Genomic DNA, 72089 nt, shown 5'->3' with positions numbered 1-72089 from the left:
ACATAAAAGAAGTTGCCTTTGAACAGAAACACACGTGGAATGTATCCAGCAATTGGCAAGAATGTTTGACCAGATGCTCAGAGGAACTTAATCTCCTTAGGAGCAATGGTTCAGTATTCACTGTACTGGTATTCTCAGCAACTTCATAGCACATAACTGCCTCAAATAATGAGAATCAACTGCACATGCTAACTGAACAAATGAATGCAATAGATATGGCAGTACTTGTTCATAATTTGAGGGCTGTAGGCTTGAACAATTACACTGATGGTGGCATCATTTATGGGGAGAGGATATTCTGAAAAGGGAACAGGTGTGCAAGGAAAAGGCAAAATTCCATTCTCACATCTTTCTTTTAAGATGTCTATGAGACATGGGGAAACAGTGAAAATAGTGCCAGACGTTATTTTGGGGGGCTCCAAAATCACTGCATATGGAGACTGCAGCCATGAAATTAAAAGACTCTTGCTACTTGGAAGAAAAGCTATGACCAACCCTAGACAGCATATTAAAAAGCAGAGACATTACTTTGCAAACAAAGGTTTGTCTAGTCTAAGCTATGGTTTTTCCAGTGGTCATGTATGGATGTGAGAGTTGGACTATAAAGAAAGATGAGTGCTGAAGAATTGATGCTTTTGAACCGTGGTGCTGGAGGAGACTCTTGAGAGTCCCTTGGACTGCAAGGAGATCCAACCAGTCCATCCTAAAGGAAATCAGTCCTGAATATTCATTGGAAGGTCTGATGTTGAAGCTGAAACTCCAATACTTTGGCAACCTGATGCGAAGAGCTGACTCATTTGAAAAGACCCTGATGCTGGGAAAGATTGAGGGTAGGAAGAGAAGGGGCCAACAGAGGATGAGATGGTTGGATGGCATCACCGACTCAATGGACATGGGGTTGGGTGGACTCCGGGAGCTGGTGATGGACAGGGAGGACTGGTGTGCTGCAATCCATGGGGTTGCAAAGGGTCAGACATGACTGAGGGACTGAACTGAACTGAGATATCCAGGTAGAGATGTCAGGTAGCCAGGTAGATAAATGAGTCTGAGTCTCAGAAGAGATTTTTGGACTGGAGACATAAATATATATATCATTAGCATATAGAGGGAATTTAGGGCTATAAGGATAGAAGAGATCACACAGGAAATAAGTACATGGATAGAAGAGGAAAAAACAAGCCGTAGAGCATAGCCACACTCAGAGAGCCTATACTGAAGGGAGGAACTAGAGGGGGAAAGGACAACAAGGAAACGTGATGTCATGGAAGGAAAGAGAGAACTGTGCCAAGAAGAGTGTGACAAGCCCTGGAGAAGGTGGCTAGGAGACTGATGAAGATGAAGACTGAAAAGCTGACCCTTGGATGGCACAATGAATAAGTTGGCAGTGACCTCGAGCCACCTTCAGGATAGAGGAAGGAACTGAAGAATGAATGGACACAATTAAAACACAATTTAACAACTTTTAAAAGAAAGTTGATCTTAAAGGATAGCAGAGAATTGAGGCTTTGATTAGAGAAAATAAGCAATCAAAAGAGGACTTCATTTTGATTTAACTTGGAAAATACGTACAATGCAGTAAGAAAAGGAAAAACGGATGATGCTGGAGAAAGGAAAGAACAAAAAAACCTGAAGATGGAAGCAAGACAAAAATGGGACCCAGGGCACACTTGGAGGAACCAGTGTTTGTTACGAAGAAGATTATCATCCTTTGCATGTGTATGCACATGCATATAAACACACACACACAACACTATACCTCTGTAACTGGCACCAGAAGTTCAAGACTCTTCCTGTATCCATATTATCTTATTGATTTAGACCAAAATTCAAACAGAATTCTAACAAGTACAGGTATTTTCAATCTTTCTTCTAGTATCTCAAAGTTTGCATCCTTTGCCCCCCATGTTTCAACCTTCAGACCTTGGGATCTGATTTTCTCTTAAGTTACCCTGCTGGGGCTCTCCTAAGTCTCTTTCTGACTCTTAGTCCTTTGTAGAGACTTCTCTCCTGTTCCTTTTCTCAATTTCTAAAGATATGATTTGTGTCTTTTTACAGCCCAAGGCACTGCTTGAAGGCTGAGAATTGAGCTGGGACAGCTCATCGTCTTCTGCCTCCCTGCCACCAAAGGGGCAACGTAGCCCAAGCATCTCAGGAAGTGCAGGGCTCAGCTTGCAGTGAAGGCTATGCTTTCCTTAGGAACTTCATTTCTGGCAGTTCTGTGCTCATTTATTTTCAGTGTTCAGAATTCATTTGAGTAATGGCTGTGTTAATAATTTAAATTTTACATTGCCCCAAGGAGCTTCCCTGGTGGTTCAGACAGTAAAGAATCTGCCTGCAATGTGGGAGACCCAGGTTTGATCCCTGGGTTGGGAAGATCCCCTGGAGAAAGGAATGGCTACCCACTCCAGTATTCTTGCCTGGAGAATTCCATGGACAGAGGAAATTGGTAGTCTACAGTCCATGGGGTCAAAAAGAGTTGGACATGGCTGAGAGTGAAAGTAACACTTTCACTTCAAGGATATCCACCTCTCTGATAATCTACTTTAGCCCATGACATCTGTGGACCTACAGTGTGTTCTGTGATCTGCTTTAAATATATAATCTCATTTTTTTCCTAACAACCACCTGTGAGGTAGGTCTCATCATTCCTAGTTTATGGGTTAGGAAACTGAGACTTAGAGGCCACATAGGTAAAATAACAGGAGTCAGGATTTGTATACATGTCACACTCAAAAGCCTAAAACCTTCCCACTTTTGCCATGCTGTGAAGTGGATAGCAGTGATCAGTTGGAATGTCTTTTCAGCCACCACTTTATTCCATGTTCCAGCTCCCTAAAGCTGCCGAGATTGCTGTGAAGAAAAATACTGATTCAAATCAACTCATATCCCCTATTAACTTAATGCCTAACCCAGTGAACCTGTAGCCCCTGGAGGCCATCGTAGTGCTTCCTCTTCGTGAGAAACCACTACGCACTGTCTTTGACCACCCTAGTCAATCTAAATAACAGAAATAATAAGATGGGGGGTGGAATTATTTTAAGACCCTGGCAAAATCTTTGATACACTGTGAAAAATGATGTTGAAGAGGCCTAGTCTACGTAAAGGTGAGTAATAAATAATGAACTTCAGAACAAAAAAGAAACAACAGTGATTGGTAAGCGGGCCTTCACAGGTTAGAACACACCTGCTCGTGTGTGCATGTAGGTGATGGGGAGGGATGACCTATGGCTTTAGATACTGGAAAGAGACCAGTAGTACCCACGCCAGATCAAGAGTAGACAGCTAACTTCATGCAAAGGAGATAAGTAAGGAGTTCCCTGGTGGTCCAGTAGTTAAGATTTCCTTCTTCCAATGCAGGCCTGATCCCTGGTCTGGGAACGAAGGTCCCATATAGCGTGGCCAAGAATTAACAGTTAAATTTAAAAGGAGAGAGGCAGAGGAGAGATCTAGAGTAAGAGGTGGACATGCAGAGTAAACGGGGGTGTTCAGGAGGCCTCTTTGCCTGCTGATGGTACATATGAGCCTGAACTGGAGCCGGGGTGAGGCAGCAGTAGAAGGAATTCATGAGGCAGGCAGAGAAGGTGTGGACAGACTAAACCTCAGAGAGTCACGTGAGGACTACCAAGGCTCTCTCTGAAATAAGATGAAAGAAGCACAGAGACAGACCAGCAAGAGACTGATAACAGAGATTAGAGTAGGTGCCGACCTCACTCCACTCAATATCCTTTCCTTAACCAGGAGTGCAGAGTCGAATTGCTGTAGATCAATTTACACTTTATGCTGTTTTAATAAAGAGGCTTCTGACTAGTTTTTTAGGCAGATGTGATTTGATTATGTGCTAATCTCTGCCCAATTAATAGTGTGAGTCAGACTGTCTCCACAGTGCCTCAGAACAACTAGTTAAAAAGGAAGCACCAAGTCAAGTCCATAGTGGTGTGTGTTGGAGGCGTTCCTGAGACACCGATTTCACAGCCTCATTGTGACATTCAAACCACCTTGCGTTCAGAGGCACAGGCCCAAGATAAAGACGGCCAGATTCTCAGGTCTAGCTTCTCCCAGACCCTTCAGCCTCCTTAGGAGGATTTGGTGGGGAGGTTTGTCTAATTAATGGCAAGAATTGGGGAGTGAAAACCCCCAGCACAACCCAAAGGCTTCATCACCCTTTCAAATAAGTTTTCTGAGCAGAGAATTTTGTAATGTGCAGCTGCACAACAAGACACAGGGGGTGGGGCTACAGTATTTTCACAAAACCATGGCATGTGTGTGTGCACACTCCACACGCACATAGAGTGACACATGCGAGCACACAGCACACACCATACAGGGCACACCTACACCAACACAAGACTGGGTGTAGAAGAGAACAAATCTACTCAGGAGAAGTTTCAAGATTGAGGTTCTTGATGCAATTTCACCTGCTCCACAGCAAGATCATTATCATGACTATTACTGTTAATACTAATAACAAAAAAAGGCTAGTATTTGCATAACACTTTACATAAATTATCTCCCTGGGCTTTGAAAGCTATTTTGCTAACATTTCCAACAAATAGTCGAGCCACAAAGAACAAAAAGAAAAAATAACCTTCGTATCAGGGGCTTCTAGGCTTTCTGTCACCAAAGACCTTTTATTCTTTTCCTTATGAGGTTTCTTATTTTTTAATATATTTTTGTCTAATTGACGACCTTTATTAAAGAATATTCCCCTATCTTTATTCATCAAAGAACAATCAGTATGCAATAATCAGCATTACCTCACTGAGCAAATATAACTCCATGAACGTGCTGTTTGACTTACACTAAGATGCCTTATTATCTGTAAATCAATTTTAATTTCACTTTTTGATATACTTTAAGATAACTTTAAGATATCTTTAAGGTCTCTATACCCCCTTCTAGGACATCTAGGGAGGGGTCGTAGGGACCTAAGAAGAGAAGCAGTGATTGAAATATCAGATAAGAGATTCTTCAGTTCAGTTCAGTCACTCCCAACTCTTTGCGACCACATGGACTGCAGCATGCCAGGTCTCCCTGTCCATTACCAACTCCCAGAGCTTCCTCAAACTCATGTCCGTTGAGTCGGTGATGCCATCCAACCATCTAATCCTCTGTCATCTCCTTCTCCTTCCGCATTCAATCTTTCCCAGCATCCAGGTCTTTTCAAATGAGTCAGCTCTTCAAATCAGGTGGCCAAAGTACTGGAGTTTCAGCTTCAGTATCAGTCCTTCCAATGAATATTCAGGACTGATTTCCTTTAGGATGGACAAGTATTTTCTTCTTTGTCTTTTTTTTTTTTTTTTTGCAACTTTTTTTCTTATTTTTCTTCCAGTTTTATTGACCCTTTCTTTTTAAACTAAATATGTGCTAATAGATGAAGAGTTTTAATTGTTTGCAAGAAAACTCAGACTACGAGAGCGGGTAGCCATTCCCTTCTCCAGATGATCTTCCTGACCCGAGGATCAAACCCTGGTCTCCCACATTGCAGGCAGATTCTTTACCATCTGAGCCACAAGAGAAGTCCCAAGAGTATTAATTGTAAGAAAACTTAGAAGTCTCTTAAATCAGACACCACAAAGTAATCATTTGAGGACACACATACACAAGAAGGAAGGTAATGAACAAACTATTGCAATACTCTTGTCTCACCCAAACATGTCCTGGCCTGGCCAAGCCATTACTAGCACGAACTAGCAGTACTGGGCTCTGACACCATCTCGTTTTTTTTTTTACTTCCTATCCTGGCTTCTTAGTTAAAAGCATGGAAATTTTCTGAACTTCTTGGGCCCTCCATTTCTTCATCTGAAGCTTGGGTTCATAACTGGCTCACTTTTTAGGACTACGGATACTGTGAGTAAGTAAGTATAAGGAGCTTAACATGGTGTCTGGCATATGACAAGTAACCAATTTGTTGTTGTTCAGTTGCTAAGTCATGTTTGATTCTTTGCAACCCTATGGACTGTAGCCCACCAGGCCCCTCTGTCCATAAGGATTTCCAGGCAAGAATACTGGAATGGGTTGCCATTTCCTTCTCCAGGAAATTTTCCCAACCTAAGGATTGAACCCACATCCCCTGCACTGGCAGGCAGATTCTTTACCACTAATCTACCAGGGAAGCCAAGGTAAGTAACACATTTTAGCTATTACCATCATCATCTTACACTTTCAGGACATGTGGCTGGTTCCCAAGTTTTTTCAGGGCCATGAAAAGGAAAATCTAGTTATTAATGAAGTGTGTTTTCATAAAAGCTCTTCATCCCAACGTTGTTAGTATAACTGTGCTTCTCTGCTGAGAACAACTCTGATGCAGCACAAATAGAAGTTAGGGATGAGGGTTGTGGAGGCAGAACTGCCTCCATTCAAAGAATTTTTAGCTATTACCAGCAAGGAAGAGCCAGATACAACCTCAAATATAGGAGTCAACCTCTCTAAACTTCAGTTTCCCCTTCTGTAAAACAGAGATTGTAACCTTCTCCTGAGGCATTGGAGATTTAATAAGAAATCCCCTCCCTCTCAAGAAAAGTTAGCTATCGTGATTACTCTCCACTAATATATGAAAGTATATTTGCTGAATCTAGTCCCTGGTGCAAAATAGAAGACTTTTGAAATCCAAATACATTCTCATTTATGAAGGCAAAGCACTTAGAAAAGCCAATAATTAGCCTTGAAAACGGAAAGCTAAAAAGAAATATGACTAGTGAATTTGTTCGTTTTTCTTTTCTCCTTGCACACATTAACTGTGGCTTGATTTTGAACTATGTCAATATACATCAACTTCTTCAACAGCTCCATCTCATCTCCTTAGTTATTTCACTGGTTGCTTCAGTTCAAGGACTAACAAATGGTCAATTAGCAGCTGGCTAATTTAGTTAAAAACATCAAGCTAGTTGTTTTCTAATAGTTCTAGTATATCCTAGGTCCTGTTGGAGACTCAGTGAGAGAAAAACTCTTTGCAAAGATGACTCTTCACTTCTTTGTTCGTGAGATTGTTCAGAAATCCCCCATGTCCAGCTCCTCCCCAAATCCCCTTCCTCAGCTGTTGATACATCTTGCCAACTTCTCTCTCCAAATCAAATGTGACAGGGAGGGCCTTTTCCTTTCTTCCTGACTCTAAACTGAGGCCTTTATAGATTTGCTCCGTGTTTCTATGGGGCGAACCAAACCTTACCTAAATAATAAAAAGTGGAAAAGTTTCCCCAGGCAGACTGTCTCTTCCGCACCTTGATTAGCCGAGCAAAATGTAGACATAAAATGCAATTGCTTTTTTTTCCCAGATGCTAAAAATGTCAGCCTTGATTTACCCCGACACTCTGACTGACTCGCGGCAGACATAAATCCTTCACACCCAACGCAATCATTTTTTGACCTGCTCAGCGGTGGAGGGAGGGAGGGCTTTGCGTTTATCTTCCTGGTTGCCAGCACCTCGATCCCCATAACTCTTCCTTCCTCTACCCCTGAGAAGCAAGGGCTCCAAGTAAAGGCAGAAAGGCACATGTCTATTGCATTATTTCTGAAATATCATGCAACAAGGGGTTTTTCCTTAATTTATTAAGAAGGGAAGAGAAGACGAAAATAATTTTAGAGATTGATTTACCCTCATCTAACCCCCAACCTGCCAACCAAGGTCCGCCTAGTCAAGGCTATGGTTTTTCCCGTGGTCATGTATGGATGTGAGAGTTGGACTGTGAAGAAAGCTGATCGCCGAAGAACTGATGTTTTTGAACTGTGGTGCTGGAGACTTTTGAGAGTCCCTTGGACTGCAAGGAGATCCAACCAGTCCATTCTAGAGGAGATCAATCCTGGGTGTTCATTGGAAGGACTGATGCTAAAGCTGAAACTCCAATACTTTGGCCACCTCATGCGACGAGTTGACTCACTGGAAAAGAGTCTGATGCTAGGAGGGATTGGGGGTGAGAGGAGATGGGGACGACAGAGAATGAGATGGCTGGATGGCATCACCGACTCGATGGACATGAGTTTGAGTGAACTCTGGGAGTTAGTGATGGACAGGGAGGCCTGGCGTGCTGTGATTCATGGGGTCGCAAAGAGTCAGACACAACTGAGTGAACTGAACCGAATTGAACCCCCAACCTCATCGCAGCTTCATCCTTGATTAGGAAAATACCTTGCACTTTGGAAGCAGCTGTCGTTTTTAGTGCAGGAAAAAAAAAAAAAAACTGATGCCTTTCTGTCAGATTCTTTCCCAGGCAGCCCACGTGATATTATTCCAGGGACCCACAACAGAGCTGTGAAAATTGCCATTGTTTGTAGTTTGCTCAAACCCAGTTGGGTGGCCTGTCAGCATGGCCTCCAGAAACCTGGCATCTGAAGTCTAATCCATTAAGCAAATGGGCATGACTGGTAATGGGGAAGACATGGGGTCTGACCTCACACCAGCCCCTTACTAAAAGCAGCTTAGAACAAATCATTTCCTTCTTCAGAATTAGGGCCCCAAATCATTAAGAAGCCTCCACATACATCTGGCCCTTACTTCTCCCTCAACAAGGATCTTGTACTTTGAAGTGCTTTGAGCTCTCCTAAACCAAGAAGCCAAGTGTCCGACTTAGCTGTGTCCGACTCTTTGTGGCCCCATGGACTGTAGCCTGCCAGGCTCTTCTGTCCATGGGATTTCACAGGCAAGAATACTGGAGTGGGCTGCCGTTTCTTTCTCCAGGGGATCTTTCTGACCCAGGGATGTAAACCAGGTCTCCTGCTTTGCAGGCAGATTCTTTACCATCTGAGCCACCAAGGAAGTTCCCTAAATCAAGGAGAGGTGTAAACTGGTAGCACTATTCTCCATGCTCTCTGTGGCTACGGGTCAGAAAAATGATGTCCACTGCTCCCACAAGAGATGGTCTCTTCCCTTCCAAATTCACAAAGTGGACCGCCTGTGCCATCCACCTCTGTCTCCCATGTAGCAGTGTGGCTTTCTCCCTCTAGCCCCTCAGACACACAAGGCAATGATGACCAAGAGTCCCAAGGTCCCCAATTCTTCTTTTACTCATGCTTTTGCCCATGAGTTTTTCTTTATCATCTTCTCTCTTCGTTGAGTTTTTAACCTGGGAGTTTCTTAATGACAGAGACTATAGTCCCATGCCTGGGACTATAATAGGCATCCAGGGACTTCCCAGGTAGTAAAGAATCCACCTGCCAATGGAGGAGACACAAGAGACACGGGTTCAATCCCTGGGTTGGGAAGATCACCTGGAGAAGGGCATGGCAACCCACTCCAGGATTCTTGCCTGGAGAATCCCCAGTGGACAGAGGAGTCTGGCGGGCTACAGTCCATAGGGGAGGCTAAGAGTTGAACACGACTGAAGAGACTTAGCACGCACACACAATGAGTTAAAGAAATGGGCTCTTGTCTCCCCACAGACTGTCTTTCAACACTTGGCCAAGCAATTCTCTCATAAGAAAGATGCTCCTAAATTTTTCCTGAGTCAAATACTTGAGAGTCCTCCTTCTGCACATGTATTACTATATTTCTCTGTCTCTCTCTCCCCCAGCCCACAGAGGTAGGTATGAAATTAATTTCAGAGCAACTGGAGGAAGGCAAAGGCATACCTCTCCCCTTTCTCCAAGACCTCCCTTAGCAGGCCATCTCCTCCAGCTCACTCTCAGCCCCTGGTCAACCTCTACCTGCCCACAGCTACTTCAGGAGAGCTGTGTCTTGTTGACAGTCCCTCAATTTTCCTCAGAGTTGAGAGATATAGATGCCTTGGAGTTCCACACACAGAACTGCCTCCAACCCCACAGTCAAGAGGACCTCCATCTCGATCTTCAGGAAAAGTGAGGCTTCAAGAAAGTTATACCTCTTTATAGCACCAGGAATAAGGACAATGAAGTGTTCAGTCACCGAGGAGGCATATGTGTTTCTCCACAGAACAGTCCAACACTAGAGGTTTTTTCTAACATTATGAAAGTTAAAGTTGAAGGTCATCAGCTTCAGTTGTAGCTCTCTGGTTGGGGATCACCCTAGTAATCCTTTCCCTAAACTCCCACAGAGCTTTGTCCAGGCTCCAGCTAATCAAGGAGAGAAGCAAAGTCACCAAAGCTCCTTTTGCTCTTGTCCCAAATGGACCATGAAGACCCATGCCCCATGCAGAAATGAAGGGGACCTGTCACTGATATCTAGGCTATAGTCCTAAGTACATTGCCATCTAATCTCCATTCTGCACATCAAAGAGGAAAGGGGAAAAAATTAACACCAGCACTTAAGATGTTATGGAAAGTGTGCAACATGCTCTGTTAGCCAGCCCCTAGCCTTGGAAGCCATACATTATTTAATGGAAGCAAGACTTACCCTAAATGAGCCAGAACAATTGCTTAAGGGAGGGGGAGAGGGTGGAAGAGGAAGGATCGTGTGTATACATTTTTTTTTTTAATTTCTCCGACCGTGCCCGTTAGTTTTGTTTCTTATTTAGGATACAGTATTAATCATGCTAATATTTTACAGCGGGGCTTTACTCTTTAGTCATTACTTTAATCAAACCCATCAGCGAACGAAGGAACACGTTACCAGGTGGGAATAACTGCTACTGCTCGCTGTTAATTACTTTGCATTTTACAGCAATCAGCAGCAGGAGCTGAGATCATAATAAATTCATGACTTATGGGCCCATAAAATCATTACCGTAGGAAAATATGTTTTATCGGGGATTCGATGGGCTGCTGCTCAGAGAGAGATTTCTTGAAGGAAATGACACCCATGAAATTAAACTGATCTTAGCAGTCAGCAGAAATGCAAATGCACAAAGAGAGCAAAAAATTTTACTGTGGGAGAAAGAGACTGGCAGATGAAGGACTGGGTGCAGATTATGGGGAGAGGGGTGTGGCCACGAGAGGGGCGGGGCCCCAGGTGCTGCGTGTAAGGAGGGTGCTCAACAAAAGGGCTCCGGGCAGAGAGCAAGGGAGGGATGAGACTTAGTGACCCTGGGCTGATACGGAAGTCTGGGAGAGTAGTCCATTTACTACATCCTAGGCTTTAACCCTCTCCCATCCTTCTTTATTTCAGCCACCGTGTTCTCAGAGGCCTCGAAGACAGTGAGGTTAAAGACAAAAGGACAGGTCAATAAATCATTCCCGAGACAGTCAGGAAAAGGGAAGGACCAGCACTCCTGTGCCTTCTCTCCGGTCCTAAGGCAACTCAAGTAAGCTGTTCATGGACAGCATCACTCCTTAACTGAAACAACCCTGCCCCACCTTCTAACCCCCATAGCCACCCACACACTGCCAGCCTAGCTGGGTGGGACTTTGTGTTCCTAAAGGCCATCTCTGGTCTGTGGAAATGCTCTCCATGGAGGATAATTAAAGCCCGGGTGTTTGTTTCATTGGGGGGTTTCTCTATCTTCCAATTTCTCCCAAGAAGCAGTAACTGTTTCCCCTTTGTTTGGAAGTAACTGTTTCCCCTTTCCTTTGCTTCTTCCAATTATGCTAGACAAATACAGGCCCTTATTTTGTGTTATTATAAGCATGAAATTATAACAGATCCTTTTAAATGCTAAAGCACTAAAAATAAGTCCTTTTATCAAGGCACACCAGGTCCAGATCTAGCGGCTCATTAATTTCTGTAACTCAGACAAGAGGAAATTCAAACAAATTCCAAGAGCTTTCAATGGAAGGTTTATTCATTCTTGCTGGGATGATCACCATCCTTGTTCATCATTATCATTATTGTTCACATTTCTAAAGGGCTAGGGAGGGGCTGTCCTCTCAATGGGGTGAACAACACAGCTGAGAGAGATCCATGTCACCAGAAAGAAGACAAGGAGCCAAAGATGAGTTTGAATCCCACTCTTACCACTTACTCTTCCTGAGGAGTCTTAGGGAACTCACTTAACTTCCTAGACCTCAGTTCTTGTAAAATAGGGAAAATTATGTCTACCTTTCAGTAAAGAGTTATCGTGGAAATAAAGTGAGTTTACTCTGTATGTGTAGCACAAAATAAAACACTAGCAGAGTCTCTGACACAGCTGATCCACTTCTCGGAAACTGTTCACAACCCCTCCCCAAGGTCGGCCAAGGTAAAACTGTCAGCTCCCTGAAGAAGGTGGGGATACTAAGGAACTGGCTGGGAGAGTTGGCCCACAGGAACTGTGCACAGCAGCAGCCCATTACATGAAATGATAAATGGATGGTGTGGGGCATTTGGCTACATTCCCACCTGTCACTGTGACTTTCAGGAATATGTACTGCACTCCTTGGTTCTTGGGAGATTTGGAGCCTCTTAAGAGAGAGATTGGCTTCCGGAGCAAGAGTCAGTGACAGCAGGCACCAGCCTCCCTGGGACAGATGGAGACGCCCTGGGAAGTTGAGCCTGGGCTCCGGGCTGTGCTATCTCCTTTTCACCATTCCAGTCTCCATCTCTTGCCTTTACCTTTTTGAAATGATTCATAATAAACAGAAACAGGGAGGCCTCTTCTCATCATTTGCCCCAGCATTGTCTCCTTGCCCATCAAGGCTGTCCAAACCCAGGCCTCCCCGCATCCCACCCACCACCTCCTAAGAGGCAGTGCTGGCAACAAACTTTAGCAAGGAAGCCTGCTTCCCTTAAGCTCTTCACGGTCTTCACAGCCAATAAAACTAAAGTCAGACCTGCCTCCCCTGCCTATCTCCTACCCCCAGCCCCGTCCTCTACCTCAGCACTAGGGAAAGAAAAGCAAATAAGGAACTATAGGTCAAATTATTGCAATCAAGAAACCAAGAAATGCCATAACCCTCCAGAATTACCTCTTTCAGGAGATCAGCGTTTCAATAGGGTTTCAGATCACAAGTGAAATGATTTTGATGGGTGCTGACCTTTTTAGCCATGTTTGTGTGTGCTTGGTAAGGTGTGTAAGCGAGCCCCTTACAATAAGTTGAAATAAAAGAAAGAGATTCAGAGGTGTGTATGGAGTTTTCCAGTTTTCAAAGTCATATTGGAGCAGCTGCAGTACAGTGGAAGGAAGAAAAGCACCAGAGTCAGCACAATCAAGTTCAAACTCCAGCTCTGTCCTGTGCTGGTTACCTGACTTTGGTGAGTTATTGAAGATCCTCAGTTTCCCCAAGTGAATTATTGGGATTATGCATCGACCTTTCCAGTTGTAAAGGATTAAATGGTTAATGCTTATAAAATATCTATAGCAGGATATTCAGAAATGCTCACGGCTATTACTAAATTAGCACCTTGTTACTAACAAAACTCCAGGGAGCTACTCCAATGAGTATGAGTGAGAGTTCCAACCTGTGTTAGAAATCCCAGAACAGTCTGAGCTATAAAACCCAATATGTGGTGTAGAATCCCTGTATCTATCAGGATCCTGAGGCTACAAGAATAAACTTATCTTAGACATCTTTCACAGAAAATGTATTTATTAAAATAGATAGCAGTCACTTGATCTTAAATCTCAACCATAATTAGATGCCATGATGAGGGATTTTAAAGATTTCTATCTGACCATTGTTGAGTAAGCAAAGGAAGACCCTATGGACAAGAGAAAGAGGAATTAAAGTTGAGTCTGTGTCTTCTGTATCTTCATACCCATGCTTTACATATGTCAAGTCATCTGCATGCTAAGTCATTTAGTTGTGTCCGACTCTTTGAGACCCTATGGACCGTAGCCCACCAGTTTCCTCTGTCCATGGGATTTCCCAGGCAAGAATACTGGAGTGTGTTGCCATGCCCTCCTCCAGGGGATCTTCCCAACCCAGGGATCAAACCTGTGTCTCTTACCTCTCATGCCTTGGCAGGTGGGTTCTTTAACCACTGTTACCACCTGGGAAGCACCAAGCCAAGTCATATAGACTGCCACAAACTTCTTTATCTGTCACAGTTAAATAACAGCATAGAGGTACTGTTCTTCAGATGTACATGTGTCATTTTCTTTTTTATGTACTATAACACCTTATAGGAGTTCAGTAAATGAATCAATTGATACTGATTATTTTAGCAGAAAAACTTTCCGTTAATGACATTAGTTTGGGGATGACAGTAGACAAACTTTTTCTTTTAAAGGAAACAATCTTCCTTTAAAGGAGAAAAAGGAACAAGTCATCAGATGCTTATTTTGTGTCCTGAATTGTGATGGATATTTACACATCACAGAAACCTGTTGTCGATCCTAATTAACAGCCAAGAAGGTAGGAAGACAAAGATAAGAACATAAGAGCATGCTGATGTATTGTGTGTTATTAGAGGGAAGAGTCAGGGACAGAAAAATTCTTGCCTGGGATATCCCATGCACAGAGAAGCCTGGAGGGCTACAGCCTCTCGGATCGCAAAGAGTCGGACACAGCTTAGCAACTGAGCACACACACACTAAGTATATACAGAATACATATGGGAACAACAAATAAAGAATATAGCTTTTATCACACCCTAGTTACAAAAATAGGCCACATATCGGATCATTAAAGTAATCTCAATATATTACTGAAGAACAATATCAGACTTCAACAACAATGAAACAGAAATTATCTGCAAAAGGATAACTTACATTTTTATATAAAAGAAATCACATTTTATCAAATAATTCTTGGGTTAAACAGGAAGTGGTAAAGGAAATTTAGAAATATTCAGGACTGAATGATAATTAAAATACCACTTGTTAAATTCTGCAGGACACTAGTAAAGTCATGCTTAGAGAAAAATTTATAGGTTTAAATAAATGATCAGGAAATAAGAAAAGTTAGAAGTAAATTAGTAAGCATGTAACTAAATAAGTTGGGGAAAGAGCCTTAGAGCAAACCCAAGGAAATGAAAACTAAGGAAATAATAATAGGGCAAAAATCAATGAAATAGAGAACACACACAATGAAAGATTAACAAATTCAAAAGACAAGTTGCTTGTCTCATAATGAAAATAAAACATAAATCTCTCGCAATACTGATCAAGGGTAAAAAAAGAGGAAAGTTGCATGCCCTCCTCATGAAATTAGGATGGATGGATGGGAGTAAGGAAGGAAGACATTAAGAAATAGCTGTTGGAGAGTATATTTGAAAACAATGATGAAAAGAATAGAAGACTAAAAATTTGTAACTGTCAAAATTATAGGAACAAGATTTGGGGAGCTTAAAGAAACCAGTTAAGAGCTATAAAAGAAATTCAATGACTTTCCTATCCCAAAATTAGTATGATAGTTTATGGGAGAGTTCTATAAAATTCTCAAGGGATGATGAATTCCAGTTTTAAGCATTGCTTCTAAAAAATATCAAAAGAGGGAAACTTCACCTACCTCATCTTATGAGAAAATGTAATTTTGATTCTGAAACTAGATAAACATAAGAAAAGACAATTCTAGAATCATTTCACTAATAAATTTCAATACAAAATAAAATAGAAGCTAGCAGAATCAACAATGATATGTGTGTATCAAGCTCAAGTGAAATTAACCAGGGATGCATCAAAAATCTAACAACATAATTTATCATGATCAGAATGAAGAAAAATACAGAGCAACAATAAGGAGGTTCCTTTAAAAACCAAATATAGAGTTACCATATGATCTTGCAATCTCGCTCCAGGACATATATCTGGAAATACCAAAGCTGTAATTCAAAAAGATACATGCACCCCAATGTTCATAGCAGCACTATTTACAATAGCCAAGACACGGAAGATGTGTTTGTATATATCTATTGTGTATTATATATACACACACATAATAGAATACTACTCAGCCATAAAAAAGAATGAAATAACGACAGATACAGCAACATGGATGCACCCAGAGATTATCATACTAAGCAAAGTAAGCCAGGCTGAGAAACACAATTATCACATGGTGTTACTTATTTGTGGAATCTTTAAAAATTATGCAAATGAACTTATTTATAAAATAGACTCACAGACATAGAAAACTTACAGTTATCAAAGGGGGAAGCAGGAAACAAATTAGGAGTTTGGATTAACAGATACGCACTACTATATCAAAACTAGATAAATAACAAGAACACACTGATTAGCACCGGGAACTACATTCAACATCCTATAATGACTTATAATAACTGATAATGAAAGGAATCTGAAAATACATAGATATGTATAACTGAATCACTCTGCCATATACCTGAAACTAACGTTGTAAATCCACTATATTGTAATTAAATATATATAACTATATACAAATTATAAAATATCAATAATAATTGTATAATAATATCCGTTGATTCAGAAAAAGCAGTTGATAAGGTGTTACTCCTATGGTGATGTATTCTATCATCTCTACTAATTTAACTTAGTATAAGAGGTCAACATTACAAAGAAAGTGAAAGAAAATAAGAGGTGTAAGGATTGGAAGATGATGAATTGTCCTCTATGTAAATGTGATAATCTACCTAGAAAAATCAGCATAATCAACAGCTGCCAGATACTAGATCAACCTACAAAAGTCAAAGAAATGTCCCTGGACTAGTAAAACCCAACTGAAAATGTCATTTTAAAGAGTGAAAAATACCAATTGCAACATCAACAGCTACAAAGTAACTAAAAGTCAACATCACTGAAAGTATACAAGACCTCTATAAAAAAAACATAAAACACAAATAAAGGACAGAGGAGGATAATGTGCATGTAATAAATAAATGAAGAGATCCCATGCTCTTGGATAGGATGATTTAATAGTCTAAAATGTGGATTACTTCCAAATTAATATTTAAATTAAAGCAATCAAAATAAAACCTTAAGTCAAACTTCCATGAAACATAATAAACATACCCTAATTCCTAAGAAGGGCAGTACTAAAAAATGTTCAAACCACCAAATAACTGCACTAATCTCCCATGTCAGTAAGGTTATGCTCAAAATTGTCCAAGCTAGGCTTCAGCATTACATGAACTGAGAACTCAGATGTTCAAGCTAGTTTAGAAAAAGCAGAGGAACCAAAGACAACTGCCAAAATTCACCGGATCATAAAGAAAGCAAGGGAATGCCAGAAAAACATCCACCTCTGTTTCATTGACTACACTAAAGCCTTTGACTGTGCGATGCAGATTCGAACTGTGGTGCTGGAGAAGACAGTTGAGAGTCCCTTGGAAATGAAGGAGCTCAAACCAGGCAATCTTAAAGGAAATCAAGCCTGAATACTCTTTGGAAGGACTGATGCTGAAGTTCCAATACTTTGGCCACCTGATGTGAACAGCTGAATCACTGGAAAAGACCCTGATATTGGGAAACGTTGAAGGTAGAAGAAGAATAGGGAGACAGAGGATGAGGTGTTGGATGGCATCACCGATTCAATGGACATGAACTTGGGCAAACTCCTGGAGATCGTGAGAGACAGGGAAGCCTGGAATGCTGCAGTCCGTGGGGTCACGAAGAGTCAGACACAATTTGGCAACTGAACAACAACATATTAATGTACAAATCATTGTTAAGAGAGAAGACTAAATAAAGGACTTGTCCTGCAAAATATCATTATAAGATGACAGTTTTTTAATAACTCTGGCATTAAAATAAAAACAGGTAAATAGGCCAAGGAACTAAAGAGAAAACTCAGAGATCTGTGACATTATAGGACTATGCTTTGTTGTTTAGTCGCTAAGTTGTATCCAACTCTTTCGTGACCCCATGGACTGTAGCCCACCAGGCTTCTCTGTGCACGGGATTTCCCAGGCAAGAATACTGAAGTGGGTTGCCATCTCCTTCTCCAAGGGATCTCCCTGACCCAGGAATCAAACCCATGTGTCCTACATGCAGGCAGATTCTTTACCGCTGAGCCACCAGGGAAGCCCTTATAGGAGTATCAGTTCAGTTCAGTTCATTTCAGTTCAGTCGCTCAGTTGTGTCCGACTCTTTGCGACCCCATGAATCACACCATGCCAGGCCTAATACACACTAAAGTAGTTCTATAAATCAGTGAAGAAAGAATTATTTAGTCATTTGGCTGAAACTGATTCGCTAGAGAGAAATAAAATGGAATCCCTAATTAATATCACATAGAAGAAATACAGAATATTTTAATGATGTAAGAGTATAGAACTTTCCAAATAAATTTTCCAAGTTTGAATCCTAAAACAATAACTCAATGAATTATATGGCAACAAAATTATTTCTTTTTTAAATGTATTTATTTTTAATTGGAGGGTAATTGGAGGTATTTTAATTGGAGGGTAATTTTAATTGGAGGATATTTTTAATTGGAGGGTAATTGTGTTTGTTTCTGCAGGATATCAACACATGCATTGAATGACATCAGGAACTAAGCTAGAAGACAGACATCCTCAACACTTAAAACTGCAAGGAATTAATATCTAGAAAGTAGAACTGCAAAGTAAATTCAAGAAGAGAGCATCTCCATTAGAAAAACGGGCAACTAATATAAATAGACAACTTGTAAAAGAGGAAATCGAAAACCTGAGAAGCATATCAAGAGATACTCAAACTCATCAGTAGTCAGAAGCATGCAAATTAAAACAACACTGAGATTTCACTCTATACCAATTAGACTGGCAAACATTAGAAAACTGGATGATGCCAAGTATTGGGGCAGAGAATACATGTATATTGGAATTCCTTTATATTGCTGGGGGGAATAGAGACCAGTGGTATTTTCAGGGGAAACAGTCTTGCATTATTTACAAAACTAAATGCACATACCTTATGACCTGGCAAATCTGTTCCTAGATTATACAGCTAAAAGGAATTTTCACACAGGTCCAAAGGCTGTGTTCAAGATGTTCACTGTAAATTATTTGCAGGGTATGTCAGTGGCAGCTTGTGGAGTTGTACAGGTGACAACCTGGTAGGTTGTACACAGTGGCCTGAACTCGGACATCCATCACTGGGTCAGGGAGTAAGTAAAATGTGGAGGATACTCACTGTTTGATGGAGGCAACAGAAACATATACACGCACCAACAAGAAGAGATCTTACAGCATAGTGGAAAAAGTCATAAATATAATGAGAGTACAAAATATATAAGCTTTTCAAAAACCAAAAGTACAGGCACACAAAACAAAAACAAACAGTTTCTAAGAACATGCTTAAACAAAATGATACACACTTTAAAAGGAGAAAATTGCCTCTGGGAAAAAAGGGAATGGAGGTTGGAGATGGGGATAAAATAAAACCTGAAAAGAGTCTGATGCTGGGAGGGATTGGGGGTGGGAGGAGACGGGGACAACAGAGAATGAGATGGCTGGATGGCATCACCGACTCTGTGGACATGAGTTTGAGTGAACTCCGGGAGTTGGTGATGGACAGGGAGGCCTGGCGTGCTGTGATTTATGGGGTCGCAAAGAGTCGGACACGACTGAGCGACTGAACTGAATTGAACTGAAGTGGGCCCTTCTCAGACTCATATAATAATGCTCACGAAGTCAGGGGAATAATTAATTCAGCAGTCTCCTCCTGAAGATTCTGAGCCAAAACATTTTCTGTTGCAACTATCCAACTCTGCCATTATAGCAAGAAGGCAACTGAAGGCAGCATGCAAATAACAAGTAGAGCCCTACTTAGCCTGTTCCTGGTTTATTCACCAAAAGTCGGTGGGCTGATGTAGTCCACAGTCGATAGTCTGCTGACTGCTGATTTCGACTCCTGAGGTTATAACAGCTACACTAAAGGACTCCTTGTTATGAAGACTGCACTTATAGATCCAAAAGTCTGGTTATGGGACTTGCCTGGTGGTCCAGTGCTTAAGACTCTTGCACTTGCCATGCAGGGGCCACTGCTTCAATCCCTGGTCAGGGAACTAAGATTCCACATGCCACATGACACAGCCAAAAATATTTTTTAAACAACAATAAGAATAATAAAGTATTTTTTTTAATCTGGCTATATAGCCTGAAATTTTCTGAATGTAGCCTGAAAAAAGCCAATGTATTTTTGTGAGCAATAGAATGGAATAAAAATCCCAAACTGTCTCAAACAACCCTTGGGTTTAGTGTCTCAGACTCCAGGCAAAAAGAGACAGAGTTGAAAAGATCTCTAGGTAGAGTTATTCTTATTGAAACTCTATTCATCTTTTAAATTGCTATTTCCATGGGAGCTACCAAATCCATAAGAGAGGCAGAAGCTGGGCAGGGTTCTGAGCCTTATTATTAGAATTTTTATATAAGCAGAAAATGACAGATACCAGGACTCCACATTCCTACAATCCTATAAATATCCTTTTCTTCTGGGAAATGTGTCTGACCAAAACATATGAAGCAATGTGACAGACTAGTAAGAGAATAGAGGTTTAAATGTCAGCCTGAAACAATGTTCATTTCCTTTAAAGAAAAAAGAATCATTTGCACAGCTCTTTGAGCCACAAAAGTGAACCTCTTTCAGTTTGAAGTTCATCCAGAAAATCCTTTGGCAAAATATTTGCTGAAACACTGTAATGTAGGAATTGGAAGGGATTAAGGTTTGTTCGGTTTCTCCTCCCTGCACCTATCTTTCCTGAGCTGACTTGTGCAGCCCAGAAGCTGAAATCCGTGTGTCTAAGACCCAGATTCCAAAGTCAACATATCATTCTCCCTCTGCCTCCAAAAATGAAAATGTTACTGAAATGTCTCATTTATAGTAAAAATATGCCTAAGAGAGCAGAACAATGGTCCTTCACACAATCCTGTTAACTCCCAAATACCTCTAATAGAGCCTCTTTTGTCCTTCACTTGTTCTAACATCAGTAAGGTCCTTACAAGGTAGGGTTTCAACCACAGTGTGGCCCCTGCTCTCAAACTACCACGAAGTTCAGCCACTGGGGCTCAGAGAAGGAACAGCTGTGTGGCAGTTACTCTGATGGCAGCGGTTCAAACAGGGGAGAAATGACTGGGCTCCACTGGTTTGGGGAGATTCAAGAAATGGGCCCATTTTTTACATAGAAAACATCCTGGAACAAAGATATCAAAAAATAAGGAGATCCATGGCAGGGAGAAATGACAAAATGGCTCTATGTTAACAACAACAAATTAAAAGCTGCAAAAGCACGATGTTTAGGTGCTAAAAATTTGAAAGGCTTAAGGATTTTTCAGTAGCTGCTTGCTAACTTTTGCTCTTACCCACTTTTCTCAATAGAAATCCCTGTCACAAGTCTAGACACTGCAATCATATTATTTACCAGTCAGGTATTTGTAAAGTATAAAGAATCTCAGCTTTATGAAACTACCATTTCACCAAGTTTTATAGTTCCAGCATAGCCCTTGGATTCACAGTGACTCTTAGCTTATATGGAACATTTTGTTGTTATTTAGTCATGTCTGACTAAATAAAATGTCACTAAATCATGTGCCAGGAAATTAAAAGACCCTTACTCCTTGGAAGGAAAATTATGACCAACCTAGATAGCATATTAAAAAGCAGAGACATTACTTTGCCAACCAAGGTCCGTCTAGTCAAGGCTATGGTTTTTCCCATGGTCATGTATGGATGTGAGAGTTGGATTGTGAAGAAAGCTGATCGCCAAAGAATTGATGCTTTTGAACTGTGGTGCTGGAGAAGACTCTTGAGAGTCCCTTGGACTGCAAGGAGATCCAACCAGTCCATTCTGAAGGAGATAAGTCCTGGGTGTTCATTGGAAGGACTGATGCTAAAGCTGAAACTCCAATACTTTAGCCATCTCATGCGACAAGTTGACTCACTGGAAAAGACTCTGATGCTGGGAGGGATTGGGGGCGGGAGGAGACGGGGACGACAGAGAATGAGATGGCTGGATGGCATCACCGACTCGATGGACATGAGTTTGAGTAAACTCCGGGAGTTGGTGATGGACAGGGAGGCCTGGAGTGATGTGATTCATGGGGTCACAGAGTCGGACACGACTGAGCGACTGAACTGAACTGAACTGAAATCATGTCTCTTTGTGACCCCATGGACTGAAATCGCCGGGTTCTTTTGCCCATGGGAATTCCCAGGCAAGAACACTGAAGTGGGTCGCCGTTTCCTTCTCCAGAGGATCTTCCTGACCCAGGGATTGAACCCGTGTCTCCGGCATTGGCAAGTGGATTCTTTAACACTGAGCCACCAGGGAAGCATATGGAACATACTTGGGTCTTAACATGTATAAACCAGACCTTGTCTACATTGAAGCTCATCCATTTAGTCTCTGCCACATTGTTTTTCATACAGTTCAGTTCAGTTCACTTCAGTTCAGTCACTCAGTCGTGTCCATCTCTTTGCGACCTCATGAATCACAGCACGCCAGGCCTCCCTGTCCATCACCAACTCCCGGAGTTCACACAAACTTATGTCCATCGAGTCGGTGATGCCATCCAGCCATCTCATCCTCTGTCGTCCCTTTCTCCTCCTGCCCCCAACCCCTCCCAGCATCAGAGTCTTTTCCAGTGAGTCAACTTGTAGCATGAGGTGGCCAAAGTACTGCAGTTTCAGCTTCAGCATCAGTACTTCCAATGAACACCCAGGACTTATCTCCTTCAGAATGGACTGGTTGGATCCCCTTGCAGTCCAAGGGACTCTCAAGAGTCTTCTCCAGCACCACAGTTCAAAAGCATCAATTCTTTGGCACTCAGCTTTCTTCACAGTCCAACTCTCACATCCATACATGACCACTGGAAAAACCATAGCCTTGACTAGACGGACCTTGGTTGGCAAAGTAATGTCTCTGCTTTTTAATATGCTATCTAGGTTGGTCATAATTTTCCTTCCAAGGAGCAAGTGTCTTTTAATTTCATGGCTGCAATCAGCATCCACAGTGATTTTGGAGCCCAAAAAGTAAAGTCTGACACTGTTTCCACTGTTTCCCCATCTATTTCCCGTGAAGTGATGGGACCAGATGCCATGATCTTTGTTTTCTGAATGTTGAGCTTCAAGCCAACCTTTTCACTCTCCTCTTTCACTTTCATCATGAGGCTTCTTAGTTCCTCTTCACTTTCTGCCATAAGGGTGGTGTCATCTGCATATCTGAGGTTATTGATATTTCTCCCAGCAATCTTGATTCCAGCTTGTGCTTCTTCCAGCCCAGCGTTCCTCATGATGTACTCTGCATATAAGTTAAATAAGCAGGGTGACAATATACAGCCTTGACGTACTCCTTTTCCTATTGGAACCAGTCTGTTGTTCCATGTCCAGTTAGAACTGTTGCTTCCTGACCTGCATACAGGTTTCTCAAGAGGCAGGTCAGGTGGTCTGGGATTCCCATCTCTTTCAGAATGTTTCACAGTTTATTGTGATCAACACAGTCAAAGGCTTTGGCATAGTCAATGAAGCAGAAATAGATGTTTTTCTGGAACCCTCTTGCTTTTTCAATGATCCAGCAGATGTTGGCAATTTGATCTCTGGTTCTTCTGCCTCTTCTAAAAGCAGCTTGAACATCTGGACGTTCACAGTTCATGTATTGTTGAAGCCTGGCTTGGAGAATTTTGAGCATGACTTTACTAGCGTGTGAGATGAGTGCAATTGTGCGGTAGTTTGAGCGTTCTTTGCCATTGCCTTTCTTTGGGATTGGAATGAAGACTGACCTTTTCCAGTCCTGTGGCCACTGCTGAGTTTTCCACATTTGCTGGCATATTGAGTGCAACACTTTCACAGCATCATCTTTCAGGATTTGAAATAGCTCAACTGGAATTCCATCACCTTCACTAGCTTTGTTCGTAGTGATGCTTTCTAAGGCCCACTTGACTTCACATACCAGGATGTCTGGCTCTAGATCAGTGAGCACACCATCATGATTATCTGGGTCGTGAAGATTTTTTTTTACAGTTCTTCTGTGTATTCTTGCCACCTCTTATTAATATCTTCTTCTTCTGTTAGGTCCATACCATTTCTGTCCTTTATCAAGCCCATCTTTGCATGAAATGTGTCCTTGGTATCTCTAATTTTCTTGAAGAGATCTCTTGTCTTTCCTATTCTGTTGTTTTCCTCTATTTCTTTGCATTGATCACTGAGGAAGGCTTTCTTATTTCTCCTTGCTATTCTTTGAACTCTGCATTCAGATGCTTATATCTTTCCTTTTCTCCTTTGCTTTTCACTTCTCTTCTTTTCACAGCTATTTGTAAGGCCTCCTCAGACAGCCATTTTGCTTTTTTGCATTTCTTTTCCATGGGGATGGTCTTGGTCCCTGTCTCCTGTACAATGTCACGAACCTCCGTCCAGAGTTCATCAGGCACTCTGTCTATCAGATCTAGTCCCTTAAATCTATTTCTCACTTCCACTGTATAACCATAAGGGATTTGATTTAGGTCATATCCATATGGTCTAGTGGTTTCTCCTACTTTCTTCAATTTCAGTCTGAATTTGGCAATAAGGAGTTCATGATCTGAACCACAGTCAGCTCCTGGTCTTGTTTTTGCTAACTGTATACAGCTTCTCCATCTTTGGCTGCAAAGAATAGAATCAATCTGATTTAGGTGTTGACCACCTGATGATGTCCATGTATAGAGTCTTCTCTTGTGTTTTTGGAAGAGGGTGTTCTCTTGGCAAAACTCTATTAGCCTTTGCCCTGCTTCATACAATGTTCTTCAAATAACTATAATGCATAATGGAGGCTGTATTCAAATAGCCCTGTGTTGAGGTGAATCTACAAACCCAAGATTTTCTATCCCTACATGTAGTCTTGAACTTTACTTGCTATAGCAGGTGTCATTCATATGCCTATAAATGTGTATATGACAATAGGCAGAATAAGAATATGTCTGCCTTAACCATAGCCTCAGCCACCTATGTTCCACCCCTACCCGCCAACTGTATGAGAGCAGGAGACTGGGGATATGTGAGTGGAGAGAGATAACCAGGCAACATTCCATGGATACCAACATAGTGGTGACTAGTGCTATCAGTGGAATTTTCTGGTTCTTTTCCCTTTGGGGCACACAGTAGAGCTGCACATCCTGACCCTTTTGTTAAGATAGGACCATGTGACGAGTTATAGACCACAAGTCATTCTCAGCCAGAATAGCAAATGTCATTGTGAGACCTTCCAGAGCTCTTCTCTCTCCCTGACACAGTGGCTGGCACCATTCAAATGGTAGCTTCTATGTTGGCAGTGATGATCAGAGCCTCCCTACCAACTAGGATGGACTAGTAACTTAAGAGATTTTTCTTGGTTGTGTTTCGCTCCTAAGACTTTGGGGAGTTTGTTACTATGACAGAACTTAGCCCATACAGATTGTTACATTAAAGGAGAGAGTACATGGTGTTCCCCTTCCCTTATCATCTTCCATGACAAATATAGGGACTTGAAGGGAAGTATTTTTAGAGACTGAGGATACCAGCAAAAAAGGGAAAGTAGGGACTTCCCTGCTAGTCCCATGGTTGAGAATCTCCCTGCCAATGCAGGGGACATGGGTTCAATCCCTGGTCAGGGAAGATCACACATACCTGGGAGCAACTAATCCCAAGTGCTGCAATACTGAGCCCTCACCCTAGAGCCTGTGCTCTGCAAAGAGAAGCCCACACACTGCAACAAAGGTAGCCCCTGCTCTCTGTAACTAGAAAATGCCTTCACATAGCAATAAAGAAACTGTGCAGCCAAAAATTAAATAATTTTTAAAAAAAACTATTCAGTAAAAAAAGGGGGGAAAGTGCCCTTTCTTCCCCTGTTGAATATCTGCTTCAGTTCAATTCAGTCACTCAGTCATGTCCGACTCTTTGCGACCCCATGAATCACAGCATGCCAGGCCTCCCTGTCCATCACCAACTCCTGGAGTTCACTCAAACTCATGTCCATCGAGTCGGTGATGCCATCCAGCCATCTCATTCTCTGTCGTCCCCTTCTCCTCCTGCCCCCAATCCCTCCCAGCATCAGAGTCTTTTCCAGTGAGTCAACTTGTCGCATGAAGTGGCTAAAGTATTGGAGTTTCAGCTTCAGCATCAGTCCTTCCAATGAACACCCGGGACTGATTTCCTTTAGAATGGACTGATTGGATCTCCTTGCAGTCCAAGGGACTCTCAAGAGTCTTCTCCAACACCACAGTTCAAAAGCATCAATTCTTCAGCAATCAGCTTTCTTCACAGTCCAACTCTCACATCCATACATGACCACTGGAAAAACCATAGCCTTGACTAGATGGACCTTTGTTGGCAAAGTAACGTCTCTGCTTTTTAATATGCTATCTAGGTTGGTCATAACTTCCTTTCCAAGGAGTAAGCGTCTTTTAATTTCATGGCTACAATCAGCATCTGCAGTGATTTTGGAGCCCAAAAAAATAAAGTCTGACACTGTTTCCACTTTTTCCCCATCTATTTCCCATGAAGTGATGGGACCAGATGCCATGATCTTAGTTTTCTGAATGTTGAGCTTTAAGCCAACTTTTTCACTCTTCTCTTTCACTTTCATCAAGAGGTTTTTTAGTTTCTCTTCACTTTCTGCCATAAGGGTGGTGTCTGATGACTATTTTGAGCAAGAAAAGATGAGTGAAAGGGAGACAGCAAGGCACAGAAACAAATACAAGTTCAGCTGACTAAACATCCACTGTCATATTTAAGAATATGAGAGATCCCTGTAGGTCAAAAGGAAAAACCTTGCAGGTCACCTTGGTTAATTCTACCCGCATGCAGATCATCAACACCACTGGAGAAGCAGATGTTCACCTGGGAAGCATGACGCCAAGCTTCCCTGGAGGCAGGCTATTCCAGTTTCTCTACAGGATTCTTTGGTTTCCCCCCGCTTCATTGTCACCACCCACACACACCTCACTTGACTGAGCAGGATGATAAGCAATAGTTGAATATGTGCTATGTGTCTGTTTGTCCATCTCAGTCCCTCTTTCCAACACGCTTGAGGATAAAAAGACTACAAAGGAGGGTCTTGGTCTCATCCTCACAGTAGATCCCTCCACCATGGTCAGTCTAGGAAATGGGACAGGAACTTAAATAAGTCTGTTGTTGTTTAGTTGCTCAGTTGTGTCTGACCCCTTGCAACCCCTGAACTGTGTAGCCCACCAGGCTCCTCTGTCCATGGGACAGAATAGAATACTAGAAAAGAATACTAGAGTGGGTTGCCATTTCCTTCTCCAGGGGACCTTCCCAACACAGAGATCGAATCAGTATCTCTTGCATTGGCAGGTGGATTCTTTGTACTGGACTTTTAATAATTGAAAATGATCACAAAGCTCTGGGAAAACATCTACGATACCATTCTAAGGAAATAAAGTTGGACAAAATTCGGTGGAAAGCAATAATCAGAGAGAGGAAAATTGTTTCATGCTTGTACTGCATTCAGTTTGGAATGTTCACTAAAATAATTACATGTTTAGCAAAAAATAATGATTAATGTTTTTCTAAAGCACTCAGGGACCTCACACATCCAAATAAGTACTGTCATTCAAAGCAATCTCCAAGGCTACAACTCTTCAACCAATAATGCTGCCAATGCTCAAAATATTTTTTGGAATTGCCTTGAGTCAGTTTGTGAGCCACAGAATGAAATGTCTCTTACAGTCACAGCTCAGTTTTCCTTGGGCTACTTCTTTATCTGACCTTGTGTCCTCTCTTCTGACTTTATTCAGCCTAACTCCACATTCCTCCCTTCCATTCTATCAAATAAAGCAAGTGAATATCAGGCTTGCCCTGGGAAAGACCTGAGTTGAGGCATATAAAGGGTTAGGAGGATGAAGAGAGGAAGTAAGGGAGTTTTATCAGGAGAGGGCCGCTTGGATGTCGCTGCTGAAAAGCGGTAAATTGCTAACCAGGGCATTGCTGGCTGACCATCATAAATGTGATTCCCAAAAGTTTGATACCTCTGATTTTAAAAAATCATTCTGGGCTATAAAATACATCTCAATAAATTTTAAAGGATTCAAATTATACAAAATATGTCTGTGGCCACAATGGAATAACAAATCAATAATAGAAAGTTATATGGAAAATATCCCCCAAATATTTCTACACTATATAACACAGTTCTAAAAATTAAAAAAAAAAAAAAATGTGTCAAATAAGAAGTCAAAAGGAAAATTAGAAAGAAGTTTGAACTGAATGAAATTGAAAACACAGCAAACCAGAATCATGGGATACTGCTAACATAGTACTTCAGTTCAGTTCAGTTCAGTCGCTCAGTCGTGTCCGACTCTTTGCAACTACATGAATCACAGCATGCCAGGCCTCCCCGTCCATCACCAACTCCCAGAGTTCACTCAAACTCATGTCCATCGAGTCGGTGATGCCATCCAGACATATCATTCTCTGTCGTCCCCTTCTCCTCCTGCCCCCAATCCTTCCCAGCATCAGAGTCTTTTCCAGTGAGTCAACTCGTCGCATGAGGTGGCCAAAGTATTGGAGTTTCAGCTTCAGCATCAGTCCTTCCAATGAACACCCAGGATTGATCTCCTTTAGAATGGACTGGTTGGATCTCCTTGCAGTCCAAGGGACTCTCAAGAGTCTTCTCCAGCACCACAGTTAAAAAGCATCAATTCTTCGGCGATCAGCTTTCTTCACAGTCCAACTCTCACATCCATACATACTTAGGGGATATCTATAGCGCTAAAGACCTATATTAGAAAGGAAGAAAAGTCACAAATCAATTACATCAGTTTTAAACTTAGTAAACTAGAAATAGAAGAGCAAATTAAGCCCAAAATAAGCACAAACAAGGAATAATAAAGGTCAAAACAGGAATCAAAGAAATAGAAATATAAAAAAATATGAAACCAAAAGCTGGTTCTTTGAAAAAAGTAATAAAATTGATAACCCTCCAGTATTACTGAGCAGAGGGAATGGAAAAAAAGAAAACATGAATACCAATATCTGGTCTAAGAGGAGACATTATTACAGATTCTATAGGTAATAAAAGGATAATAAGAATAATTTTATACATAGAAAATCAACAACATAGAAGAAATAGACAAACATCTTGAAAGACACAAACTATCAACCTTACTCAACAATAAATATGCAGCCTTAATGGCCAATAGGCATAAAAAAAGACCTTCAACATCGGTAATTATCAGAGAAATGCAAATCAAAACTATAATGAGGTGTCACCCCATACCAGTCAGAATGGCCATCATAATAAAGTCTACAAATAAGTCCTGGAGAGAGTGTAAAGAAAGGGGAATTCTCCTACACTGTTGGTGGGGATGTAAATAGGTACAGCCACTACGGAGAACAGTATGGAGGTTCCTTATGATCCAGCCACATGATCCAGCATTCCCACTCCTAGGTATATACCTGGAAAATAAAAAAACTCTAATTCAAAAGAAACATGCACCCCAGTGTTCACAGCAACACTATTTATAATCACCAAGATATGTTGTTGTTGTTGGTATTGTTTGGTCACTAAGTCATGTCCGACTCTTGTGACCCCATGGACTGTAGCCCCCCAGGCTCCTCTGTCCATGGGATTTCCCAGGCAAGAATACTGGAGTAGATTGCCATTTCCTTCTCCAAGCGGTCTTCTTGACCCTGGGATAGAACCCATGTCTCTTGCATTGGTAGGTAGATTCTTTACTACTGAGCCACCAAGGAAGCTCTGGCCAAGACATGGAAACAACCTAAATGTCCATCGACAGATAGTGGATAAAAAAGATGTGGAACTATTTCAGTCATAAAAAGGAATGAAGTAATGCTATTTGCGATAGCATGGATGAACCTAGAGATTATCACACTAAGTGAAGAAAGACAAATTCCATATTATATCACTTATATATAGAATCTAAAATATGACACATATGAACTTATTGATGAAACAGACTCAGAGACATAGAAAACAGACTTATGGTTACCAAAGAGCAAAGGGGGCGGAGAAGGGATAAATTAGGAGTTTGGGATAAATATATACACATTCAGTTCAGTTCAGTTCAGTCGCTCAGTCGTGTCCGACTCTCCGCGACCCCATGAATCACAGCACGCCAGGCCTCCCTGTCCATCACCAACTCCCGGAGTACACTCAAACTCATGTCCACAGAGTCGGTGATGCCATCCAGCCATCTCATTCTCTGTCGTCCCCTTCTCCTCCCGCCCCCAACCTTTCCCAGCATCAGAGTCTTTTCCAGTGAGTCAACTCGTTGCATGAGGTGGCCAAAGTATTGCAGTTTCAGCTTTAGAATCAGTCCCTCCAATGAACACCCAGGATTGATCTCCTTTAGAATGGACTGGTTGGATCTCCTTGCAGTATAAGGGACTCTCAAGAGTCTTCTCCAACACCACAGTTCAAAAGCATCGATTCTTCGGCGATCAGCTTTCTTCACAGTCCAACTCTCACATCCATACATGACCATGGGAAAAACCATTGCCTTGACTAGACGGACCTTGGTTGGCAAAGTAATGTCTCTGCTTTTTAATATACTATCAAGGTTGGTCATAACTTTCCTTCCAAGGAGCAAGCGTCTTTTAATTTCATGGCTGCAATCAGCATCTGCAGTGATTTTGGAGCCCAAAAAAATAAAGTCTGACACTGTTTCCACTGTTTTTCCATCTATTTCCCATGAAGTGATGGGACCAGATGCCATGATCTTTGTTTTCTGAATGTTGAGCTTCAAGCCAACCTTTTCACTCTCCTCTTTCACTTTCATCAAGAGGCTTTTGAGTTCCTCTTCACTTTCTGCCATAAGGGTAGTGTCATCTGCATATCTGAGGTTATTGATATTTCTCCCAGCAATCTTGATTCCAGCTTGTGCTTCTTCCAGCCCAGCGTTCCTCATGATGTACTCTGCATATACTGTATATTAAATAGCTAACAAGGACCTACTGTACAGAACAGAGAACTATATTCAATATCTTACAATAACCTATCATGGGAAAGAATCTGAAAAAGTATATATATATATATGTATATATATATATATATAGCTTCTCTTATGTCTCAGTGGTAAAGAATCCACCTGCAATACAGGAGACACAAGTTCAGTCCCTGGGTCAGGAAGATCCCCTGCAAGAGGGCATGGCAACCCACTCCAGTATTCTTGCCTAGAGAATCCCATGGACAGAGGAGCCTGGTGGGCTGCAGTCCATAGGGTCACAAAGAGTCAGACACGACTGAAGCAACTAAGCACAAGGACAAGCACATATCTACATACCTATCTATATATAATCTTAACCACTTAACTGTATACCAGAAACTAACATTGTAAATCAACTGCACTCAATTTTGAAGAAAAAAAAAGAATCTGTATAATTTCTTAAAAATAATAATAATACTAAAATGTACCCTTGACTGCTGCTGCTGCTAAGTCACTTCAGTCGTGTCCGACTCTGTGTGACCCCACTGACGGCAGCCCACCAGGCTCCCCCGTCCCTGGGATTCTCCAGGCAAGAACACTGGAGTGGGTTGCCATTTCCTTCTCCAATGTGTGAAAGTGAAGTTGCTCAGTTGTGTCCGACCCTTAGCGACCCCACGGACTGCAGCCTACCAGGCTCCTCCATCCATGGGATTTTCTAGGCAAGAGTACTGGAGTGGCTTGCCATTGCCTTCTCCGACCCTTGACTGGACCTATCTCTATTAAAGAAATTGAATCTGTACTTAAAAGCCTTCCCAAAAAGAAAACACCCAGGTCCAGATGGCTCCACTGGTGAATTCTAATAAACGCTAAAGAAATAATTCGGCTTGATTCTAAACCAAATTCCTCAGAATTTCAGAGGAGGAAATACTTCTCAACTGAGGCTATGAGACCAATGTTATCCTGATACCCATAACAAAGAAAGCACTTGTAGAAAATGACCAAACAAAATCTCTCATGAAAACAGATGAAATTTCTCCTGAAATTTCTAAACAAAATTTTAACAACTCAACAATATATACAAAGGATAGTAAACTATGATCAAGAAGAATTTATCCCTGTAATGTGATGTTGATTCAACTGTCAAAGAAAAGAAAATCAGTCGATGCAACTAACCATATTAACAAGCTAAAAAGAAAAAAATACATGTGATCATCAACAGTATAAGAAAAACAAGAGTTAAAAAAGAATCAAGAATGAATCCTAGGATCTGGGCCTGGAAACATGTGTCCAACATTTTCAAAAATCCCAGTAGAACAAAAGAGATGCCAGATATTTAGGTCTGATATTCAGGAGAGCATTTGTAGACATTTTTTATAACAGTTTCTTTAGGAGGATGAGAATAACAAGGATAAGGAGATGCTGGGGGTGGGGAGGGAAGGGTGGTAAATATCAACCATGAGTAAGAGATCACTGTTTTTCTATGCAATCCCTACCTCAGCCACAACTCTTGATGAGAGAAGAGGAATATTTCTCCCTACTTTCTATCGGATATAAATTTCAACAGATAAATATTCTGAGTCTTTAGCCAATATAAATTCAGTCTTGGTCCTACTTAAACTCCAACTATACTTGTAAAGTACTTACTGAGAAATATGCTAAAGAAATTCTTAGTCACAAATTATCTTTCAGAACATAGGGGTTAAGGGAAAAGAAAATGTGGTGGTAAAGCAGTAGATGTTTTAGATCTAATTGACAAATTTAGAAACAAATAAATTACCAGGAGTAGATGGCACCCACCCAAGGGTCTGAAGGAACTCAAGGATGAAATTGTGAGGCTGCTGGCCAAGTTTCAACCTTGCAGTTACAAATGGCCACATGCCATCAGAGTGGCAGACTGCCAGAGTGACTTCTCTCTATGACATGGGCTGCAGAGGAGACCTGAGAGCCACAGACACACGGGTGTTACTTCCAATACCAGTATGCTAAAAACTAGAATAAAGTGGAGGTCTACTACACCCTTGAGAAATCTAATCCCTCCCTCTCTGAGGGAAGCAGGGTAGTCCAGGGGAATGAGCAATACCTAAGAGCCCCACTCTGAAGTCTGTTTTGCCCCTACTGGCAGCATAATCACCATGTCCCATTTTCACACACAAAATGAAGATAATATCTACCCTACATACTTCATAAAATTTTGAGGAGGCTGAGAGAAGGTAACAGAGATTACTAATTTTTTTAATTGAGTTATAGATGATTAACAATGCCAAATTAGTTTCAGGTATACAGTGCAGTGATTCAATTATATACATAAAGTGTTAGTTGCTCAGTCATGTCTGACTCTATGGAACCCCATGCAACCTGCCAGGATCCTCTGTCCATGAGATTCTCCAGGCAAGAATACTGGAGTGGATTGCCATTCCCTTCTCCAGGGGATCTTCCCAATCCAGGGATCAAACCTGAGTCTCCTGCATTGGCAGGCAGACTCTCTACCATCTGAGCCACCAAGGAAGTCCTAGTTTTATATACGTATTTTTTTTTCAGATTCTTTCCCCTTATAGGTTTTCACAAAATATTGAGCATAGCTCCCTGTGCTATAAAGCAGATCCTTGTCGATTATTTCACACATGATATTGTTTAGTTGCTAAGTCATATACGACTCTTTGCAACCCCATGAACAATAGCTGTTCATGGGATTTCTCAGGCAAGAAAACTGGAGTGAGTTGCCATTTCCCCCTCCAGGGGATCTTCCCAACCAGGGACTGAATCCACTTCTCCTGAATTGACAGCAGATTCTTTACCACTGCACCACCAGGGAAGCACGACGAGTTGACTCACTGGAAAAGACTCTGATGCTGGGAAAGGTTGGGGGCGGGAGGAGAAGGGGACGACGGAGAATGAGATGGCTGGATGGCATCACCGACTCTGTGGACATGAGTTTGAGTGAACTCCGGGAGTTGGTGATGGACAGGGAGGCCTGGCGTGCTGTGATTCATGGGGTCGCAAAGAGTCGGATAAGACTGAGCGCTGAACCGAACTGAACTGAGTGTGTATATGTTAATCCCAAACTGCTAAATTTTCCCCCTTTGGGTAACAATAAGTTTGTTTTCTATGTCTCTAAGTCTCTTTCTGTTTCATAAGTAAGTTTATGTGTATCTTTTTTTTAGGTTCCATGTTTTATATAAAAAATAAATATATATATATAAGCCTAGGGCGACTTCCTTGGTGGTCCAGTGACTAAGACTTCATGTTTCCAGTGCAGGGGGCCTGGGTTCAATCCCTGGTCAGGGAACTAGATCACACACGCCACAACTAAGACCCAGCGTGACCAAATAAGTATTTTTTTAAAAAATAAGCCTAAATATGAATCTGTAATATTCATGTATTAAGGAGGATAATAATAGTATGATGATGATGATGATGATGTTCTTTCTACTAAATGCCTGAAGAGAAGAGCGTGAATCTCCAGTGATTGTTCTTCCATTACCACCTAGCCAGTCACTTACTTCTGTCTCTCTCCTCTTTTGATTTTCATTAATTTGAATTTATCACCTTCCACCCAAGGTTACCATTTTCAGCTGTCTCTCTATATCTGTATATCTTCAGTTTAGTTCAGTTCAGTCGCTCAGTCGTGTCCGACTCTCTGTGACCCCATGAATCGCAGCACGCCAGGCCTCCCTGTCCAACACCAACTCCCGGAGTTTTCTCAAACTCATGTCCATTACCTGAGCCTCAAACCTGAAGGCGACAGTTTTGTTTCCAACATTGTGTCTCCACTTGTCCCCTCTGTTTCTGTTAATGATACTCCAATCTTACTTCTGACCCAGGTTCAAAACCCGAAGTCAGACTTTGAGATCTTTCTTTCTTCCCCACTAAACTCACAAGGGTACATATACACATGAACACTCATTATAAATTTGCTAATTCTTGCCAGTTCTCTAATTCTATGACTGAGAATCCATGCCTTCATTTTCTTCCCTCCAGCACTGACCTAATTCAGCTCCTGTTATCTCAGTCACTCTCTGAATACTTAATGGGCAGTCTTCTATTGTAAGGTATCATGAAAGATGCTGAGGATGTAATGGTGAATAAGATATGAGTCTGCCTAGAAAGGTTCTCAGAGGCAAGTGCTGTTAGTGAAGGCTTTCTATAGAAAGGAGATCACATCCCATGATAGAGGTAATAAAAGGGTATTGATAATAGCAGAGGTTCTATGAGAGATGAGGCATCTGATCCAACATTAGGTGGTCAGGAAAGGCCTCCTGGAGGAGCAGATTCCTGAGATGGAGGCCACAGTGAGGCCACTGGTCTACAGAGGTCAGAGAAAGATGCATAGGAAGGAAAGAGTTCTTATCAAAAGCTGCAGAATATGTTGAGGAAATTATGAGCATCTCAGGATGGCTGGAACATGATTTGTAAAGGAAGTCTCAAGACGGAGCCAGAAGGCACAGTTTGGGGGAGGGGGTTGTAAAGTGTGTTCCGCACTTTTACTTTGGGATGAAGGGGAGGTGGAGCCACGTGAGCAGGTTTATGGTGGAGGTGACAGATTGTTTTTTAGCAAAATGGCCTTGTCAGAGCTGGGTATCCAGGCTCAATTGCTCAAAGCATGTTGCCCACTCAACTTTGTCTCTGCGCTCAGAGCATGTGAGCCTGCAGGATACCCCTCCGTTCTACTGCCACCCAGAGCCCAGGCCCGCTATCAGGCTGCAGACGAGCCCTGGGCACCAGCAGCACCTCACCCCCAGCAGACTCTCAGGACCTGCTGTCCTGGCAAACGTGAAGCCTCCTCATGACTCTGCCTTCCTAACCTGAGGCCTGTCTACTGGTTTATCCTCTTTGTTTCCCCTGTTCCCCAATAGCTTGGTGTTTCTTCTCCCTGATCCAATTTCCAGCACTCACATTTCTCCTCAGGCCTTGCCCCTGTTGTCTGGAATATCCATTCCCTGATTAACATATTCCTCACATCCTTATCTCTCCACTGAATGTCCCTTTACTCCCTTATCCTGGCATGGCTGTCCCCTGGGGACCCTACTCCCCCCTGAACATCACAAGTGGAAGCTCCCCAATTTCCCAAAACCCCTTGTCACTCAGGAGTGGGAGTCAGGTCTGAAATCATCCTACCTGCACCTCTCAGACATTATTCCACCTTCTTACATGAACAGCCCAGCTCCCTTTCTGACTTCACTCCATAAGACAGTCCCTAGGTCCATCCATGTCTCTACAAATACCGTATATTAACACATGTATGTACAATCTAAAAAAAAAAATGGTACAAGTGATACTATTTGCAAAACAGAAATACAGACACAGACATAAAGAAAAAATCTATGGACATCAAGGTGGGAAAGGGTGGTGGTGGGATAAACTGGGAAACTGGGACTGACATACATACACTACTGAATATTCAACCCTGAATATTCATTGAAGGACTGATACTGATTGGAAGCTGAAGCTCCAAATACTTTGGCCAACTGATACAAAGAGCCAGCTTATTGGAAAAGACCTTAGCGCTGGGAAAGATTGAGGGCAGGAGGAAAAGGGGACTACAGAGGATGAGATGGTTGGATGGCATCACCAACTCAGTGGACATAAATTTGAGCAAACTCTGGGAGAGAGTGAAGGATGGAATCCTGGCTTGCTGCAGTCTATGGGGTCACAACGAGTCGGGCAGGACTTGGCGACTGAACAACAACACGACAGTGTATAAAATAAACAACTAATGAGAACCTACTGTATAGCTCGGGGAACGCTATTCAATGCTCTGTGGTGATCTAAATGGGAAGGAAGTCCAAAAAAAGAGGGGATATGTGTATCCAATACTTTGGCCAACTGATGCAAAGAGCCAACTCTTTGGAAAAGACCCTAGTGCTGGGAAAGATTGAGGGAAGGAGGAGAGGGGATGACAGAGGACGAGATGGTTGGATGGCATCATCGACTCAATGGACATGGGTTTGGGTGAACTCTGGGAGTTGGTGATGGACAGGGAGGCCTGGCACGCTGCAGTCCATGGGGTCACAAAGAGTCGGACATGACTGAGTGATTGAACTGATGTGTATCTATACGCATAGCTGATTCACTTTGCTGTACAGTAGAAACTAATGCAACATCGCAAAGCAACGATGCTCCAATAAAAATAAAAATTTTTTAAAGATGGAAAAAAAAGCCCAGCACCTTCTCCCTAAGGCACATGGCACCATCTTCAGCTCTGTGATCTATTGACTTCAAGGACACTGTTCTTCATTCCCTGAAATCTTCAGGATCTCTACTTTGTCCTGCCACCATCGTGATTGGTCCCAAACACCCTGATTCTTGAGTTCTTTGACTCTCTAACTTCCAAAGCACTTCTCTCTCCAGTTCTTTATCATCACCTGCAACTCTTTCACTCCCAAGAGTGTGCTTCATAACCACACACTGTCCCTCCTTCAGTTTCTCCCATCATACCAGCCCTTCCCCATTACCGAGACCCACAGGTCACCCATTTCTCCTCAGCTCCCTCTTTTCTCCAGTGGTTCTCATACTCCATGACCTACTGTTTGAATCAGTCTTTTGCTATTTAGAGTCTTTACAGCACCAATCCAATTAGCACTCCCATTTTCAGAAACCTATGCTCTGTACTAACTGGGATATCCCAGTATTACCCAAAGGCTCCTCACCAGGCTCTTCACATGTTAGGTTCTTTCCATTCCAAAACATCTATTACATCACCTCCTGATTCATTCTCCTAAAGCTGAGTTCTGATCCCCCTTCTACCCTGCTCACAAACTTTCAAGTAATGCCAATGGCCTACCAAAATAATTTTACCCATCTGAGATTTATATTCCAGAACCAACCCACCTCTCTGACCTTATGTTGCTCCTGTCCATTTCTAATATCCTCTATCACCCTGAACTCACTTCCCATCTATGTTTCCAACACATGTTTTGTTTCTTCCTCTCAAGGTAGGAAGGTGTGTGCGTGCTTGTGTGTGCATGCATTTGCGTGCATGTTCAGTTGCTCAGTCATGTCCAACTCTTTGTGACCCCATGGACTGTAGCCTGCCAGACTCCTCTGTAGGTGGGATTTATCAGGCAAGAATACTAGAGTGGGTTGTCATTTCCTCTTCCAAGGGCTCTTCCAGCCCAGGGATTGAACCTGCATCTCCTGCATGGAGCAGCTGAGAAGCCTGAGAAGCCTGTGTATATACATGTATGTCTTGAATTCTTGTTGTAAGGCCGTACCTTGCCAAAACTTTCCCAGGTTTTTCTGAAAGGACCCAGGATACCACAAAGAGCCTTATCACCTGTTGCAGCCAGCACTGTGTCTCCTCCCCTCTCCACTCCTGGCAGCAACATTGGCCACCACGTCCCACATGCTGACCCTCCCCCCAGTAGCAGAGCCATTTCCCGGACACAGTCCCACCGCGAGTCTTCCTGTGCCAGCCTCACTCTGAACTGCAGTCTGGTCCATGAAGAGGGGAGACTTCGCTCATCTCCCACACCCCAGGGGACCTCAGTCTAAACTCTTCATCCTAAAAGAGTGCTTTAGGGTATTCCCAATGCATCACAAAGGGTTTGTATGAAATCTACATTCTGGGTTCCTGCTTTCAATCTCTCGCTTCCCTAGAATCAGATATAAGGCCTCAGACTGGCAGAGAAAACCTCCATGAGAAAAGAGAAAACAAAAATGATTTTCTCTGAATTCCCTTCCACCCCCCACTCCCCATCTCTCTCCCGCAGCTGCATCGCAGGCCCAATCAATAAAGGGCTTTCCTTTCACATGGAAGCTTTCTGTGAAGTTTGATGGAAAACACTAGTCAGTAATCCAAAGGCCAGGCTTCGCCACTGGTGACCCTTAGTGAGCCACTTGACTGTTCCGAGTAGCACGCCTATCTGCCTTCACTACAGCAGAGAGGTTGTGAGAACCATCCAATGTGATACTGCTAAAACCGTGCTGTGAATTGTCAATGCTACGTACATCAAGCTTCTCAGGGGCAGAGATCTTGGTATGTGACCTAGAGCAAGGTTAATTAACCTTCTAAACCTCAGTTTCTCCATCTATAAGATGAATTAACAAGGATCACCTCACAGGCCACTTTGAGGACTAAATATTATATGGAAATTGACTAATGCTGTACTCGTGTAGAAGGCAATAGTAAATCTCAGTGTTGGTCTGATGGTGGTGGTGGTGATGGTATTCCATGAAAGAAGATGTTGTCTCTATCTTGAAAATCTGAAGGTATTAGTCTGCTTATATAGAAGTCCAGCTGAATCTTAACCCCAAGGAAAACAAAGTATCAATTAGCACTAGATGTCCTCCAAAGGCAGATCCCCTGTGACTTATAAAACATTTGAAGATTTTTCTACTAGAGGAGCTTTAAAATTCTTCTATATTATATTATCTAATACCCATAAAACGTCATTATATGTAATGGCATATATAATTTGAATGTTTCAAAATCTATTTAAGATATTACAAAAATTTCTATAGCTATTAAATTATATCTGCCACGTTTGGCGTACTACACAGACACACTTTTATAGCATCAGTTTAATTGTCCAGTGTCAAGCTTAACTCCTTTTTTGTCTGGTGTATTTTTTACACAAGATTTAATTTGGGAATAAACAGTCCAATATAAACAGAGCAGAAAAGACATCACATGGTTATTTCATATTTCCAGCACATTGTGTCTGGCCATACATTTTTAATATCATAAAATTGGCTGTTCTGTGATATTTTGATTGGAGATTTATACATACTGTTGCCACATCCTTTAAACAGATGTACGGTAAATTTGATGAAAAAAAAATGTCTTCCTCCTGAAACTAGGACACTGGCTCATTTAAATAATATGGAACAACAACAGTTGCTGTGGATGTTTTGGAAACACAGGATGTTTTATAAAGTCAAAGGGCTCATAACGTGCTGTTACAGTTTTATTCCCAATTCATCATAGAGCTTCAAAACTTCTGACTGACGTGCTGTTCTATTTCCCACAACGACCACTCCTATCCATACTGCCTGCTGTCCAGTAGCAACACAAACACCATGAAATAAGAATTCTGGCCTTCCTGGTCAGAAATTGCAGTCCCATGGAGGGGGTGAGACTGAATCTATGTCACAGGCTTGATCATAGCCATCCTCCCAGGCTGCACAGAAAACTAGAGTAGGACGGAATTAGCCTGGTTCCAGTTTCAGCCCTGGACTTAATATCTATGGAACCCTGTACTGCCTCAGTTTCCCCACCTGAAATGGAAATAATAAAACCCATTTTGCATGGAGGTTGTAAGAGTTTAATGAAATGGGCCATAATGCCTAGGAAAGTGCATGACACAGATTCTTTGTAAATGATACTCAGTATAATCTGTATTATATTATTATGTTCATTAACTTGCTTATAGGTATCCCTGGTCTAAATGAGCTTCAGTAGATAGGGTAAGAGGATGCTCACAGATCCACACCAGCTCCTAGAAAAACCACAATAACCAGCACAACAATACAAGTCCCATCCCTTATTGGCAACAGGTCTTGTATACAGAACAACAATTACTTGAAAAGCCTCTCCATCTTCAAGAAACTTCCTTGAAAGCTACAGTTCTAAGTGGCCTTTGAGCACCAGTCTGAACAACCTTCCTGATTTCAGAAACCACACACTCTAAAATACCTGAAATAATTTCTGCAGTCTGTGCAATGTTTTTATTCAACGTTCCATCTATATTAATTCACGAGTAATTCCAAACCTCATTGATATGAGTTGTTTCCAATGCCTCCCCAGTTGGCTTTTACTAAATTATTTTCACCAGGATCCAAAGTAATTGATTTATTTTAAATATTTTTAATAAAAAAAAAACTGATCTGAGTTCTTCCTTCTCTGGTGAAGATGCTAATGAACAAATCAAATGCCAAAACACCAAAGGGAAACCAAGAGATTTTGATTATCTGCTAATGCTAAAAAGACAAACTGTTTTAATTTCTTCCATTGCTAGACCTTGGAAAATTTTACACTTGGAGTCACTCTGTCAATCTTATCCTCCTTTACCCAAAATCCCCTTCAGCCAGCACTCCATTTCTGTGAACATTTCTGAACTTCTTTAAACAGTTGTCGCTCTGCCTCATTTTCACTTCCTCCCTCCCTTTCTCTCTCAGATCCACTTCAATCAGCTTGTTCATAAACACTTCACCAAAACTGCTTTTATCCAGGTCACAAATGACTTCCTCATTGACAAATTCAGCGGTTAAATTATTGTTTTCCTTTTCATTTAGAATTTCTTAGGCAATATTTAGATTAGATGAAAAGTATAAATAATTCAGTAGTTATCTGCATTCCCACCACCAAGCTTAAAAAGCAGAGCATCACCAACATTGTCGGATATCTCCTGTGTATCCTTCCTGGATGGCTTCCTCGTCTTCCAGTAACTAGTATCCTGAACTTAGGATTTTTAATTTCCACATATTTCTTTACACTTTTAGTATGCAGGTTTCTCTAAGCAATATGCTTGTTCTGCATTCTTCAACTTTATAAATGGTATTCAACTATAAAGATTCTTCAATTTTTTCTCTTACTACCGTATTTGTGCGATTCATCCATGTGACTCTCATTAATTTTTGTCAGGTGAACAAAATTCCATCATGCAAACATAGCACCATATATTTACCCATTCTCCTACCAATAGACATTTAGGAATGCTTCTGATATTTTTGCTAAAAATAAACAGTGCTTCTAATAGCATTCTTGTATGTATCTTGTATGGACTCCAGGGGTCAATTCTCAATGCCCCCCTTTACCTCCTGGAGACATTTGACATGGGTAATCATTCTCTCCTTAAAATGGACTCTTAACTTGACTTCAGGGACACCACATTTCTATGTTTTCTTTTTATTCCAATATCGCTGCTACTTCTCGGTCTCCTTTGCAGCTTCTCTTCCAACCTCTAAGTACTGAATTACCCCAAGACAGACTTTGTCGTTCCTCCCTTCCCTGCTTTCACTCCCAGATAATCTCATTTTCTCCTATGGCTTTAAATCTCATTTAACTAAAAATATAAGTCCATTATGATCTAGATATTCCACTGCTGGGTATATATCCAAAGAAAATGAAAATACTAGTTCAAAAAGATAAATAAACCCTAATGATCATAGAAGCATTATTCACAATAGCTAAGATATGGAAGCAACCCAAATGTCCACCAACAGATGAGTGGACAAAGATGACATGGTGTGTACACACAGACACACATAAGAATAATACTCAGCCATAAAAAAGAATGAAATTCTACCATCTGCAACAATGTGGATGTACCTAGAGTATTATGCTTAGTGAAATAAGTCATATGTGCTTAGTTGCTCAATCATGTCCAACTCTTTGTGACCTGATGGACTATAGTCCACTAGCCTCCTCTGTTCATGGGGATTCTCCAGGCAAGAACAGTGGAGTGGGTTGCCATGTCCTCCTTCAGGCAATCTTTCCAACCCAGGGGTCGAACTTACGTCTTCCACATGGCAGGCAAATTCTTTTAACAACTGAGCCACTAGGGAAGTCCGAGCCACCAGGGAAGCCCAAATAATAATTCATACAGAGAAACACAAATATGGTTTGCTATCACTTAGAAGTGGTCAAACAGGAGATGGAAAGAGTGAACATCAACATTTGAGGAATCAGTGAACTAAAATGGACTAGAACGGGTGAATTTAATTCAGATGACCATTATATCTACTACTGTGGGCAAGAATCCCTTAAAAGAAATGACGTAGCCTTTATAGACAACAAAAGAGTCTGAAATGCAGTACTTGGGTGGAATTTCAAAAATGACAGAATGATCTCTGTTCATTTTCAAGGCAAATCCTTCAATATCACAGTAATCCAAGTCTAGGCCCCAACCAGTAATACTGAAGAACCTAAAGTTGAACAGTTCTATGAAGACTTACAAGGCCTTCTAGAACTAACACCCAAAAAAGATGTCCTTTTCATCATAGGAGACTGTAACACAAAGTAGGAAGTCAAGAAACACCTGGGGTAACAGACAAATTTGGCCTTGGAGTAAGGAATGAAGATGGGGCAAAGGCTAACAGAGTTTTGCCAAGAGAACGCACTGGTCATAGTAAACACCCTCTTCCAACAACACAAGAGAAGACTCTACACACGGACATCACCAGATGGTCAATACCGAAATCAGGTTGATTATTTTCTTTGTAGCCAAAGATGGAGAAGCTCTATACAGTCAGTAAAAACAAGACCAGGAGCTGACTGTGGCTCAGATCATGAACTCCTTATTGTCAAATTCAGACTTAAATTGAAGACAGTAGGGAAAACCACTAGACCATTCAATTTGATTTCACCTAAATCAAATCCCTTACGACTATACAGTGGAAGTGACAAATAGATTCAAGAGATTAGATCTGATAGACAGAGTGCCTGAAGAACTATTCATGGAGGTTCATGACACTGTACAGGAGGCAGGGATCAAGACCATCTCCAAGGAAAAGAAATACAAAAAGGCAAAATCGTTGTCTGAGGAGGGCTTAAAAAAACTGAGAAAAGAAGCTAAAGGCAAAGAAGAAAAGGAAAGCTATACCCATTTGAATGTAGAGTTCCAAAGGATAGCAAGGAGAGATAAGAAAGCCTATCTTAGTGATCAATGCAAAGAAATAGAGGAAAACAATAGAATGGGAAAGACTAGAGATCTCTTCAAGAAAATTAGAGATACCAAGGGAGTGTTTCACGCAAAGATGGGCACAATAAGGATAGAAATAGTATGGACCTAACAGAAGCAGAAGATATTAAGAAGAGGTGGCAAGAATACACAGAAGAACTGTACAAAACAAATCTTCATGACCCAGACAATAACAGTGGTGTGATCACTCACCTAGAGCCAGACATCCTGAAATGTGAAGTCAAGTGGGCGTTAGGAAGCATCACTACGAACAAAGCTAGTGAAGGTGATGGAATTCCAGTTGAGCTATTTCAAATCCTTAAAGATGATGCTATGAAGGTGCTATACTCAATATGTCAGCAAATTTGGAAAACTCAGCAGTGGCCACAGGACTGGAAAAGGTCAGTCTTCATTCCAATCCCAAAGAAAGGCAATGCCAATGAATGTTCAAACTACTGCACAATTGCATTCATCTCACATGCTGGCAAAGTAATGCTCAAAATTCTCCAAGCCAGGAGAATTCTTCAACAGTACATGAACCATGAACTTCCAGATGTTCAAGCTAAATTTAGAAAAGGCAGAGGAACCAGGGATCAAATTGCCAACATCCACTGGATCATTGAAAAAGCAAGAGAATTCCAGAAAAACATCTAGTTCTTCTTTATTGATTAAGCCAAAGCCTTTGGCTGTGTAGATCACAACAAACTGTGGAAAATTCTTCATGAAGTGGGAATACCAGACCATCTTACCTCTCTCCTGAGAAACCTGTATGCAGCTCAAGAAGCAACAGTTAGAATTGGACATGGAACAGCAGGTTGGTTCCAAATTCAGAAAAGAGTACATCAAGGCTGTATACTGTCACCCTGCTTATTTAACTTACATGCAGATTTGGCTTAAAACTCAACATTCAGAAAACTAAGATCATGGCATCCAGTCCCATCACTTCATGGCAAATAGATGGGGAAACAATGGAAACAATGACCAACTTTATTTTCTTGGCTCCAAAACCACTGCAGATGGTGACTGCAGCCATGAAATTAAAAGACGTTTGCTCCTTGGAAGAAAAGCTATGACCAACCTAGACAGCACATTAAAAAGCAGAGACATTGCTTTGCCAACAAAGGTCCATGTAGTCAAAGCTAAGGTTTTTCCAGTAGTCATGTATGGATGTGAGAGTTGGACCACAAAGAAAGCTGAGCATGGAAGAATGGATGCTTTTGAACTGTCATGTTGGAGAAGAGTCTTGAGAGTCCCTTGGACTGCAAGGAGATCCAACCAGTCCATCCTAAAGGAAACCAGTCCTGAATATTCATTGGAAGGACTGATGCTGAAGCTGAAACTCCAATACTATGGCCACCTGATGGGAAAAACTGACTCATTGGAAAAGATCCTGATGCTGGGAAAGATTGAAGGCAGGAGGAGAAAGGGACAGCAGAGGATGAAATGGTTGGATGGCATCACCGACTCAATGGACATGAGTTTGAGTAAACTCCGGGAGTTGGTAATGGACAGGGAGGCCTGGCATGCTCCAGTCCATGGGGTCACAAAGAGTCGGACATGACTGAGCAACTGAACTGAACTGATCACTTGTATATGGAATCTAAATAATAAAAGCAAATAAGTGTATACAGCAAAAACAGAAATAGACCCACAGATATAGAAAACAAACTAATAGTTACCAATAGGGAGAGGATAGGGGAGGAGCAAGATAGGAGTATGAGATTCAGTTCAGTTCAGTCGCTCAGTCATGTCCGACTCTCCGCGACCCCATGAATCACAGCACGCCAGGCCTCCCTGTCCATCACCAAATCCCGGAGTTTACTCAAACTCATGTCCACAGAGTCGGTGATGCCATCCAGCCATCTCACTCTCGGTCGTCCCCTTCTCCTCCCACCCCCAACCTTTCAGGGACACAAAATACTACATATAAAATAGACAAGCAACAGGGGTATACTGTGCAGCTCAGGAAAATGTAGCCTTTATTTTGTAATAACTTTAAAGGGAGTATAATCTATAAACACATTGAGTCACTATGCTGTATACGTGAAATATTATGTCAACTATATTTCAATCAATAAAGGGGAAAAGACAGAAATAAATCCCATTTTTTGTTGATTATTTCAACAAGTACACCATTAGCTCTGTTCTCCCCCTTGAACTTCCGCCCTCTCCATCCAATTTTCTATCCAACATCTCCACTGGGACATATAAATGTAACATATCCAAAACTGATTGATTTCCACAGTTGTCCCCTCAAAGCTGTTTCCTTATTATGTACTCTTCATTTCAACATATCAAATCATTCGATAAGTTGCTCCAGAAAAGAAAAAACAATTAAAAATATCTCTTTTATCCTGTATATCATTTCAAACACTTCTAATCCATCCACTAATTCTATGGGATCTACCTTCAAAATACCTCTCAAAACAAACCACTTCTATTTACCCCCACTTCTGAGGACTACCATACTCTCTCACTCAAACTTAACAGTTCTCCAGCTGGTCTGCCTACTTTTGCTCTTGTCCTCCTGCAAGCCACCAAGCAGTCAGAGCGATCTTTTAGAAAAGTAAACCATGTAAATTCTATGATGTCTTTCTTCTGTTTGGAACCCACTGTGGCTGCCTACCTCACTTACTGTGTAAGCCAATTTCCCTGTCACAGCCTGTGAAGCTCTGGATGAACCAGCCCTGATTCCTCAGCTTCCCCATCTCCAACCTCTTCCCTTCACTCACTGAGCTCCTGTCACACTGGGCTCTTTGCTGTTCCTGAAATACGCTTAATACTCTATGCCTCAGCTCCTTTGCATCTGCTGTTCCTTCTGCCTGGTTGCTCATCTCCCCCTTAGATGTGCATGGCTTGGTTTCTCCTGTCATTCAGAACTCTGCTCAAATATCCTCTTCCATGCCCATGTTATCCAGTATTTGTCTCCTATTTCTCCTGACTCCCTACCCACATCACTTGGTTTATGTTATGACCTAGATTCCTTTGGAATTCTAAGTGCTCTGTCTTTAACTTCAAGTGTTTAGAAATTAAAGTCAAAGCAAAAATTTTCAGTGTTTTTGTTTGACATTCGCATTACTATGATTCTTTTCCTGGATAAAAAGAAATGGCTGGCAGGACTTGAAGGGATGAGCTAAGACACAAATTTGTAATCTGTTTTCAGGGCACCTAAACTACTGTCATCCAATTCAAAATTCCCTAGGGTATTGGTGTAGACAAAAATTCCCAAGTTCATCATCTGAAACCTGCCTTGGACTTTCATGGAATCATCACAGAATCTGGTGACATGGACTTCTCTTACAGAAGCTGCAGGAATAAATTGATTTATTTAAGTGCTGAACAACTAGGAGGCACAAAGCACCACTCTCAGCCTACCTATGCAATAACATAAAAGTTCAAGGCAAGGTGTCTATCCATCCCAGTGTCCCAGCGGCTCCCCAGGAGGTAAAGGAGGCACTGTTATATCTGAGAAGGGTCACACCAAGTGAAGTGCTGCAAGTTCAGAGCAAAGAGGTCAGCAAATGATAAAAGCTAGCGTCTGTCAGGCAATCCAAGTCTGTCAAGCAATCCAATTTACATATATTATTTCAGTTAACCCCAAAAGTAATCCACAGAAGTAGACACTAGAGTTATCCTTTATCATGCAGGGAGAAAAATGGAGGCCCGAATTCACACCACCACAGGTAAAGGATTTGGGTCTGTTTCATGCAAATTTTGAGTTCTTTACCTATGCCTGAACTGGAAAGCTACATGCAACATTCCGTTCCGTTCCGTTCCGTCGCTCAGTCTTGTCCGACTCTATGCAACCCCGTGGACTGTAGCCTACCAGGCTTCTCCATCCATGGGATTCTCCAGGCAAGAATACTGGAGTGGGTTACCGTTTCCTTCTCCAGGGGATCTTCCCGACCCAGGGATTGAACCCGGGTCTCCCGCATTGGAGGCAGACGCTTTAACCTCTGAGCCACCAGGGAAGCCCATTACCTACCAGAAATTCTGACCACTGAGCCCTCAGGGTCTCCCTCCATCATGGAAGAGCTTGGGAGATGAAAGAATGAGGGTGCATTCTATTCATAAGCAATTATTGAGTGCCAGCATTAAGCTAGGAACTGGAGAAATCAAGATAGACAAGTCACAGTTGCCATCCTTACAGAGCCCAGTCAGTGGAGCGGGAACCAGACATCACTATAGGCTGTGTAATGAGGTTAGATGATCCAGGTTGAAATCCTGGTTCTTTCATTTGTTTAAAGTATCTTAGAAAAGTCACTTCCCCTCTCTATGCTTCAGTCTCCTGTCTGTTAAATGGTGCCTTGTTCATGCATTCATTTACTGATCATTTTTGAGATCATGTTATGTTCCAGGTGCTAGCAATACAGCCTTGAATAAGACCATCAAAGTCCCAGCCTTTGAGGATCTTGAAATTTAGTATAAGTCTAGTGTAAGATCAGAGTCTACCCCATAGGTTGTTATAAACATAAAGAAGAATAGGAAGCAATTAATATATATTGAGGCTCTTAGTCGCTTGTTGTGTCCAACTCTTTGCAACCCTACGGACTCTAGCCCATGACACTCCTGTGTCCATGGGGATTCTCCAGGTAAGAACACTGGAATAGGTTGCCATGCCCTCCTCCAGGGGATCTTCCCGAATATTCCCAACCCAGGGATCAAATCCAGGTCTTCCCAACCCAGGGATCAGACCCAGGTCTCCCACATTGCAGGCAGATTCTTTACCATCTAAGCCACCAGGGAAGCCCAAAAATACTGGAGTGGGTAGTTTATCCCTTCTCCAGGAGATCTTCCTGACCCAGGAATCAAACCTGGGTCTCTTGCCATTAGAATATTTTCAATGTATTCATTTATTCAATAAACATTTGTGAAGTGCCTCTGGTGTGCTAGGCATCTGTTTAGGTGCTGAGGATATTAACAGTGACAAAAATAGATGAAGACCCTGCCCCCACAGAGCTTGTGCTCTAGATAGAGGAGACAGAAATTGAATGAATAAATGCATGATTCAAAGTCAGGTAAGGCCCAGGAAGAATATAAATCAGATAAAGCACTAGAGGGTACCAGGGGCCAGGGGGAAAATGTGAGAGAACAAACAGATCAGGAAAGGCCTCTCTACAAAGGTGCACTTAAATACAGACAGACTTTTAGGAAGAGAAAAAAGACATGCAACCATCTGGGAGGGGAGAATTCCTCCAAGCTCTTTCTGAGAACAGAGAGAAGAGCCCTGATGAAGGAATGTGCCACGGGCAGCAAGGAGGCAGTCGTGGCTGGAACACAAGGACAGACAAGAGAGATACCCAGAGATTGTTCACTCAGCCAAGGGCCAGGTGGGAATGTGATGAGGACCCAGTGACATGGCCTGATAGATAATTTTATGTGTCAACTTGGAGGGTGTATTTAGATGAAATTAACATCTAAATGAGGCTTCCCAGGTGGCGTTAGAGGTAAAGAACCTGCTGCTAATGCGGGATAAATACAGGTTGGATCCCTGGGTCGGGAAGATCCCCTGGAGGAGGGCATGGCAACCCACCCCAGGATTCTTGCCTGGAGAATCCCATGGACAGAGGAGCCTGAAGGGCTTCAGTTCATATGGTCACAAAGAGTCAGACACAACTGAAGTGACTTAGCACACATGCACCGTTTAAATCAGTGAATTTCAATAAGCGAACTGCCCTCCATAATATGGGTGGGCCTCACCCAACCACCTGAAGGCCTGAATAGAACAAAAAAACCAGTCACCGCCAGCAAGAGGGAATTCTCCAGCAGACTGCCTTCAGCCTTCATTTGTATCCTTGCCCCATCTAGGTCTCCAGACTGGCGGCCCACACTGCAGGTTCTGGACTTGCCAGCCTCCACACTCATTGTCAGCCAATCCCTTATAATAAATCTCCTGGTACTTCCCTAGTGGCCCAGCGGTTATCCACTTGTCAATACAGGGGTCATGGTTTCAAGCCCTGGTCCAGGAATAAGAACCCACTTGCCCACAGGGCAACTAAGCCCAAGTACCACAACTACTGAACCCTCTCGCTACAACTGCTGAAGCCTGCATGCCCTTGAGCCCACGTTCCACAAGAGAAGCCACTGCACAACTAGAGAGTAGCCCCTGCTTGCCACAACTAGAGAAGCCTACATGCAGCAATAAAGACCCAGCACAGCCAAAAATAAAATGAATAAATAAAACAATACTGTATCAGTGAGAAGACTCATCAAAAACAAAAAAGTCTCCTTTTACATATAGACACATCTTACTAGCTCTGTCTCTCTGGAGAACCCTAAAACACTCTGAAAGCACTGAAGGTTCTGAGCAGAGGAATGATGGAGTTTAATTCATCTTTTAGAAGAATCCATCCAGCTCCTATGTGCAAGGTACACTGTAGGGGGCCCACATAGAGACAAACATGGCAGGTCAAGGGCATCTCAACAATTACAATAAGAAATGATGGTTCTCACCGGAGAGGCAGAGGCAGATGTGGTAGGAAGTGGTCACGTTTCAGTTATATTTTGAAGGCAATGCTGACAGGATTTGCTGATGGATTAATTATTATAATCACTGTAAAAATAAACTATGACAGAACGTGGTTAAGAGCCATAATTAAGGGATACATAAGGTCATACAGGATCAAAGATTAAGGAGAAACTTGTTCCTTCAGGAAGGTGAAGAATTTCCAGTCAGGGGAGCATTGACTCTGGGGTTGAGGTTTGAAGAGCAAGCCTTGTGGGCAAGGCAGGGCAAAGTGGCAATGCAGGCTGACAAAGAAGCATAGAGAAGTAGGTGGGCAAGAACACATCAGGTGCATGCAGGGAAGGTCCAAGCAGCCTGGCAAGGCCTGAGCAGAGGACCTGAGAGAGAAATGCCTGGAAAGGACTTTGAAAAGGAGATTGGGAAGGTAGGCAGGGGTGTCAGCAGGCACTTTATCCTATTTTAATCAGATGATGGTGCGTAAGATGATGCACTGAAGGGGCTGGTAATGGGGCGTTCCAGGCCAATGGAAAAGCCTTCACCACCTTCAACCCCAGCTGAAAGTGGCCAGTGACCCTCATCCCGTCATACCCTCCAGGTCCTGGAAGCAAGACCAGAATCAAATCCTGTGGATACAGACTTATATTCATCATCTAATGCCAAAGAAAAAGATATTTCACTCTAAGATTGGGGGCAGGAGGAGAAGGGGACGACAGAGAATGAGATGGCTGGATGGCATCACCGACTTGATGGACATGAGTTTGAGTGAACTCCGGGAGTTGGTGATGGACAGGGAGGCCTGGCGTGCTGTGATTCATGGGGTCGCGGAGAGTCGGACACGACTGAGCGACTGAACTGAACTGAAGATGAGAAAAGCGGTTGGGTGATTCATTCCTGGAGCTCAAGTTTGCCCTCATCACCTGCTAAACACATTTCTGGCAGTGATCTCTGCCTATTAAGCATCTCAGGCCACAGAGAAACGATATTGATTTATTTCACTTCTACAGCTAGAGGTATTTATTCCTATTTGCACCCTTGCTTCTTTATTGCAATTTTAAAAATATCTATGGTGGTGATAGATGCTAGGTCTGATGATTCATGCTTTGGGGACATTTGGGGGGAGGGGCACCATGGGGTGCATAGATGTTCAACATAACTTCTTCTTAAAGATAGACCAAGCACGCAGTCTTTCCTAACTTGGCTAGACAGAGTTGAAAAGGACTCAAAAATCAGCATGTTTTTTGAGTTTCCAATCAGTCATCTCATTGCTTTAGATCCTGCTCCATGCCTATTGCTGTGCAGAGAGCTGAAGATGCCGAGATGGAAGCAAACAGGGCCTTTGCCTACAAAGAGTTACAGTGGGAGTCAGACGTGTCAGTGAAACAAACCATTACAGGAGGAGACAGGCATTGCTTTAATGGGTGTGTAAACAACTGTTAAGGCCAGGAAAGCACCAGGCATGCTCAGATCATTCCAGAGAGGTCAAGGATGAGCTCCCCGGGAGGTGGCTTGCCACTGAGCTATAACGGGTGCAGCCATGAGGCAGATAGAAGGGTGTTCTGCAAAGAACAGCGGCAAAGGATGCTTCTAAGCAATCTAACAAGGAAGTTTCAGCAGTCTCTCCACTCAGTAAAACTGACCAAGGACCAAAGTTCAGCAAATCATTTCTCTCTAAGAAGACTCTTGAGAGTCTCTTGGACAGCAAGGAGATCCAACCAGTCCATCGTAAAGGAAACCAGTCCTGAATATTCACTGGAAGGACTGATGCTGAAGCTGAAACTCCAATACTTTGGCCACCTGATGCAAAGAACTGACTCATTTGAAAAGATCCTGATGCTGGCAAAGATTGAAGGCGAGAGGAGAAGGGGACGACAGAGGATGAGATGGTTGGATGGCATCACCGACTCAATGGACATGAGTTTGAGTCAACTCTGGGAGTTGATGATAGACAGGGAGGCCTGGTGTGCTGCAGTCCATGGGGTCACAAAGAGTCAGACACGACTGAGCAACTGAACTGAACTGAACTCTGAAAAGACATTAGGACATTAGTTTAATAAAGAAATACATGGAAACCACTTTGTATTTCCAGTTTTAATCAACTGGAAATCAAAAGTGTCTCCATAATTGTCTTTAATTCTGCAGGTGTTGGGTTTATAGCCATCCCTCCTTCCATGATGCCTTCACTGGGGCCAGAAGTGACTTCAGCAGAACTTGCAGAGTGGAGGGCGGTCCTAGGGGAGCCATGAGCTACTCCCCTGGCGGACAAAGCCATAGGCAGGCGAGAAGTTTAAAGAGAGCGGATGAAGAGAAGCAGAACACGGGAAAGATAAATAGGAAAGAAGAGGATCCAAAAGAAACCCAGACTTCATTGGCATGCTGGGGAAATAGCTCACCAACAACTGCCTCACCATTACTGCCCTGCCCTAAATCTACTCTAATGTGGCTTATTAGCAGCATGTTAAGATAGACCTCATCATATCATCTTCAGGGGCCCTCAAAGCTGAGGAACAGGGTCAGAGCTGGCCTGCCAGAGACACCTGCTGCTGCCCTAACACTCTCCCATCCAGAGGCACCAGGCCTCCAGGTTAAGAACCTCTCACATGCCTATAGAAATGTCTTGGACCTAAAAAACTAAAGGAAGTGGTTCCAAATACAAAAAAGTATAACACTGAAATTATTGTTTAATTGAATGTCTACAAGATGTAATATTATGTCAACTTCATTAATTGTTCAATTTAACATTCATCAAAAAAGTCATTATATTAGACAAGCATGTAAGGTCTTCTCATCCCATGAGAATTCTTGAATATGGATATAATTTCTAAAAATCATCATAAATGATATTAAAATCAAAACTAGAAAATAATTTAAAATTTCATAGCAAAAGAAAAGATAAATTTACCAGGGAGTATGGAGACATTTCACATCACATCATATCCTTAGAATGTTTGATAAAATCTATAATAAGGCCTCAAATGTAAGAGGGAGGGCCTAGGGCCTTCAAATTCTTAGAAGAACTCTGGCTATCTTCCAGGAACTTTATTTTCCAGGGCTTCTTGACCAACATCTCTCCCTAAGACAATAAAAGTTGCCTTGAACCACCTTTGAGTGGTTCATAATGTTGTCTGGTAGTCCGTCCGTTCCATTCAGTCGCTCAGTCGTGTCCAACTCTTTGCGACCCCGTGGACTGTAGCCTACCAGGCTTTCCCATCCATGGGATTCTCCAGGCAAGAATACTGGAGTGGGTTACCGTTGTCTGGTAGTAAATAGTGTTTAATAGTGATTGCATTGTCAGTGCAAACTCAGGTTCTTGGAAGGTTCTCTGGAATTCCCAGTAAGTACACAATGCCTTTCCAGCATGTCATTTTTCTGAGGGTGGGATTTACTTGACTGGTAACTTGATGAAAGGCTCCAAAATCACTGCAGATTGTGACCACAGCCATAAAATTAAAAGACGCTTACCCCTTGGGAGAAAAGTTATGATCAACCTAGACAGCATATTAAAAAGCAGAGACATTACTTTGCCAACAAAGGTCCATCTAATCAAGGCTATGGTTTTTCCAGTAGTCAAGTATGAATGTGAGAGTTGGACTATAAAGAAAGCTGAACACTGAAGAATTGATGCTTTTGAAGTGTTGGAGACGACTCTTGAGAGTCTCTTGGACTGCAAGGAGATCCAATCTGTCCAGCCTAAAGGAAGTCAGCCCTGAATATTCCCTGGAAGGACTGATGCTGAAGCTGAGACTCCAATAGTTTGACTACCTGATGCGAAGAACTGACTCATTGGAAAAGACCCTGATGTTGACAAATATTGAAGGAAGGAAAAGGGGACAACAGAGGATGAGAGGATTGGAAGGCATCACCAACTCAACGGATGTGAGTTTGAGTAAACTCTGGGAGTTGGTGATGGACAGGGGGGCCTGGCGTGCTGCAGTCCATGGGGTCGCAGAGTCAGACATGACTGAGCAACTGAATTGAACTTGATGAATGCATATACCAGAGCCTAACAGATTAATATTTAACAAACAAAAGTCCTCCTACGATTCCACAATACAAGATAGATCCCCACCTCTAAAGCAGCATGTGTCACATAGCATTGAATTTTTTGGTACCACTGTCTCCTCCAATTAAATATGAGCTCCAACAGGATAGAAACCATATCTAATCCACCATTGCATATTTAGTATCTAAAATAGTACCTATTAGGTGTTCAAGAAGTATCTCTTGAGTGAATGAGAGAATAAAGAGATAGACAATAAATCAAAAAGGTTTTCTCCTGTAGCATGAGGTCAGTTCACGCTAATTCTAGTTCTAATAATTTTAGCTGCCAGTTTTTGAATGTTTACCATGTACCATTACATGCTAAATGTTTTTCAATATTGTCTCATTTAACCCTCACATCTTTGAAGAAGGTATTAGTAAGATAACAAAACAGTTCAGAGAGATTAAGGGCCCAAGGTCATACACTTAAGAAGTGAGGATGAGATTTGAACAGTTAGTACCAAGTGTGCATACGTGCTCAGTCATGTCTGACTCTCCATGACCCCACGGACTGTAGTCCACCAGGCTCCTCTGTCTATGGGTTTCCCAGGCAAGAATACTGGATTGGACTGCCATTTCCTTCTTCAAGGCATCTTTCTAACCCAGGGATTCGAACTCCTACATCTCCTACATTGGCAGGTGGATTCTTTACCACTGGGCCATCTGGGAAGCCAGTTAATACCAACCTCTTCCCTAAAAACAAGCATTGGTCTACTCTATTCTGTACAGTCACTCTGCTCTTTGTGGGAGACTTGATATCACATGGATTTTTTTTTTTTAAACAGGTCTGACTTCCTGCCCAGGACTGTGTCTGGATGACTTCCCAGGCATGGATTCTAACCATATCCTCCCTACTAACTGGGCCATGAGCACAGGACAGGGTGAAGGGCAAGGCAGAAACAAGAGTCGGTGCCAGGACCCTAACACCCTCCTAGGGTAACATACTGTTACAGGACTCCCCTGGCTGAGGACTCTGGCCCCCTGGGCTCTACCACCAAAGGCCATCTGATTTCTGTCAAGTCTCCTCGCTTCCCTGGAGCATTCCCACAGTCTCTTGAAGTACCAACATCCTCACCACTAAATGCCCAGCCTCACCTCCCTCTTTTGCAGCACAGGGGAGGTGCCTTTCCTCCTCCTGCCCGTCACTTTGTGTCTGGAGGCAGAGGAGGAATTACCTCGGGAATTGCTGCCTTAACCAGTGTAACTGCCCACACGGCTGTTATTCTTCCAACTCTCTGAAAGCCCGGCTAACCGCTTGCCTCAGTTAATAGCGAGCAGGTTAGGTTCCTTCATAGGTTAATTATACATTGTGTGGAGAGCATTTCCTTTCATCAGTTCTAAATTTGCTCCCTTTTAATTTCGTGGAGTGCTGCCTCCTTCTCTGAAGAGGGGAAAGGGCAAGGCAGAGCCTGCAATTGGCTGGCTGCTTCCCATTCATTATACTCGCCACCTCGGAGCAGGCTCACTCCTTTCCCCTGCTCCTTTCAGAATGGAAAATTTCATCTTTCTTGGTGTGGAAGTCGCCCCTTCCCCCATATCCATCTGCTCTGTCCTTCCAGTGACCTTTTCTATTTCTGCTGTGTCCTACCCGAGATTAGGTGAGCTGCAAAGTGAATGAGATGGTCAAGGTGACCAGAGAGCACAGGTTTACCAGATAGAATAACAATTCTTCCCCAATTGTGCTCCAGTTCTTTCTTAATACCCGCTAATGTCTCGCTCACCTTTGGAGTTACCCCTTTCCTTTAGAAATGAAATCCAGTATCACAGCCAAGATAACTAGTGGATCCTTCTTATCCAAAAAGGTGCTGGTAATTTAACTCAAACACCGCAGTTTAATTTTTTTCCTCTCCAGAGATACCCAGGACCTTGGCTACTTTGTTCTTTGTCAATATAGAATGTCATCTTTCAAGAAAGAGGGAAGGGAGTTTGTTCTTTCAGGTGAAATAGCACACAGGTCTCTATGAACCTGGCACAGAATCCCTGTGTGTTGATCTGGAAGTGGCATGCAAGGACATCTGATGGGACCCTCCATCAGGGTCAGCAAGGCCAAAAGGCTAGGGAGTTGTTTCAAGTCTCACATTCTCCATTTGATTATCTACCAATTTATTTATTGAGTACTTACTATAACCAGACACTGTGACAGGTACTGAAAGAGAGGGATGAATAAAACAGATCTAATCATACTAGCTTACAGTTCTGAGAACTCGCCAGGCATTCTATTAATCACTTTGTATGTTATCTCATGTCAACCTCTCAACAACTCCATGAAAATAACACTGTTATTATCACGCTCACTTTTCATGCCAGGAAACTAAGGCTTGGAAAGGTTATAAAGTTTGTCCTAGATGCCAGTAAGCTGCAGAGCAGGAGCCAAACCCAGCAGGTGTGACATCAGATAGAAGCTCTATAATCACTCCCCTTCCTGGCCCTGTCTCCTTGGGGCTCTCAGCCTCATGATCTGGGATCCCACTGAAGCCTTCTGTTTAAGCAGCCAAGCTGGGGAACTTTCCTCTCGCTAAGGGATATCAACTACTTCTTCCCACTCTATGACTCTACCATGTCCCAGTTCATCAATGGCCTTTTGACTGTGCCTGAGAACCATGTTAACTTTGAGCCCTGGATTATACCCATTTAGAGGTTTTCAAGTTTCATAAGTGATGACAATGTATCTGAGATTCCAGACTCCCACCTAACCCAGCTCACACTGCTACCTCCAAATCAGATGCCAGAATCCAGAGCAGAGGACTGTCTGGGACATTCCTGAAAGAGTGTGCTCGCCAGGGCTGCTCCCTAAAGGAGCTTCCACTGGACTGTTGGAGGTTCCTAAGGGGAACATGCACATTGATGATACATGCACATTGGATTCCAGCTTACATCCAATGAGGACTCACTTCAAACCCGGTGCTGTGCCAAGCACCTCACTCACTTGACTTCACTTAAGACCCGCAGCTATCCTCTGAAATGGGTACTATTAGTTTAATCAAGAGGAAAGAGACATAGAACAGTTAGTTAACTTCCCCAAGTTTGCACAGCTAGGTAGGCTTCAAACCTGGGTTGCCTGATTCCAACACAGCTAAATAGGGAAATTTTCAATGATGCCTAACAGAGAAGGCGATGGCACCCCAGTCCAGTACTCTTGCCTGGAAAATCCCATGGATGGAGGAGCCTGGTGGGCTGCGGTCCATGGGGTCGCTAAGAGTCGGACACGACTGAGCGACTTCACTTTCCCTTTTCACTTTCATGCATTGTAGAAGGAAATGGCAACCCATTCCAGTGTTCTTGCCTGGAGAATCCCAGGGATGGGGGAGCCTGGTCAGCTGCTGTCTATGGGGTCGCAGAGTCGGACACGACTGAAGCGACTTAGCAGCAGCAGCAATGATGCCTAAAGAAACGCATAGATATCAGGGAATTCAGTGGCCCCTCGACCCAGACTCCTGGCTCTCACACATAGAACCAGCATATGAATTTTCTCTCCCTGAACTCAGGCCAGTCATGTGACCGGAATTTGGGAGCAGGCAGAGGAGCCTCTGCCCTTCCCCAGCAGAGCTGTCTGCCTAATGCTCTGGCTGTTTATTACTGACTCCTCCTGATCTAATGGGAGTTGAAATTTCCATTAATTAAGAATATAAATAAATAAATGGGTAGGAAAGAAAGCGAGATGGTGGCGTGGTGCCCAGAAGGCTCTGCAGAAAGCAGCCAGTTCACGCTTCATTAGCATCTTTGCTCCCTCTCCAAACCTGCTAATGCAGCCTTTCTTCTGAGACACACTCGGGGAACTCCAGTGTGGAGGTGATGGTTTGGTTGCAAACCTTCCATGCTTCTGAGCGTTTCTGAATGACCATTCGTGGCCTTTAGAGAGCCAGCTTGCCCAAACCCAGAGTACATCCTCAGTTCAGTCACCCTCCTTCCCACTGTGCCTTCAAAAAGAGAAAGATGATTTCTGCTGCCCGCCCCCCACTGCAACCCCACACACACACACACAGGAGCCCTCATGCTGTCACAACGCAATGTTGTATGACGGTGACTCAGAGGGTCGTGAACGTTTTCTTGGTCACGTTGTCCTCTCAGCTAGGTCTTTATGTTCTTCAGGTCAAATCTCTCCCCTAGAAGTGAACATTGTGCTGTTGCAGACCAGAAGCAAGAGATGGAAGAGACAGTGGGAGAAGGCAAGGCACCGATGGGAAGTCCATGCCACGAGCAGGCATAGGTGCCTTACCTACCACGCTGGCTTTGCGTCAGAGATAAAAGTCGCCGCCACCCCTGTGCAGCCATTTTGGGGAGAGGACATAACAAGACAGCAGGCAGCATTTAATAAGGACAAAACCACATGCTTCAGGCTTCCCTGGCGGTCCTGTGATTAAGAACCCACCTGCCGATGCAGGGGACACGGGTTCATCCCTGGTCCAGGAAGATCCCACATGCCTTGGGGCAACTAAGGCCACAAGCCCATGCCCTAGAACCTGTGCTCTGAACAAAAGTAGCCATCCCAAGGAGAAGCTCGCACACCACAAGGAAGAGTAGCTGCCCACTTGCTACAAGAGCAAGCCCACGCACAGCAACAAAAGACCCCGTGCAACCATAAACAAATAAACAAAACTGCATGCTGCAGACTTTGTGCAGTGGAGCTTATGAGAGAGAGAGATAATTGAGTGGGAGAAGTAAAAGTTCCAGGACGTCTATATAGTGGGGTTAGGGAGGGGCAGCAAGCTGTGTGACTTGTGTCAAGGCTGCACTGCCCAACAAGCACACTGCTTTCTTTTGCTGCAGCTTAGAGTTTTCACCATGATGAGGGTGCTGCCCACACCTCCCCCCAAGCTGTCTTTTGATGCTGCTACTCTCATTGAGGGTTCTACAGCCCTGAAGTTGAGGCTTATGCTGGGCCAAGAAAGGGTGGTAGAAATTCCTTTCTGCCTCCTCATGCAGAAATAGGAATAGGATTAGCAGCTAAAATGGGTGAGTGAAGCTGGAGTCAATGGAGAATTTTTTAGAAGCAGAGGCAGAAAACTCAGTCACATGCAAGAGTAACACTGAATCGCTATATTATACCATACACAAAAATTAACTGAAAAAGAAGAGGCAGCCTACTGAATGGTAGAAAATATTTTCAAATCATACCTAATAATGGTTTAATATCCAAAATATAAAAAGAACTCAGGCTCTAGTTTTTCAAGAGATTTATAGGTGCCAAACATCACTAATCAGGGAAATAAAAATCAAAACCACAAGATATCACCCACACCTGTTAGAAGAGCTATTATCAAAAAGACAAGAGGTAACAAGTTTTTAAGAATGAGAAGAAAAAGGGATCCTGGTACACTGTTGCTGGGAATGCAAATTGGTGCAACCACTATATTAAAGAGTATGGAGTTTTCTCAAAAACTAAAAACAAACAAAAAAGAAAATAAAAGCAGAACTATAATATAATGTAGTAATTCCACTTCTGAGTATTTACCCAATGAAAAGGAAAACACTAACTCAAAAAGATATCTGCACCCACAAGTTAGGTTCAATGCAGCATTTTTTACAAAAACCAAGATATGGAAACAACCTAAGTGTCCACCAATGAATGAATGGATAAATAAAATGTGGTATGTGTGTGTGCAATGGAATGTTATTCAGCTGTGGAAAAAGAATGAAATATTGCTAATTGTAACAGTATGGATAGACCTTGAGGGCATTATGCTAAGTGAAATAAAGTCAGAGGAAGATAATACGTAATCTCACCTATATGTGAAATCTAAAAAGAATAAAACAAGCTAATAGATACAAAGAACAGATTGGTATTTGCCAGAGGTGGGGGTGGGGGGAGAGAAATGATTAGAGGGAAGCAAAGGTACAAATTTTTCCGGTTATAAAATAATCATACAGAGTCATAGGGATATAATGCACAGCATGGTAACTATGGTTAATTATACTGTATTACATATTTGAAAGTTGCTAAGAGTAAATCTTAACATTTCTCATCACAAGAAAAAAGTGTTAACTATGTATGGTGATGGATATTACTAGACTTAGTGTGGTGACCATTTCACAATGTATACAAATGTCGAATCATTATGTTGTAACCTGAAACTAATATAATGTCAATTACACTTCAATTAAAAAAAAACCAACACTGATTTGAGAAAGTTGTCATAATATCAAAAGGCTTTACATCATTGGCTTCTGAGACTGCCATTGGCAATAGGTCTTTCCTTTCTTTCATAGATTTTTTGTAGTGGCAGACACCTGGATGGTTTTTAATAGTTTGACTTGTGTATACTTAGACTGAGGGTCTAAACAGTCTCAGTTTCTTTTCTGAATGTATTTTCCTAAGTCCCCCAGCAGCTTATGCTGTGAACTTACCTCTAAGCTTTGCAAGCTGCCGAACAGCTGTCATCCATTATGGACTTCCCATAGAGCAATCCTGAACTTTCACAGAAATGCAGAATTCTTCCAGAAACAATATATATGGTTTTTTTTTTAGGTAATTAATTTATTTTTTATTGGAGGCAAATTATTTTACAATATTATATTGGTTGGTTTTGCCATACATTGATATGGATTTGCCCCGGGTTTACATATATATGTTTTTAAATAAAGCTGTTTAGATAGGAGAGCTTCCCACAGTAAGTGGAGCTCAGATCCAAGAGTGATTTACCCAGGTCCCTCAGTAAGGATGAGAAGAACAGTGAATTCAAAGGGTTCATGGGTGCCTCACTGGTAATACTAGCAGTGAGCTCCCAAGCTCACTCATCAACAGAAACTGTTAAAAAGAAAATAATTTTTTTAAAGCTTAGATTTTTCATTAAAACACCTTATTAAAAGTATTAAAACAAACTAATACTTCCTGAAGTAGGTGGTCTTCTTTCAGAGAACTGCAAGATGGGGCAGAAAGCCAGAAGCTTTTATGGGAAAGAACAAGGAAGATAGAAAATACGATTGGCTGGGGTCATGAAGTCAACCTTGTGTGGAGAGAGTGGGCTTAGCTTTGGGGGACAGGCTGAGTCTTTCTGCTCAGGAGTAGTATTTTCAGGGACAAGAAGGCTATCTTTATCCCACCCCAGGCTGAAGTGGCTCCATCGTGGGCCTAGAAATGTATTTCAACAGACCCCCAACCCTATTTTTAGCCCTGCCTCTCCCAATTTCTTTAACTTCCCTTAATTTCCCTATTTCTTTCCTCCCAAAACTAACAATAAGGCAGTAGGCTGGCACCCCCATGGATCTGCCTCTTGCTTCAACAGCTTTGGGACAAAACAGACCCAGGGACTCCCTTTCTTTGCAGCTTGTGATCACACTCTATAACCTCCTTTCCAGGCACAACCTCCTTCAGAAGCAAGCTCTCAGCTGTCCTCTGCCTCCAGCACCAGCCAACACCAGCTTTTGTTGTTAGCTTGTCATCAACCAACCACGAGCTCCCAGGCCACCATGAGCTGCCAAGACAAGCTGTATCCGAGGGCCTCCTCTCTCTGGGCTTCTATTTCAACTGCGACAGTGGGGCTCCAGAAGGCTTGGACTACCTCTTCTGTGAGTCCCAAGGAGAAGCTTGAGGGTGCCCAGTGTCTCTTGTAGACACAAAACCAGTGCAGAGGCTGCTCTTGCTCTATGATAGCAACATTGTTTCTTGGTGTTGGATGGGCCAACGCCATCCCAAGATGAATGGGGTAAAGCCCTATACACCATGGAAGACATGGTGGCCCTGGGGAAGAACTTGAACCAGGCCGCTTGGGGTCTGTACACTGAGCTCTGCATGGACCAACCCGCAGCTCTTAACCCAGCAGAATCTGATGAGGCCGTCCAGCTGAGATTCCTCCCCCATGTTCTCTGCTGTAGCTCCTCCCTGAAGTACCCGGTAGGAAGTACCACATGTGTATTTCCTGAGTTTTTCAGATGCTTAAAAACACCACCAAGTGGAGGAAATTAACTGTGTGAGGACCATGAGCACATAAAGCCCTTCTGGAGCCTAAGGACTGATAATGGTAACCCCTGTGACTCAGCCCCATTCCCTGCCATCAGCTGGAGAATTGTGCATGAGCTGATCACAAGCCCTACAATGTCCCCCAACTCCTCAGTTCAGTCCAGTCGCTCAGTCGTGTCCGACCTTTTGCGACCCAATGGACTGCAGCATGCCAGGCCTCCCTGTCCATCACCAACTCCCAGAGTTTACTCAAACTCATGTCCATCGAGTCGGGACATGTGCCATCCAACCATCTCATCCTGTCATCCCCTTCTCCTCCCGACTTCAATCTTTCCCAGCATTAGGGTCTTTTCCAGTGAGTCAGTTCTTCACATCATGTGGCCAAAGTGTTGGAGTTTCAGCTTCAGCATCAGTCCTTCCAATGAATATTCAGGACCAATTTCCTTTAGGACGGACTGGTTGAATCTCCATTCTGTCCAAGGGACTCTCAAGAGTCTTCACCAACACCACGGTTCAAAAGCACCAATTCTTCAGTGCTCAGCTTTCTTTATAGTCCAACTCTCATATCCATACATGACTACTGGAAAAACCACAACTTTGACTAGACACACCTTTGTTTGCAAAGTAATGTCTCTGCTTTTTAATATGCTGTCTAGGGTTGGTCATAGCTTTTCTTCCAAGGAGCAAGTGTCTTTTAATTTCAAGGCTGCAGTCACCATCTGCAGTGATTTTGGAGCCTAAGAAAATAAAAGTCTGTCACTGTTTCCACTGTTTCCCCATCTGTTTGCCCAACCTGGCCTTTAAAAATGCTTTCCTGATAAAACTGTTAGAGGAAAACATGGGCAAAACACTTGATGACATAAAGTAAAGCAAGATCCTCTATGACCCACCTTCTAGAGTAATGGAAATAAAAACAAAAGTAAACAAGTGGGACCTGATTAAACTTAAAAGCTTTTGCACAGGAAAGGAAACTATAAGCAAGTTGAAAATCCTCAAAATGGGAGAAAATAATAGCAAATGAAACAACTGATAGAGGATTAATTTCCAAAATATACAAGGACCTCATACAACTCTAAACCAGAAATACAAACAACCCAATCAAAAAGTGGGAAAAAGACCTAAACAAATTTTTCTCCAAAGAAGACATACATATGGCTAACAAACACAAGATGCTCAGTATCATTCATTATTAGAGAAATGCTGATCAAAACTACAATGAGATATCACCTCACACCTGTCAGAATGGCCCTCATCAAAAAGTCTACAAACAATAAATGCTGGAGAGGGTGTGGAGAGAAGGGAACACTTGCACTGTTGGTGGGAATGTAAATTGATACAGCCACTATGGAAGACGGTATGGTGATTCCTTTAAAACCTAGGAATAAAACCACCATGTGACCCAGCAATCCCACTCCTAGACATATTCCCTGAAGAAACCAAAATTGAAAGAGACACATGTATCCCATTGTTCACTGCAGCACTATCTACAATAGCTAGAACATGGAAGCAACCTAGATGTCCATCGATAGATGAATGGATAAAGAAGTTGTGGTACATATACACAATGGAATATTCAGTTCAGTTCAGTTCAGTCGCTCAGTCGTGTCCCACTCTTTGCGACCCCATGAATCACAGCACGCCAGGCCTCCCTGTCCATAACCAACTCCCGGAATTCATTCAAACTCATGTCCATCGAGTCGGTGATGCCATCCAGCCATCTCATTCTCCGTCGTCCCCTTCTCCTCCCGCCCCCAATCCTTCGCAGCATCAGAGTCTTTTCCAGTGAATCAACTCGTCGCATGAGGTGGCCAAAGTATTGGAGTTTCAGTTTTAGCATCAGTCCCTCCATAAAAAGAAACACATTTGAGTCACATTCTAATTCTAATGTGAATTCTGATTCTAATTCATTCTAATTCTCTTATGAGGTGGATGAACCTAGAACCTATTATACGGAGTAAAGTGAGTCAGAAAGAGAAAGAGAAATACTGTATTCTAACCAGTCCATTCTAGAGGAGATCAATCCTGGGTGTTCATTGGAAGGACTGATGCTAAAGCTGAAACTCCAATACTTTGGCCACCTCATGCGACGAGTTGACTCACTGGAAAAGACTCTGATGCTGTGAAGGATTGGGGGTGGGAGGAGAAGGGGACGACAGAGAATGAGATGGCTGGATGGCATCACTGACTCGATGGACATGAGTTTGAGTGAACTCCGGGAGTTGGTGATGGACAGGGAGGCCTGGCGTGCTGTGATTCATGGGGTCGCAAAGAGTCGGACACGACTGAGCGACTGAACTGAACTGAACACATGTATACAGAATCTAGAAAAATGATACTGAAGAATTTATTTACAGGGCAACAATGTAGAAACAGACATAGAGAATAGACTTATGGACGTGGGGAGAGGGGACAAGAGGGTGAGATGTATGGAAAGAGTAACATGGAAATTTACATCACCGTATGTAAAATAGACAGCCAACAGGAATTTGCTGTATGGCTCAGGAAACTCAAACAGGGGCTCTGTATCAACCTAGAGGGGTGGGATTGGGAGTGAGATGGGAGGGAGTTTCAAAAGGGAGGGGATATATGTATATGTATGACTGATTCATGTTGAGATTTGAGAGAAAACAGCCAAATTCTGTAAGGGAATGATCCTTTAATAAAAAATAAATAAATTTTTTAAAATGCTTTCCTGAAAGCCTTCAGGGAATTTGGGTTTTTATTGGGGGTGGGTGGCATAAGCACCCTTCTCCTTACAGGTCCCTGAAATAAACCTTTCTCTGCTCCAAACTCTGATGTTTCAGTTTCTTTGACCTCACTGTACACCATGAATATACCATGACTGAGAACTTGCATGCAGTAACTGAACCACTCCCTTCATCAAGAAGGTGGCAAACACCTGACTTCCCACTGCAGGCTGGCGGCCCCCCAGGCTGGGCTGAACAAGGATCTCATCCAAGGCTCACCCTCAAGCATCAGAGCCTCTGGAACCCAGTAGCCTTTGGGTGGGGGAGGGGGGCCCCTCTTCTTTCCCTGTATCAAGACTTCCACCTGAGCCTCCCCCTGCAGCCACCAGGCAGCTTTTTAAAGACCCTGGAGCCCTGGACCCAGCTGTGGAACAAATGGAAACAATAAAGCCTTTTGCAGCGAAAAAAGAAACGAATAAGGTTCCCTGCAGTCTGCCTACTTCACAGGTTAGCCTCATCAAAAGAACTCCAGAGTATGGTTATTATAAATATTGTCCTATTTTGGTTTCTTTGAGGTTAGGCTTAAATCAGAGTCATTCAGTGAGTAGTCCGGGCGGTGTTGGTGAGAATAGAGACATGGATACATTTTAGGATATTAGAGGGGGAAAATATATATATACCCATCCAGCATATCTAGCTTTCTTCCAAATTAAAGTGCAAATCAGGTTCTGTTTCACTCCTTTTTCCTTTCAGTACCTGCCTTCTCTCCTCAGTTTCCAGAGAATAAGCCCACCTAGCCTGATTGTTTAAAAGAGAAAGGAGCTGCTATTCTTAGCCAGGGAAGATTCGCTTGTGTTGCTCTAACAACCTGCCTTTCTATCCTTTCCCCTGAGAGCACATCTTTAATGCAGTGGTTCTCAGCACAGTTCCATATTAGAATCACCTGGGGGTGCTCTTTTAAAAATACCAACACTCAAGCTCCATCTCCAGTTCTTCTGACCTAATTGCTCAGAAGAGTGGTTCTGATATTCAGCCAGGTTGAGGACAACTGCTCTACCACGTGAAATAAATTCATCATCCATGTCCCTACCCTCAAAAAGCAACCAGCTTCTCCCCCGACTCTGCTGGTGTGAGAGTTCAGTTCTATTCACGATCTGCTTAGATTTGCGTGGCTGGGTTTTTTTTTATTAGGTTTGGGGGTGGTTTTTAATGAATTAAAGAATTAAGACCTTCATCCTTCAGAGAGATGTCAGGATATTAATCAACTCATCCCTCCTTTGACAAAAATATTTTTGAAAATCTTAACCAAAGTCTAAGATTCTGTGAGATTCCCAACTCACTATGAGAGGTCTTAGGGTCATTTCATCCAATATTTCACAACAATAGGCTGCATCAGAATCACCTGGGCCTTGCTCAGTGACCCATGATAAAAAGTCTAGATTGCTAGGTCCCATCTCCCAGAAATTCTGATTCAGTAATTCTGAAGTAGGGACATGAATCTGAGGCTGAAAGGTCCTAGACTATTCTGCTGCATGACAAATTTGGGGATGCACTCATTTTTATGATTTCTGTCTTGTATGAATAGATATGAATGCCTTAATTTCTTCAATAATGTTCAATCATTCTCTTCTCAAACAGTGCCCAAATTTTGAAATGCGTTGATGCCCCTTCCTTAGCATCCCTACTAAAACTGTCCTTTTTACAGTTAGAAGTTATATAGAAGGTTCTTCAAGGAAGTTTAGGGTTATGTTTAGAGTTGAATTAGGGTCACAGGACTTTCTCTGGGAATAAGACCACACAGCGTACTGCAGTGAGATGACACTTGAATCAGAAGGAAAGTGGAAGGGGAAAAAATATTTGAATAAGACTTTGACACTCTCCGGATTCATTGGCCATGAAAAGAACCCCCTCATGGAATGCCGAGCAGAGTCTATCCCTTTACCTAACCCTGCAAATTCTTAAACACAAAGAGAATGAAAGAGAAGCATCGAAAGAAAAAAAAAAAAAAACAGGATAATGCTAAGGCTTCCCAGGTGGCTCAGTGGTAAAGAATCTTCCTGCCAATTCAGGAGACGTGGTTTGACCCGAGTCAGGAAGACCCCCTAGAGAAGGAAATGGCAAACCACTCCAGTATTCTTGCCTGGGAAATCCCATGGACAGAGGAACCTGGCATGCTACAGTCTATGGGGTGACAAAAGTCAGACACAACTTAGTGACTAAACAACAAAAGAGTATAGGAAGGGATGGGGAAAAAATCCTATAAGGGACAGTACTGAGAAGTCTCCAAGTTGAGTCTGACAATGGGAAAGAAAAAAAAAAAAATCAAAGAGAGTGAAAGTAGTATCAGCCACTTGTCCCAACCCCTAGAACTCTGACTACATGTCTTCAGACTCTCCACTTCCGAATGATCAAAAACCTGATGCAACCCAGAAAGTCATTTTTTTTTTTCAGAGCAGTATCTGTCGTACAGATGTCATATAGGGCTCCACCACCCTTGTCACGGGCTTTTTACCAAGTCACAATGCCCCTCCTTGCTTCCTGCCTACAGAAACCTTTCCTATGGCTCAGCAGGTAAAGAATCCGCCTGCAATGCAGGAGACACAGGAGACAGGGGTTCGATCCCTGGGACAGGAAAATCCCCTGGAGAAGGAAATGGCAACCCGCTCCAGTACTCTTGCCTGGAAAACCCCATGGGTAGAGGATCCTCGCAGGCTCCAGTCCAAAAGGGTCGTAAAGAATCAGACATGACTAAGCATGCAGGCAAGGCAGAGAAAAATGGAGGGGTGCTGGCCTCCAGCTAGGGTTACACAAATGTGGGTTGAGATTGGGATCCAAGGAGCCAGTGTTTGGGGCATTTGTCACTAAATCCCTTTGATTTCTCTCTTCGTAAAAAAATAAAATAAAAATCACTGAGCATCTGTTAGGTATCTGAAGCTTAAGGAAGTGGCATGACTAATCCAGGGAAGTAGAGGCAAAAACCAAACCCAGGTCTCCATTACCCAGAACAGGGCTCCTTCCACAGTAGCTCAGCTGCCTCTAGACTTAAGCTTCAGGCCTTGGCCCAATAGAACTAGAATGTCATCATTTTTCCTATTAACTGCTGCATTTGCAATTTGAAGGAGGCATTCACATTAAGAGAGTTACTAAAAGCTGTAGTGGGTTTAGGAGACAAATGCATCAGAGGGCATCCCTTTATTACTCTGTGGTCTCTTTCCTAAATTATCTCCACTCTGTTGGTGCCCTCACAGTGGTCCCTTACTGTCCTTGCTCGTTCATTCAGATGATTTTCTAGCAACCTTCCCATTCTGATGGATTATATTCAGGGTTATTTTTAGGGATCCCTGGTGGCTCAGATAGCAAAGAATCATGCGCCTGCAATGCCGGAGACCCAGGTTCGATTCATGGGTTGAGAAAATCCCTTGGAGGAATGCATGGCAACCCACTCTATATTCTTGCCTGGAGAATCCCCATGGACAGAGGAGCCTGGTGAGCTACAGCCCATGGGGTCACAAAGAGTCAGACATGACTGAGCAACTAAGCACAAGAATAATTGTTAGAGTGATCACTTTTGCTGTTTTATTTTTTAATTTTATTGGAATATAGTTGATTTACAATGTTGTATTAGTTTCTGCTGTAAAGTGAATCAGTTATACCTATACATATATCCCCTCTTTCTTAGATTTTTTTTTCCCATATAGGTCATTACAGAGTACTGAGTAGAGTTCCCTGTGCTACATGATTGGTTCTTATTCAGTTATCTACTTTATATATAGCAGTGTGTATATGGCAATGCCAGTCTCCCATTTTTAGTGAGTGCTTAACATACAGAGAAACTGAATTAAGCACTTTATAGGCATTATCTCACTTAATCCTTACTGTAAACTCTTGAGACCAGTGCAGTAAGTATCTCTGTTTTACACATGAGAAAATGAAGACATAGAATTAATTTAACTTAGTTTAGACCTCACAGCCACTTAATAGTTACTCTAGAAATTCATACCCATTTTAAACCCCAGAGTTCACATGCCTAAACCAACCTAGATGAGTCAAGAGAACCCTGAAGCTCTCAGGCCTGTCTATTCAGAAGCAGCACATAACCCACATCACAGTTCAACAAAGAAAGATGAGCATGAGATTACAATTCTAAGAATTTTAACACTAAAATTTATATAGACCCACAAAAGACCCTGAAGAGTCAAAGCAATCTTGAAGAAAGAACAAAACTTTCTGATTTTAAACTATATTACAAAGCATAGTAATCAAAACATACTAGCATTAAACAGTTCACAGAGGATGAATGGTTAGATGGCATCACTGACTCAATGGACATGAATTTGAGCAAACTCTGGGAGACAGTGAAGGACAGGGAAGCCTCGTGTGCTGCAGTCCACGGGGTCTCAAAGAGTTGGACACGACTTAGCAACTGAACAACTGCAACAACAATTCAATATCAAGAACAAAAAGCAATCAAAAATGGATGTACTGTACGGCAAGGTGACAATAGTTCATAATACTATACTGTGTATTTGAAAGTTGCTAGGAGAATAAAAGTTCTTACAACAAGAAAAAAATAGTAACTACGTGTAGGAATGTTAACCAGACTTCTTGTGGTGACAAAAAATGAACTAATTTGCAAATAGATCTAGTTCTTACACTTGACAAGAGAAAGAGAGGATATTGCAAGCTCTTCTGAAAAGTTTACTTGGGAGAAGAGGAAACAGAGAAAGACCAATGAAAGGAAAACCAATCATTCCTGGTCAAGCATGCATGGAGAGTTTACACTTTGTAACATACTCTCTGTTCCACACACTTACCAACCAGGCAAAACATGAAAACAGGAAAAAAGTAAAAGAGACAAGCTCGACAACCAAAGTACAGTTTCTGTGATCCAGAAATAGACTAGAAAGACAAAATGGTGAGTGGAGTGAAAGCTGCAGCCTGCTGGATTCTGGGTCTGTATACAAAAAAGTGGCCAGGAAGTTGACCATCAAGACAGAGGAATAGAAGAGTGCTCGTGACTTCAGGCCCAGAGTTGGGTAGGGAGATTTTCCTGTCCCACAACCTCCCTTTGGCCAGAGCTACCAGAGTGGCTAGAAGACCAGATACATCCTCTCCATCAGAAATTGAACTCAGTAGCTCATGACATAGTGAGTGGATCTGTGCTATCCCCAACATCACTTCAGAACAAGAGTTCCAGTGGGTATGAACCTGAAGTGGCAGAAGCAAGGTAGAATGAATGGCAAAGCCACTGGACATGGATGATGAGTACAGAGTGAAGGGGTGGACTTCCCTCGTGGTAAAGTGGATAGAAATCCACCTGCCAGTTAAGTGGGCATGGGTTCAATCCCTGGTCTGGGGAGATTCCACCTGCTGTGGGGCAACTAAAGCTCAGGCACCACAACTATTGGAGCTCGTGTGCTCTAGGATCCACGAGCTACAACTACTGAGCTGCAACTACCAAGCTCCATGTGCCTAGAGCCTGTGCTCTGCAACAGGAGAAGCCATTGCAATGAGAAGCCCATGCACTGGTATGAAGAGCAGCCCCTGCTCATCGCAACTAGACAAGGTGGGCATCAAGCAGTGAAGATCTAGTGTAACCAAAAGTAAATAAATAAATAATTTAAAAAACAAAAGAGTGGAGAGGGGAAAGGAGATACACAGAGAGAGACAAAGAGAAAGACAGAGGAGGAGAGGGAGACAGATGAAGCCGTCAGTACTTAGCCAGAAAACCAAAATTTCAAAACACAAGAAGAAATCTGATGCTGATAAAAAGTCAACAGAACCACTCTCTGAACATAAATTCATCCCAGACTAAATTACCTTTATGAAACAGTCTGACAGAGAATAGTTTTCAATTGTATTTGAGTGTAGTTGCTTTACAATGTTGTGTTAGTTTCTGCTGTATAACAAAGTGTATCACCTATATATATACACATATATATCCCCTCGGTTTTGCATTTCCTTCCCCTTTAGGTCACCACAGACCAATGAGTAGAGTTCCCCTGTGCTGCACAATAGGCTCTCATTTGTTATCTGTTTTATACATAGTAGTGTATATGTGTCATTCTCTGACAAAGACTTTTTAAAAGTTGCATTTACATAACTCAAAGTAATAAAGTCACAACTTCCACTTAAAAAGAGTAATTGTGAAACTACAGAACCCAAATGGGAATGAGACAATCCCAACTAACTTGACTGTGATGATCATTTCATTTTATAATGCATAGCTATATCAAATCACAATGTACACCTTACATGCTATATAATTTGCATTTATCCATCATACCTCAGCAAATCTAGGGAGGGGAATCTTATAAATGAGAGACATCACAAAATTTAAAACTCAAATAATGGGATAAACTCTAGATTGGACATTCAAAGAAATAATTCATATGTTGAAAATTTTTTGTACAGAGAAATTCACTCAGAAAACATCACAGAGTAAACAAAAATAATAAAAGGCAGTTAAGAAACATAGAGAATGGAATGAAAGATATCTAGTGCTGTCCCAGAAGTTAAAGAACTAAGAATTTTCCAGAATTAATAATACAAGAATCATCAAATAAAGTCTGCCTTCTGACTTCTGCACAGGAAAAATAAAGACAAATCCACCTCTAACACTAGTAAACCTGTGGAACATCAAGGAGAAAAGAAAAAGAGAAAAATGCCTCAGAACCCCAAAGAGAAAAGCCAAATTGCCACCAAGGAATGACATTAAAATGACAGCACGCTACTCGCAACAAAGAGAATAACTGACAATGGAGTTATGTCTAAATGCTGAGGAAAAATAAACATTAAATTAGAATTATATATTGTTTTAATATAAATTTATTTATTTCAATTGGAGGCTAATTACTTTACAATATTGTATTGGTTTTGCCATACATTGACATGCATCCGCCCCGGGTATACATGTGTTCCCCATCCTGAACCCCCTCCCACCTCTCTCCCCATCCCGTCTCTCTGGGTCATCCCAGTGCACCAGCCCCGAGCATCTTGTATCATGCATTGAACCTGGACTGGCGATTCGTTTCACATATGATAATATATATGTTTCATTGCCATTCTCCCAAATCATCCCACCCTCGCCCTCTCCCACAGAGTCCAAAAGACTGTTCTATACATCTGTGTCTCTTTTGCTGTCTCGCATACAGGGTTATCATTACCATCTTTCTAAATTCCATATGTATGTGTTATTATACTGTATTGGTGTTTAGGGACAAAATAAAGGTAGTTTTTAGTCACACACAAAAAAAGAAAAACAAAGAATGTATTCTCCATATATCCTCACTTGCACAAAAGGATGTACTTCAGCAAAAAGTGAATACAGAAGAAAAGCATGGAATGCAAGAAATTTTTTAAAAAATGAGAACAGAAAATAATTTAAGTTGATAAATTTAATTAACTACTGGCTATAAAAACTGAAAACATTTTTATATGTTAAAAAAATAATAAAGCCAAACTTTAGACCACAATAACATCATGCAATAGATAAATTCAATTCAAAAGGATGGTCAGTCAGTCAGTCAGTTCAGTCGCTCAGTCGTGTCCGACTCTCCGTGACCCCACGAATCACAGCACACCAGGCCTCCCTGTCCATCACCAACTCCCGGAGTTCACTCAAACTCATGTCCATTGAGTCGGTGATGCCATCCAGCCATCTCATTCTTGGTCGTCCCCTTCTCCCGCCCCCAACCCTTCCCAGCATCAGAGTCTTTTCCAGTGAGTCAACTCGTCCCATGAGGTGGCCAAAGTAGGTCCGTATTATGTGCAAAAGAAGGATAAAAGTGCTTAACAACTTGAAATTGTTACTAATTATTTATAGTAAAGTGTGTATTTTTTTAAGGTTAGGGGGCGCTATCAACAA

This window comes from Moschus berezovskii, chromosome 17 (genome assembly GCF_049115385.1).
Source record: "Moschus berezovskii isolate FMDL1 chromosome 17, NW_MosBer_1.0, whole genome shotgun sequence".
NCBI lineage: Eukaryota > Metazoa > Chordata > Mammalia > Artiodactyla > Moschidae > Moschus > Moschus berezovskii.
Note: the sequence above shows the minus strand (reverse complement) of the source record.